General features: G+C 38.2%; 5 protein-coding genes across 7 annotated transcripts in view; 2 read left to right on the top strand and 3 right to left on the bottom strand.

The window, feature by feature from the left end:
- lrfn1 (leucine rich repeat and fibronectin type III domain containing 1) overlaps positions 1–2721 on the top strand; it is a 7620-nt gene extending 4899 nt beyond the window's left edge. Inside the window, exon 2 of the mRNA XM_014986763.2 lies at positions 774–2721. Coding sequence (XP_014842249.2) covers positions 774–1665 — 892 coding nt within the window. The 3' untranslated portion in view covers positions 1666–2721. The remainder of the gene's footprint in view (positions 1–773) is intronic.
- A 9830-nt stretch (positions 2722–12551) lies between these two features.
- On the bottom strand, positions 12552–24416 carry nkapd1 (NKAP domain containing 1). Of its 2 annotated transcripts, none has more exons than XM_014986830.2 (6): positions 24310–24416; positions 23965–24041; positions 20610–20698; positions 19849–19989; positions 19685–19738; positions 12552–13639 (listed from the first exon to the last, which is right to left on the bottom strand). In XM_014986830.2, the coding sequence occupies exons 2-6, from the start codon at positions 24031–24033 to the stop codon at positions 13207–13209; spliced, it is 786 nt and encodes a 261-aa protein (XP_014842316.2). In that variant the 5' UTR covers positions 24034–24041; positions 24310–24416; the 3' UTR covers positions 12552–13206. The 2 variants fall into 2 exon arrangements, with proteins under 2 accessions (XP_014842316.2, XP_014842308.2); XM_014986822.2 differs by having other exon boundaries at positions 23965–24081; positions 24310–24402.
- Positions 24417–30290: 5874 nt separating this feature from the next.
- Positions 30291–45079, top strand: dixdc1a (DIX domain containing 1a). 2 transcript variants are annotated; one of them, XM_088012057.1, is made up of 16 exons: positions 30291–31077; positions 31198–31374; positions 36127–36284; positions 36380–36528; positions 38772–38861; positions 39134–39187; positions 39292–39342; positions 40126–40230; positions 40347–40400; positions 40523–40612; positions 41462–41539; positions 42116–42277; positions 42387–42453; positions 42634–42742; positions 43199–43307; positions 44531–45079. In XM_088012057.1, the coding sequence occupies exons 2-16, from the start codon at positions 31352–31354 to the stop codon at positions 44612–44614; spliced, it is 1383 nt and encodes a 460-aa protein (XP_087868183.1). In that variant the 5' UTR covers positions 30291–31077; positions 31198–31351; the 3' UTR covers positions 44615–45079. The 2 variants fall into 2 exon arrangements, with proteins under 2 accessions (XP_087868183.1, XP_014842295.2); XM_014986809.2 differs by having other exon boundaries at positions 30292–31077; positions 40520–40612.
- Positions 45080–45967: 888 nt separating this feature from the next.
- On the bottom strand, positions 45968–49812 carry pih1d2 (PIH1 domain containing 2). Its single transcript, XM_014986860.2, has 5 exons — positions 49563–49812; positions 48006–48138; positions 47697–47936; positions 46280–46548; positions 45968–46102 (listed from the first exon to the last, which is right to left on the bottom strand). Exons 1-5 carry the CDS (start codon positions 49746–49748, stop codon positions 45968–45970), a joined length of 963 nt encoding a protein of 320 aa, XP_014842346.1. The 5' UTR covers positions 49749–49812.
- Positions 49813–50894: 1082 nt separating this feature from the next.
- On the bottom strand, positions 50895–59051 carry tmprss5 (transmembrane serine protease 5; the record flags this gene model as incomplete). Its single annotated transcript, XM_014986849.2, has 11 exons — positions 50895–51186; positions 51307–51449; positions 51573–51671; positions 53476–53660; positions 53764–53926; positions 54086–54129; positions 54225–54338; positions 55161–55296; positions 55673–55786; positions 58544–58624; positions 58904–59051. Coding segments are annotated over 11 exons (1443 nt in total), but the record flags the coding sequence as incomplete, so codon positions are not given.
- Between the last annotated feature and the right edge of the window lie 12305 nt (positions 59052–71356).

The following is a 71356-nucleotide window of genomic DNA, read 5'->3' as shown; positions in this document are numbered from 1 at the left end:
GTCACCAGATTTCAACATCTAACATAGCACTTCAGTCCAACCAAACCAGATGCCCGTGTTAACTCTGACGGTACTGTTAGTTTTGAACACCACAAATCTGATCTTAATGGAAGGGTGGAAAGAAAAAAAAGTCATAGTCAAAAGGAAGGGATTAGAAGCTTCCATCTACAAAAAACATTCTCTGGTCATGTGAGACAAAAAAATTAATATTTTGACTTTTGCACAAAACACCATGTGTGGCAGAGTACTAACTTCAGATAATCCTGGAAATACTGTTCTTGTGGTGAAGCATGATGTTGGCCGCATCGTGTGGTAGGTTGACTGGACATGGGATTATACGGGACATTATTTAATTTCTCTTTGGAATTAATCAAGTGTTTTTGAATTAAATTGAACATTGCATACATGGCAAATCTTGAAGAGATGTTGTTGGAGGCTGGGATGGAGGTTGATTAAAAAGGTGAAAGCAAAGTATATAATGGCTTTGAATGGCCCAATTCAAGTCCTGACCTAAATCTAACTCTTCTCTAGACTTGAAAATTGCTGCTCATTGGTATACTTCATCCAATCTGGCTTGGGTCAAATTATTTTGCCAAGACAGTAAGAAAGGTTCAGCAGGTAGAGGTTCACCCCAGAAGACTTGGAGGGGCTGAATATTAAATGAACTCTTTCGTGATTTCTATCACTCTATGCAAATCGAGTTTGTGTCGAGTTTCTGTTTTTATAAGGTCTTTATATCTTAACCACTGCATCGTTTCTCTCTTCCTCCGCAGAATGATCCCGTCTACCAGCAAAAACTTCCTCATCAACGACCTGGCTGCAGGACGGGAGTACGACCTCTGCGTGCTGGCCGTGTACGACGACGGCATCACGTCGCTGACGGCCACGCGCGTGGTCGGCTGCGTGCAGTTCCACACGTCCAACGAGGTCAGCCAGTGCCGCTTCATGCACAGCCAGTTCCTGGGAGGCACCATGATCATCATCATCGGCGGCATTATCGTCGCCTCCGTGCTGGTGTTCATCATCATCCTGATGATCCGCTACAAGGCCTATGGCAGCCCCGTGGACACAAAGGCCAAGGTCAGCTTCGCCATGCACTCGCAAACCAACGGCAGCCAGCAGCGGCTGCAGCACTCGGTGTCCAAGCAGCCGTCTGACGAGGGCGAAGTGCTGGCGCCCAAAGAGTGCATGGCTCTGGTGTTGAAGGTGGACAGCGAGAAGAAGGAGGAACTGGCAGCCGCGGTGGCAGTCCTCGAAGTGGAGCTGCCCCCAAATGCAGACAAAATGAAGAGAAGGAGCAGCCTGGATGCTCAGCGCTGCGGGCCGCCATCTGAGGACACGCAGACGGACAGCAGCCTGACCGGCTCCACCATGTCCCTCTGCCTGATAGGCTCCAATGCCGGCACTAAGGAGGCTCCCAGGCTTAAGGACAAGAAAAACGCCCTGGCCAGCGTGGGGTTACTCCCCAACGAGCTGGCACGAACTAGGCACAGATTCTCTTTCGATGGCGGGGATTACTCCATATTTCAGAGTCACAGTTACCCACGCAGAGCGAGGACGAGGTGGCACAGGTCCACCAACCAGCTCAACACAGAGTCATCGCCGCTCGCCAACAGGAGAGTTACATTCAGCAGCACTGAGTGGATGCTTGAGAGCACGGTTTGAGGAAAGCAGTGTAGCAAAAAATTTTAAATAAAAAAGAAACGTTTAAAAAAGGCACAAACGTAACGTAAAAACACAAAACGTCTACATGCCATACAGCACAACGATGATTAAAAACAAGCACATTTATGTACTCATGCTGACTTCCTGTGAGTTGCTGGAGGAGAACAGTATCCTGTCGTCCTGCTTCCCCCCCATCGTGCTCCCAGAGAGGTTTATTTGGGCCATGTCTCTTCTTCTTTGTTTTTTTGGGTTTTTTTTGCAGCGGTGCCTTATTCTTTTAAATGTATGAATGGAGGATGCTGCTCACTGTAGTCACAAACCTCCCACTCTTGACGGCGATGGGAAGTGTTGTTTTTGGCTTTTCGGTTTTCACCGTTTTCTGTGGCACACCGACGGGGAGGAGAGGGGTTTGGCATTTGGATGTGACTGTTTAATTGTTAAAAAAATAATAATAATAATCATTAAAAAAAAAAACTTCATTAAGCAGTAACTTGTAAAGTGAACAGCCAGGTACCCTGTTATGTCAATCATGTTTTTGTTTTTGTTTTTTGATGAAGAAAAAAAAAAACTTTTGCACAGAAGACACGAGATACAAGGACAAGTATCAACACCAGTCTATACAATATTAATAACAAAAAGAAGCAGAGTTTTCTTTTTTTTTTCCGAATGCTCATTTCTAATGTTAGTGGATAAAAAGGAGTTGATGTGAGAATCTGCCATGGACGGTCAGACTGTGCGATGTTGAATAGGTATTGTTCCAGACGTGACTGTATATTCATCGGTACTGTATCTGGCTGGTCTAGATAAAAGACGACAAACAAACAAACAAACAAAAAAAAGACATATATAAGTATATTAAAATATTGGTGTATGTGTACTAACTATGTAAAGTAAATAAGTCATACGTCACGTGACTTTTTACAGAGCATTTGGGTGTTGGCTGCAAGTTTTTACATTAAAAACCTGTCATCACACCTCTCAATATTTAGTATGTCCAAGTTTGAACCATTTATCCCCTCATGAAGGGTATTAAATTTTTTGTGTGGGTTAACTGTATCAGTAGTGCTTGTTTTTTTGTTTTTTTTTTTGTTTTGGTTTTTTTCTTTTTCTTTTTTTTTTTTTTTTTTTTTTGCTGCTGCTGTTGTGGTTGGATTATTTTATGTCTTGTGCTGCTCCAGTGTCCACTGTAGCGAGCGAGAGAGGGACACACGAATCGAAATGATAAATATTTGATTCCTCAGTGCTATTTTTGAGGTTTTAAGTGAAAGCGTCACAGCGCCAATAGAGTGGAGTGGGATGTGTGACTGCGAGGGACAAGCCAACTGGACGTGGTGCTGAATCCAAATGAAGCCAGCTGTTGTTACACAACGGCGTAGGAGCAAATGTTCACCACCAGGGGGAGACAAAGCTTTCTATTGTTTCTAATTAGGCGCTTTTCTTGAGAATTTATTAGTGTGAATCTGCATACTCCACCCAGGGCAGAAAGGTCTGGTTTATGGGAAAAGCTGTAGCTTTAGTTCTTATTTAGTTTTAGTTCTGAGCATTGAAAATTAGCAGGATTAACCAATCATGCTGTCAGCAGATGTGGGAACATAACAGTAAGTGATAATATCCTCTCTGCATTGACGTATAAGGTCCGGACTCAGGTGAATAAATCCAATATAGAAGCTTATATTTCAGTTTTGACCATAACTTTTTAAAGCTTTCAATACGTTAAATATTCTTAGTCATATGAGGGAGAGATAGAATTCTATCTGTGTGAAGCAGTCAGTTTTTCTGAAAAAAGCAGTCCGAACAACTGCTTCCCATTCAGGATCCGTAAAAGCGATCCGAAAATTGTTTGAAGCGTATGAGATTGCTATGTCTCATCTCCGATAGTACCGCGATTCATATCTGTAGCTCACTCACAATAATAGGAGCGATGAGAGAGAGAGATGGTGTGCGCTGAGTTCTGAAATTTTTCAGAAAGGTATGAAAATGAATGGTTGAGTGCCTGAGGCTACCCTGTCACGTGATTTCACCTTGACAGAAAACCGTCAGTCCTAGAGAAATTTCAAAAACATTTTACGGGAGCAGGCATTCGATGCGATGTTATGACCGACTTTCATACCAATAGAGCGATTTTTGTAGGCATGACGGCAATTTCAATATTATTTTGGGGGTCAAAACTATCGGTTAGTGTGTGTTACCCAGAAAGCAGTTAGGCACAATATCCCAGCACCGTGAGTGAAACAATGACTGGGGCAGCCTACTATATAAAGTACTCGGGGACTAATCCTATATTTATTTACACATTTGTAGAATACGGAACAAATAGCGTGCCGTAATACGGGACACTACATACGACAGCCACATACGAGACGGTTCCATATTTTACGGGACGGGTGGCAACACTACTTGCAAATCAAGGCGATCACTGTCCTCCCTATGCATTGCTATGGGCAGGCCCCAATAATAATAGGAATAATTGATGAACGGTAAAATTAGATTTTTTTTATTTTTTATTGTTTGAGTATTTTATTTGGCTGACCACTTTCTTTTTCTGATTAAGATTGAAATACGTGCATAAAATTATTCTTCATTTTATATGTAGACCTTCTATGCGAAAATAGGTGGGGGGGAGGGGAGTTCCCTTTGGTGAATGCAGCGTGCTGCTGTAATATCATTCAGCTGTATACAAGGGGAAAAAAGTCAATTTTAATTTAATTTTTTAAAATCTGGAAGCTTTAATGAAGATGACCACCAAGGAACGGTTCTTCTTCGACTGCATTTGTTGTATTTTACGATTATTTTCAGTCTTTTAGACGTGTAGAAGAAGAATGTTGGCTGTTGTGCCCATAGACATAATATAAGCGGCCAATGCGGGGCCTACTCTTATATTATGTCTATGGTTGTGCCTACGGGGCTCAGCACCGCCCTGTATCAGTGAGGAACGGTACTTTCTCCCACACCTGCGCATTTTCACTGCTCAAGAAATGACCGATTAGAAAGACTAAACATGTTGCTCGTATTCATTAAATACATCAGGCAGACGGTTGGAACGTCAACATATGTAGAACATGTGGAATTAAACAAATATATTGGCGATATGGAGAAAGATAGCAACGGGCAAGCGAAAACTTCCTTCCTGCTTCCTTCACTGTGTATGACACAGCGCCACCAGAGGTGAGGCGCAGCACTGCACTTATTCACTACGGTCTTCTCCCATACTTCAACAGCTATTTTGACCTTAGACATGTTGATATTATCAATAAAACAATTATAGAAAAGAGAAGTCAAGTGGGAAAATTAATTTTCTGTCATCATTGTTGGCATTTTACTCACCTGCCTCTGCAGAACCTGTGTCACTGCCTCTCTGTTACTCTTTGATATATAATTATAAAATCCCAATTAATGTGAACTACAGTAATGAATGCTATTTTAAGTACCATTCCGGGCAGAGGTTTAGGCACTCTCATTATAGGCATGAATCTCATCTTCATCTGCAGTTTATAGATTTTTTTTTCTCTCCACTGATCTTATTTCAGGTTGAACTGATCAGATGACAATGTTAAAGATTGTTAATAACTAGAACTGAGTTCACAATTTTAAATTAATTATGCATCGTCTGCAATAAAAACAGATTTGTACTCCCCAAATGATGTTTGGTTACCTTTTCTTTTGCTAATTGCATCCTGCTTCTTCTTAGTCAATACCTTTAAACCGGAAGCTTTTCAGGATTTGCATCACATCAAAGCTTCATTTTTAAATGACAAAAGCTAGCATCATGGCAGGAGTTTGTAAACTTTAGAAAGCCACTGTGCCTCCAAAATCGCTCAAGTCAACAACAACAACAAAAAAGACAAGTCAATGATTTGACATGATACACATTTAAATTGGGTTGGGAAAAGATAAACCAGACTAACTTTAAGCTTCTCCAAACTTCTGACTTCCAGTATACTTTGGTATACTGGAAAGAAATCATGGACTATGCCTGAAAGCCAAATAAGTGCCGAAATATCGCATATTTAGATGGACTCTACTAATTCAGTTTGGAAGAGAAGCTTTTCGTAGCTGTCAAGCATAAATACAGTGTTAGATGGCAACAAAAAGTTTGTGATTTCTCTGCTACTTGCTATGAGACAGTAAACCTTTGGTGCATAATCTGGACTCTTTGTGGATCAAATATGTGAATACATATCTCTCTTTTTTTCTTTTTTTAGAAATCATTTTGTTTCTGTAAGATCATTCCATGCTGAAATAACAATTGGATTGTGGATGTAAACCTCTGATTGAAACTTTGTGTATTTTTAGACACAAAGGATTATCTATTTTTCTCTCTGCTACATTTAGCTGTGTCTTACATCGTATTAGTTTGTCTAGAGTCAGGGATGCATGATGACAACAATGACAAATGATGGTAATTTTTTTTTGTTTGCAGCAGAAAACGGCCTCCATTCCTCTGACCCAAGCTGCACAGATTAAGATAAAAGCCAGGCTGCTCGGACAGTGAGATGTCGATGAGATTTCGCAGAAAGCTGGAGAGCATTTTGTACTCGATTTGGAGGGGGAGGGGGTTAACATCCACGGTGGTGGAGTAGATTCAGTGTAAGAACCAGGTCATCCTTCATCTTCCCTCATCACATGCGGCCGGTTTTCACCTTGCAGATTTTGCATTTCAAGCAGCCCTGAAATTTCCCTCCTGATTTACAGGAAGACTAAACCTTTAGAGTGAAAGTGCTTTAGCTGTCAAGTCCCCAGCGCAGTAACTTTGCAACTCCAGTCCATCTCGGCATTAGCTCACTGACAGCGAAGGCTTGGAAATTGTGCAGCAGACCGTCTCTCCCAGCTGGGGAAGTATTTCAGTCTGTTCCGATCTGTAACCATTATTCAACCCCGAATCTGCTTAGGTAAGAGGACGCAGAGATCTCACCCGTCCTGAAAAATTGGCTTGGACAGCCAAACTAGCAGACAGTAGGGTTAGAGCTAAGTGTTTCATCAGCAGTTCTGAGTGGCTGTAGGGGGGGAGGAGAAAAAAAAAGGTGCCTGGATTCAGTGAGAGGGCAATTATTATTTTTTCACTCAAGATCCAATTTTATGTCTAATGCATACTGATGTAGGTATGAAAAACCCAGTCTGGGGATGGTTTAGCACATGTTGAGTTCGAGTATTGTCTCTGTGCCAAGACTGTTAATCAGTAAACAAGCTGTGTTGAAACATGATCGTCTAAAGTTTTTAAAGTGGGAGCTATTATGTAACGTCAACTTTTTTTAAGCTTTATATCACGTTGTAATGTAATTCCCTTGTCAATGTTGCTTTGATTCTTTCATGCATCTTTGAGGAATCCTTGAATCTCCTGCAGCAGCCACTGGGCGGATGTCTAAATGTGTGTTCTCACGAAGCTCCGCCCATTTCCACAAAGCTCCTCCTTTGAGCTGCACTGTCCAGTCGAGCTTCCGTCTCTCATTACACCCCCGCCCCGCACCTTCCCCACTCAGCACCTCCAGACTAGTGGCAGCAGCAATTAGCAAACACCTGGTTGAACTGCGAGTCTGCTGAGCTCAACATGCAATCTGCTCCTCTCTCCAACGCTCTTAAGAATGGTTGTAAACGCCATAAGAAGCATTGTGATGACGTTTTGAATGCGGAGCGTCGAGAAGACCAGGAGATTCTTAAAGAGACAGAAGCCCAATTTCAAGGTGTCAAAATAGGAAGTTTTGTTTCTTTTAAGTAATGTTTGATATATACACCATTTTCAAAACAACTGAACATAACACAGTTACTTGACTGTGTTATAAAATAACAGAATGTGTCTGGGAAATACATAACATATTAATACCCCTTTAAAATCCAATGGGAAAATAAAATCAGCATCCTCTTTACAGTGACTTCTAAGTCAACCTAAAAAATCCTGACAATTCCTCAGTAAGTATTTCTTTAAAGCCTTGAAATAAAGTCATTTCTCTTACCCTACACACAAAGCCCACTTTTTGCCTGCAAAGTATAGCTACAGGTCAACTAACTGGAGGGCAGAGTTGCAACAGTTGCCCACTGGGGAATTTTAAATCTTGGACTTTAGTATTCCCAGAGGAATATCACAGTGAAACACTGACTGCACAACTGAGGAAACATTGTCTGCTACTTGGCATTTCATAAGGTGGAGCAAACACTTCACATAGGCAAACAGAGGTACTTGATGTCTCTTTTTTATTTAACTGAATCAACAAACTTAGTTGTCCGAAATGTTTTTTATAGTTATGGATATGCACATAGAGTACCTTATCAAAGTTGTTCACATTCTTCAGTCACTCAGCCAAAATATTAGTGTCACTTTGAGATCAGTGAATTATCATCAGTGTTAGTTAGACTCATAGCATGAGTAGAAGGAAATTAGCCAAAAAGTTTAGTTTTGATTACATTTCTCTGACATATTTACTGTTATTTTCGTGGTTTTTATCTCTGCAGTTGCTCCAGAGTCCTTCAGAGCCTCTCAGTCGCTTATTATTGATCACCATACCTGAAATGTTTTCATACTGAGATAAAATTACATAAAAATGGATTTTCTATTATTATTATTGTTGTCAAGATAAAGGCAGCTAAGTAAAACAAAATTATTGCTACACTTTGCAGAATTTAGCAATTAAAAAAACAAACTATCTTTTCCTTTCAGCTCATACTTTTGTGTTACAGTGTTGGATTAGCAAGTAAAGTCCCACCAACAATGTTGATGTTTGTGGCGGTAATGTGATAAAATCCAAAGGATTTTAGGAATACTGTTGCAAAAAGCGTCATCCTTAATACAGCCAATGGCTCCTGGAATCATGCATGTGAAAAACAATTTGTAATTTCTGTGAATGATCATATTTTTACTGGGAGCTGTAAAACACAATCAGCTGTGGGTTTTGGCTAAGCGTCTTTAAGCGGTTGCAGTGAAGGTTCTCTTGAAGAAACAGGCCTGTTTTCATGACTTTCATTTGCTTTTCTTTTTTCCTGTTTCAGGGATTCAGTCAGCTACAGACAAGCAAATCTCGCAGCTTTCCTCTGCTTGGAGGGAACGTTTAGCCTTTTGACACAGACTTAGCAAAGGGCTCCAGGCCTCTACAGTGAACACAATTTCAGACTGGTTTACAAAACACTTTCATTGGCATTAGATTATCTCAAAACAACCACATGCCATGGGGCTAGCTATTTGCTAACAGCTTGCACAGAGGATGATGTTAATAAGGTTAGAACAGTGGAGGAGGGAAAGAAAATCTATATTTTCAGGGTTGTTAATGGTGATACGAGATCTTTTTCTCAGTAATTACAAAGGCGGCAACACCTGACAGGATAGGGCAACCTGCTGCTCATCAGTTGAGCTACTTAGAGCTTTTTATAAATCATTAATGTATTTACTTTGATCATGAAACCAGATTATTCAATTCAGTTGAACCTATTTATTTATTTATTTATTTATTCATACTAAGCCTATAGCAAAATAGCTACAGCGATAGGTCAGGATAGCCTAAGCAGAGGTGAAATAAGAAAATATGGTTCGTATTGGATTTGAAGAACATGTCCCATTAAAAATAACACTGAGGTTCTTTACTTAATTACTGGAGGCCAATTAAATGTCATACTGATGAAGTGATTGACTTAGAAGCCTCTTTTCTCAAGGCTCTTGTCAAAAGATGACTACTTCGGTCTTGTCTTATTTTAAAAGCCGGAAATTTTAAGTCATTCAGGTTTTTATGTCTTCAGGACATGCCCATAATTTACCTAACCTCTATGGTAAACCGCAGGTAACCCTGGAGAATGAAGATTTCTCAGTTACCTGAACAAATTTAAATCTGTTGGACAGATAAGATTTAAAGCAGCCTGGTGCTGTTCCTCTGATCCCTACATGTTCAGATCTTTCTAAGAGAATGTTGTGATCGAGTTTGACAAAAAAAAAAAAAATGAATATCTAATAAAACAAGATCAGTCTGTTTTCTGAGGCCAAGATAATATCATTTGTAGTTTTCATCATTTCTTTTTTCAGTGCTATGATGAGCTTTGAAACCTGAGTGAAACCTTTCAGAAGGGTTGTTATTGGTTAGATGCTCACACACTTGATTGGCAACTATTTTTTTCAAGAATGTTATATCAGAAAGGAATAATAGCGATTTAGCTGCAACTTATCAAGTCTCACTTACGAACCTGTGGTACACATTTGTTTACCAAGGATGGATTATTCACATCTAAGCTGGAGATTACCATCTCCTTAGTTTGTTTGGCATTGGGTCTAACATCCAAGCGAATATTTCAGAAGAAGTGAATATTTTTGATAACTTGGAAAGTTTGACTGAATCATAACAGATCGAGCTCTACGGTTACATTCAATGCTGACTCATTTACTGAGAATGAATAATTACGTTTGGGAGGAGGCCAGTGATTCAACCAGTTTTATTTATAAAGAACTCCACCGAGTCATTACTGCCGAGAGCCGAGGGAAAGCTCAACTCAGCAGAACTGTGATTCTATGTAAGTTTGGCAACCGTCCTAAAAAAAGAAACCTAGGATTATTCTTATTCTCCTCCATCACTGATGAAAATAGGCTGTTGGTGAATTGTCCTTTTTTTAAAAATTTTTTTATAAAAATGGACTGTTTTTCCAGATTAAGTAGGACTCCATTTTCTCCCTAATTTCCCAGCACGGCTCTGAATCGAATCATAAATAATATGTTTTCCGTCTGAGGTGAGATTGTCAGTAGGTATTTGATCCTTCAGACCTTTTGTATAGGAAATTGCCCTGCATTTCACCCCCAACTTAACAATTGAAAAGAATCACAAGATGTTTTATCAGAATATGTCACAGCATAATGTCGAAAGGTTATTTCAAAGCGCTGGAAGCGAGAAGCACTCATTCAGTTATCAAATCATTTCCTGCTGTCAATACGTCTCTCTTGTTTGGCTCCAAACTGGATTGTTTTTTTTTTTTAAGAGATCAGCTGGAGGTAGTGCATTTCTTCACCTTTTTCATTTTAATATGCTTTAGTATCAGATTATAGCTTCAAATCTGCAGTAGAGCTTGCCTTTCTGCTCAAGATAAAGTTTTAATTTTTCCATATTTAGGTTGCTCAACATGTCTAAATACCAATTTATATGTCATCTCTCAGAGTCATCCAGCTCTGACATTTCTATTTTGTTACTGAAAGTTTTACAAATGTTATTAGCATTGACATTTGCCAAGTAAAATTATCTTCAATACATTACAAAAGGGTGGCATTTATTTTGTATTAGAGTAAGTGTTTTAATTATGAACCTACTTACAACAAGTGATTCACCTTTTGATGCATTGCACTATTTTTGAGAAGTACTAGTAATTCTTTTAACAGGATAGTGTCTGACATAAAAATCAACACATTCAAGCGTTAAATTCTTTCCCCTATTTTTGAAAAGGAGGCAGACTTTGTCACATGTGCACAGACACAGCTGGAACATCATGCATACCTATTTAAAATCAATAGCCATTTGCTGTCTTGGGCCACACACAATACACTGCAAAATATAAAAATGTAAAATTCAGAAGGGCACTTTTTTGTCCACAGGAAAAAAAACATTGGTTTTTGCTAACAAGCTGTTAACACATTAAGGCTTAAATGTATGCGATATGTAAAAAGAAAAAATGGAGGCAGTGCTTTGCTAATTGTCAACACGTCTAGATAACAAGGTCCAAGCGTGTCACATTTCACAGGTCAGGAAAAAAGTTTTAAGAAAAAAAAATAATAATTGGGAGGGCTATGAGGTCCGCTAAGCCAGCTTGACTTTGTGTGGGAAATGCTTGCATGTTTATCAGAATTGTTCTACCGCGGAAGCGAGGCTATCGCTCACCAATACAATATCTTTTAACCCTCCAGCATTGTGCGCATGCGCGAATTTTCCGGACGTAAACAACAATTACCAACACTTTTACTAAGACAAACTAAGCGGAAGTAGAAATGGAGGAAAGAGCAACAGTCAATGGAGAGACTCTTTGGAGAGAAGTTTTGTAGTAATACTGGTAAAAAGTACAACAACTTTGCTGTAAACTGGCGCAAAGACAGACAGACGAAGGGGCGAGCCGTTAGCTGGATGCTGGAGGATAGACTAGCTGCGCCTATCCTTAGCTGTTTAGATTTCGCTGCGTTTCCGACAAAGGCATGGATTGTCTCAACTTTGTTCCGGAAGTCATTAGGACCTCATATAAACCAGCCACCCTGGAGCGAGGAATGGTGGTGAGTTCCTAAAGGATCAGACCTGAAAGGAGCGTTTATTGGAAATATTGCCGACTTTTATGTTTTTAATTCTTTAGTGAGCCCACTAATTCAAAACTGTTCTTTTCATTCAGTTTATTTTTGCTAAGTCTAAAGGGCTCTGGTCGTGCGGGACTATTTTAGCGAAGTGTGTTTAGAGTCCTTTAAACATGCAACTGTAAAAAGTTAGTTTGTTTAAACTATCACCATGTCATGACATCACCATGTGACAAATAATCTGGAGTAGCGCTAACTAGAATCAACCAATCAGAGCCAGGGGGAGGATCTTAACCCATAAATCCCCTCTTTGTCTTTGTCTTTGTAACAGGCTCTGCTTGATAGCAGAGCCTGTTACAAATTCTAGGCCTAGTTAGCATGGCCAGTGATGAAAAAACCGGTTTTTCTATAATAGTAAGTTACTTATCCACCATTAGCACATTTAGCAGCAAGTACATAAGGTGACCGGCAGCGCTAAAAACTCTTCTCCCCGTTTTTGCTTGGGACTGATAAATTTCTTCAGAGGGCAATATTAGCTCAGAGGGGAATTGGAGGAAGTCAATCTTTTCACAAATTAAACATCTCATAAGATTATGATATGTTGACAGTTTGAACAATTAAGCAAAATTCATTCTTTATGAAAGTTATATACTGCAGCTTTAAGCACATTCCAAACGCATTTTAATTTTCTTTTAGGATTGCATACATGTTTTTAACTCTATTTACTTTATTCCCGTGTCTTCTAGAATTTTTAAAATTAAAACAGTCCATTATAAACTGATCTTTTTTTTCCACGCTTATATAAAAACAAATTTATTCAACACTGGAGTGAAAAATTGTCGAATATCACTAGGAATCATCTTTACAAATACTCCTGTTTTCTAGAAAAATTAAAAACAATTGCAAAATAACGGTTTATTTTAGCAACAAATGTATAAAATGTATAAACCTAAAAAGCTCTTGTAGAAAAACACAATTTGTCTCACTTGATTGAACTTGCATAATTTCACTCTATTAAATACACTTTTATAAAAAGTCACAATTTTAGGACCAAAATATAAGGCGACGCAGGAAACAGGTGATCATTGAGGCTGCGTCTTGTAGGATTCCTGATGCATTAGGCGGTGGAAACCGCTCCATTGTTTTTCATGCAGCCTGCTAAGTGAGCTCAGATATTTATCAGACTAAGGACCAACAGCACATGGTTGTTGGTGCACCGTAAAAACACAACACGGCCCTACGGTGGAGGCCTCCCTTGTGAATTCAAAACGGTGATCTTCTAGTCGTTAGCTCTACGTGTGTTTGCGTCTCAGTCATTCGCTATCATTGGAGCTCTCCTCGCCTGCTTCCTTCCAGTTTTTCCTCCTCTTCTTTTTCGAGTCCAATTCTGAATCAGAGTCCTTGAGGGAGTCGCGCTTTCGCTTTTTGCGACTGTTAGTCCGTCTCTCTTTTTTTCCTCCGCTGTTGCTTTCTTCCGAGCTGCTGTCCTCGTCTCTCCTTTGGGTTTTCACACTTTTCTTGTTTTTGTGTCGACCTTTGCCTCTCTTTTTTTTCCTTTGCTTGTCTTTCGTGTCACTTCTGTCGTCCGTACCGCTGTCGTCGCTCGAAGACTCGGCTTTCTTCTTCTTTTTCTTTTTCTTCCTTCGGGACGATTTTTTGGACCTCTTTGACAGACATGCTTCTGTGTCAGACTTGGATTTCTTCATTTTGTGGCGTCTGTTCTTCTTTATGGTTACACTTTTGTCACTGCAAAAAAATAAGTGAACAATGTTAAACTAGTCAAAACACAGCAACGTAAACACATTGTTTGCTTTCAGTAAATGTAATTTTTTAGTTAAAATAATCAATGTTTCCTATATTACAATAAAGCTCTGTGTTGAGTCAAACTAATTGCTTTGGAAAGTCCAATCAGTCCATCTCTACTTAAGACATTGTTTTTGATGGATTTGAGAACAAAGTATTCACACTAAATTGGCCCCACATATTGGTATAATGAAGTTATTTTTACAATGTGCTGATTGTTGTTTTGGTTTAGATGGTTAAATTTAAAGGGGCAGTATTATGCGAAATTGACTTTTTTAACTTTACATCATGTTTTTCCCTAATCAAAACATACCTGGAGTGTTGCTTTGATTCTTTTATCCATGTTTGAGAAATCCTCTCATCTCCCGTAACAAACATTCAACTGCATAAAACAGCTGGGTGGACCTAGCCCCGCCTTCAAGATGCAGCTTCAACTCTGAGCTGCAGTTTCCAACCTCCAGAGTTTCTCATATTTTTTATAACAGCTAAAGATAACATAGTTACTTATTTGTGCTATAAAGAGACAGAATGTGCTTGGAAAAATACATTACACTGTCGCTTTAATATAAAAGATAGAAATAAAATGCCCACTGTCATTTTTGGAGCTACTTTGATCTATGTCAGGTTATTAATTTAACTAAAACCTAACTGTTATGTTACAATTGGATTCGAAGCCTAATAATTTCCAAATTAACTTTGACTCTGATCACATGATATATTTAAATCAACGAGACCTCCATAAACAGTGACTCTTTAAATCAGATGATACATAAACAAATACAGCCATGGGACTCAAACTGCTAAACAGTATTTGTTTCAAAAACTCCCAATAGAAATGAGATTATATATAACATAATAGAAGAAAGGTTAGCAGTTAGCGCTAACCCTCTTATGGGCAAGATGGAAGGAAATAGAAGACAAGGTATCTGTTGGCATCCAGTATAACAAGAAATTTGTTGGATTTGGTCAGTAAAAAGATGAACATATCTTTAAGGACATGGTTAAAAATGCCAAACAAGTGTTTACATCCATCTATTCATCCATTTTCTTACACCCTTATCCCATTGGGGTCAGGATGGGTGCTGGTCCCCATCTCCAGCTATCAACGGTGTGGGGGTGGGGGGTAGACCCTGGACAGGTCGCCAGTTCATTGCAGGTAGTTTGCATTGAGAAATAAAATACAAAATTGTGCCGATATGATCTGGATTTAATCCCAATCTAACTGAAGGGCTGGGCCAACAGAGGATTTAAGATTATTTGCTTCTAGTATCTTTTTTCAGAAACTGAAAAAATGAATACAGTTAATAAAACCATATTCATTCAGATTCCTTCAGGTCTGTCCTCAAACAAATAATTTTACATCAGATGATTGAGGGGGATTTAAAATGACCCTCTAGAGTAAAAGGGTGATTCTCACGAACATGGTACAACTTACAACAAAAATAAAAATGCATTGTATGCACACAAAAACACACCTTCTTTATAAAATAGAATCTAATTTTATCTTTCAATGTAAAATTATAACCTCTATGCATATTTTTAAAGGTATTTTTAGACATTTTAGTCTGACTTTGAAGAAATAAATTCATTACCGTAACACAATTTTGATGAAGAAATATGAAACCACAAAAACATTTTTCCACTTTTTTTGGACACCATGGACTTCAGTGTCCACAAAGGAGAAGGTACCAACAAAGAATAGTCATTAATATAATAACAAAATTTATTATTTTAATGTAAACAATTATTTCATTACCGTAACATGAATACAATTTTAAAATCTATTTTTGTTCTAATTTTGTGTTAAATCATTAAATTGAAAAAACAACACAACCATAATATAAAAGAGTCTGACCATTTCATTGAGGAATTAAAAAGTTCATGTAATTCTTTTATCTAATCTAAATAAATTATCATAAAATGAGCATAGCGGTAATGAAAAAACGTATGTCGGTAATGAATAAGAATGTTTCGGTAATGAACACTTTATAATTACACTAACATTTAACTACACATAAATAATAAAATGGCATGTAACAAAACATACATCTGCAAATGTACCAACGGCTCTTTCCATGGCTCTACCAACGTTGAGCCATGGAAACAAACCCACAACTGACTTTTTTTCATCTCTGCTAATGTAAGGTTGGGCAATTGGACGAATTCATCAATCCTCAGGAATAGTAGGGCTGTAGTGATTCAATAATCTCACGACACAATACAATACACGATATTCTGCTCACGATACCATATATATTGCGATATTCAGCAAAGAATACAATTCAATACACTTTTGCAATTTTCTGAAAGATTTTAGAGGGACAGAGTGATTTTGGTGACATTTTGTGACTTAGAGTTGGATTGAATTAATTTAACTGAAAACTGATTAAAAGCACCAACTACACAACACCTGGCTCTAGTTGGACATGGACACAGACTTAAAGTCAACAGCTGGACAAAATGAATCAAAGAAGTGGTGAGAAGACATGTTTCTTTTAATTGAAACAGTACAAACTGTAGCTTACATGCATTTGTGAAGTAAATAAAGTGCACCAAGTACCTGCTCTGAATAGTTTGATACCTTTTTAACCTTGACACTTAACATCTGAAGGAATCACTCTAAGCCTGATGACCTAATCACTCTCCCGGCGAAGCAAGCAATGAGTGAACAAGACGACAGTTGGATGTTGCAATACTTGCATTACTATATCGATTTTTTCTAGGAAAGAAAATATTGATATATATCGCAAAAATCGATATTACACAGACCTGGATAATAGGCTATGTCCTTCACTGGGTGTTTTTTTTTTATTTTTATTCATTTATTTTTATGTAAGGGTGATTTATTTATTGAGGTGGCTCGGGCATCCTCACCAGATGCCCAAGCCACCTCAACTGGCTCCTCTCAATGTGGAGGAGCAGTGGCTCTACTCTGAGTCCCTCCCAGATGACCAAGCTCCTCACCTTGTCTCTACAGGAGAGCTCAGAGAAAAAACATTTTAGCCTCTTGTAGCTGTGATCTTGTTCTTTTGGTGATGACCCAAATCTCATGTCCATAAATGAGGGAAGGGTTGTAGATTGGCCAGTAAATTGAGAGCTTTGTCTTTTGACTCAGCTCTCTCTTCACCAGGGCAGACCAGTGCAACTGAGAAAATGTTGCATATTGCTGAACCATAATGGAAAGCCATTACTGCTTACAATGAAAAGCAGTATATGCTTCACTGTGGACGCTGCACCAATCCACCTGTCAATTTCTCACTCCATTTTCCCATCCATGACTACAGATATACTGGGAACTAAACCTGTAGATCATGACCTGATGAAGCCAACAGGACCACATCATCTGCAAAAAGCAGAGATGCGAAGGCCACCAAAACGGACCCTGTCCACATCTTGGCTGCGTTTAGAAATTCTGTCCATGAAAGTAATGAACAGAATCGATGACAAAGGGCAGCCTTGGCGGAGTCCAACTCTCACCGGAAACCAGCCCGACTTACTGTCAGCCCCTACAGGGCTCCCTGAAGGACACGGTCGAACACCTTTTCCAAGTTCACAATACGCATGTAGATTGATTGGGCGAACTTCCACGGACCCTCCAGGACCTGCTGAGGGTGTAGAGCTGGTCTAGTGTTTCACGACCAAGACAAAACCCACACTGCTCTTCCTGAAGCTTAGATTCGACTAATCCAGAACCACAGAATAGACATTACCAGGGAGGCCTAAGAACCCTCTGTAGTTGGAGCATACTCTGTAGGTGGACCACCCCCCCCGGGCTGCCAGTCCAGGAGAACTGCCCCCAGTATACATCTTCTTTCACTCATTCACCTTCCAAGTAAAATTTTGATAGTGGAATATCCTTAACTGAATCGAAAAACCATCAAATTGGATCATGAGCTGAAATGGGTCCCTCTGAATCTAAGCATTTTTGGAAATTTTAATTGATATCCAGCACTACTTCGTTTTGCCCTTCACATTAGGTAATTAATATTTGTTGCCATAAAATAGTATAACCATTTTTCATAAGTAGGAAGTAAATAAAAAACTGCTGTAATTGTGTAAAAAAAAACAATAAGAAGGAGCATTAAAGTTTAAATGCACTATGTATTTATCTATTTTTTCATTTCAAAAAGACACTGTTCATCACCGTAATCTTGTTTTTCATTACCGCAACAGGTCTAAAATTACGCGGTAATGAAAGTTGTGCATTACGGTAATGAGTGACAATCGCATGAGATAGCTTAAAATGGTAGCATGCCATGGTGAGTCAGCTAAAATTTTTTCACCTACAATACAAATTCCCTGATATCTTCTCTACAGAAAAATATCTAATCATTTACTTTTTAAGCACATGAGGTAATGCACATTACGGTAATGATCGCCTATGGTGTGCGAATAGGCGTATGCAAGGAGAAACATAACAATTATCATAATCAAAATATGTCAAACAATCTTATTTTTTAGCCATATTTTGTCTTCTCTTCTTTGTGGTACATTATGGGTCAAAATAACTCAATTTTAAAAAATTCTATAAATTTAACAGGACTTCGAACAAGGTGCTACGGTAATGAGTTTTGCACCTCTGGACACTCACTTTTATTAAAATATATTTTATTATTTAATAGGAAATCATTAGATATTACAATATTGAGCTAGTTTACATTATTTTACACAAGTTGGTAGTATTTTTTTATAAACCAGCTCGAATAATTACAATGATAAATTGAGGTGAAAGCATTTTTTTTTACTGTGGACGCATTACGGTAATGAATTTCTGACTCTAAAATTAGTTAAAAAACATTTAAAAAAATATTTTGGTAACTAACAATTAACTGTGCCAAATATTAGAAATGATGATTGTTCAAATAAAAGTGAATTATTTTTAATTTTCATGAGTATGACTTTAAAATCTTCTTAGACATTCAAATGACTGGGTTCGTGAGAATCACCCAAAAGTGCTTATAATGCAAAACGGGCTTAGAGTAATTTCCAAAATGTAGGTGAACCTCTTAGGAATTAAGACTAACTGTGAATATGAAGCAAAAATGGAAGAAGGAATCTAGAAGTCTAATTTCAGGGAAATGTTAGACAAAATACCTTAATTTTCAGTGAACAGCACATTATCATGGAGAACATTCAGTTTTTAAAATCACCTGTTCATTAGGCTCATTTTAAAGGCTTCCTGGCTCCTGGAGATACTGTGACTCCCAAGCAAATTATTTTCATTCTAGTTCTGACATTTTGGCATGCTATTCATACTGAATTGGTCATCTTATTAGAAATGAATGCACAATTTAATTGGGGGGAGAACTATGATTTGGACATTTTCAATTATTGCAGTTAGAAAAGCCATTACAGTAAAAAAGTAAGTTTAAAAAGGGGAAATTATGTATTTTCCAGGCATATAGTGCAATTCTATAGCACAATTAAGTAACTATGTGACCTTGAGTTGTCATAAAAACCCTATGTATATATATCAAACAAGGCTTAAAAGAAATTTTACTTTGTAATTTGCCTTGAAATTAGGTCTCTGTCTCTTTAAGAAACTCCTGCTCTTTCTGACACTCCGCCTTCAGGAAGTCATCACAAACATGCTTCTCATTATGCTGTTTACAAACATTTTTAACTGGAGCTCCAGGGTGGAGCTTTGTGAGAGCAAGTGTTTAGGCACCACCTGAATGGTTGCCATGGGAGATTGAAGAGTTACTCAAACATGCATGAATGAATCAAAGCAACACTCCAGATATGTTTGTGATGAGAGAATGACGTTATAATATAATGGAAAGGTCAAAGGTAAAAAATGTACATTATAACCATACTTTTATACAAAAAAGCAATCTGTCAAAGTCAGAATGGGAAAGCACTTAATAGAAAACTGGAAATTGATTTTTGCCCTGAAAACACTGATAGTTGCATGATTGCAATTCAAAACAGAATTACATAACCGACTTCTTTTTTTTTCTGTTGTTTTGGCTTTTGTTTTTTGCATACCTGTCAGTGTCAAACTCCTCAGGATAGAGCTCCTTGAAGCCACTGTGCCCCCACCTGTGAAGTGGAACACTGCGTTCAATTACAGCGCTTCTGGAGTGTCTCTGACAAAATAACAAAAGCAGAAAACTACAAATCAAAACGCCGAGAAACATCACGACGTCTACCTGTCTGGATCGCCTGCCTCAAATTCGTAGAGCCTGCGTGTCCAGTACCGAGCCTCTCTGTCGTCGTGCTCCGACGCTCGCTCTCTGCCGGCACTCATGTTTCTGGGATGGTCGGTCACTCGATCGCAGTGCATTCCTCCCCTGGAATGTGATCCATATTTATGAGTCAAAAAGGGCAACTGAAGTAAAATTGTCAAAGATTATTATATTTCTAAGTCAACATTCCATATTCAGGTATGAGTACTCTATCCTTTGGTAATAATCTATTATTATTTTAATGTAGGGAATAAAACGATTAATTGAGATCTTAGCTGTGGATTCATCCTTTTCTACAAATGATCAAATACACACTAAAGGAATTACATATTATTGCTTTTTAGGCAATAAGATCCTTATTTTCTGATTTAAAAAATTATTTCTTTGTATCTTTTAACATAATTCTAGAATTGTATAAAAAGGCTCAAGTGTTTAAATGAAAAATTGCAGAATGTGCCATTTTCTTATCCAATTGATTAATCATCAGAATAGTTGGTAACTAAAATAACTGTTAGTTGCAGTCCTGTTTCAATGTGAGTACAAGTCTCATCTTTATCAAGATTTAAACTGTGGGTCTTGAAAAATGAGAGAGGTATTCGTGCACAGAATAATACTTAAAATCAATTTCCACCTGGTGTAGGAGAAACGTATGACCCGAAAAACGTGGATCTGTGCGGCTTTTGCTCGGCTGGCTCAAATTAAACTGGGATGTTTTCTGCTCCCACCTCATAATGTCTGCGTTGGGCAAATGTTTGTGGTCGGATGCCTGGATCTCCCAGTCTCGCATCTTCCACATCTCCATCTCCTCTTGGATCTGTGGAGGGTCAACAACAATATGTACATGGAAAAACTGGACATTATATTACATTTAGGGCTGAAACGATTCCTCGAATGATTCGAGTACCTCGATTACTAAAATTCCTCGAGGAAAATTTACCTGCCTCGAAGCTTCGTTAATTTATGTTTTATTAGTTAGGAATGTTTTATTCCGGCCGGGACTTCATTTGCGTTGCGCGGAGCTCTCACTTCCGCCTCTGAGTTGTTGACAAAAGCTAAGTCTCAGCGGCATAAAGTCCAATCTTCAAGATTGGCCCGTGGGGATTTTATTGATTGATGATAATGCCCGACTTTTTATCGTTTTTGGGGAACCAATAAGCATCCTTAAAATGACTGGGGGAATGCCTGGAGTACGGCAGCATTTCTCCTCCGGGGCTGCTGGTTGAAAGCGAACGGCGGGAAGAGCGCTGAGGTGAGCGGATAGCCTGAACAGGGCGGGCGGCTGAGTAGCTGATGCTTACCGTGTAAATGTAGCTTTACCGACGAACCGCACAATAATTTCATATCCCGGTCTGAAGAAACGGGTGGCGGAGCGCATCGTACATGGCTGGTAGATGAGTTTCTGAGTGTGACCAGTGAAGGTGTCGTAAATATCCCGTATTGCTTCCCCCCTTGTTCGTCCCCCGGTCTAACGGTTCGTCAGTCCGCTGGTCTATTTCCTCCCCTCCACCCCATCTTACGTTCGTTCATTCGCCCTCTCCTCCCACTCCAGGCGGCATTTCCCGTATTTTCAAACCCAAAGCGTGACAGGTTAGGTGGCAAGGTGAGTTTAATTAATCTATTAAACTCACTGAAGATGAATATATAAACTAAAAGCTGGATTGTAGACATTTTTTATAAGCATATTTGTGAGCCTGCTTCTTTGTTATTAAATTCAATATAATTTCAGATTTTTCTATAACTTTTCTTCTGGTTAACTTAGAAAGTGAGCTATTATTGTTACAGGTTAGTTTTCTAAACTACAAAAAAGCAACTGTTAGGGATGCTCAAATATGGAAAATTGGACTGATATTGATATCCGATAGTAACACCGGTATTATGCCAGATTTACCAATATTTCATTTTATAATTTTTTTTATCCGATTACTCGATTAATCGTAAGAATAATCGATAGATTACTCGATTACTAAAATATTCGTTTACAACAGCCCTAATTACATTATTACATTTTTGCCTTATAATAAAAATAAATGTGTACTTTTCAATGCCCTGACCTTAATTCTATCAGATAATGTGCACAACCAATGTTTAAGCCCTGAGATAACATGAAACTCTATGAATTCTATTTTAAGGGATTCAAAAAATGTAAAAAAAAAAAAATAAAATCCCTATTGTGCAGCAGTGAGCTGCAATTTTACTCAGCTGAAGGAGGAGAGCGGTGCCAGGTGAAACCGGCTGGCACAGCTGCCGCACATTGTCTAAGCAGCTTCTCTTATCATATGCAGTTGCATGCTGGGAATTGAGAGCCTGTCAGACGCAGCCACACAGGAGCACCATCCGCCTGCCAGCCTGCACCAAATTATTCCTGAAAGTGTTTTCTTTTTATATCAACTGTTTAACAGTGCACTCCACTGTGTTGGGCAAACTCAAAAATGAAGTGGGTTTTGATGAGTCCCTGTCGGGAACTACTTAGCTTTAAAGGCACAGATTTTTTTTTTTTTCTGAAAACAGAAAAATAACTCCATCAGATGCTGAAATAATTTTTTTTACTACATAGCCTGCAGTTATTTGATATACTTTGGGATTATTAATCATGTAGAAGCTCTATCTTACCTTCAGCTCTCGGTGCCTTGCAAAAATTATTTCTACTTGAACTTTTTCACATTACAGTCACAAACTACCATGTATTTAAGGGCAGGTTTTCTGCAGGTTTCACCAATCAAAATTTAAGATCCGCATCATGACAGAAATGGCCAAAGGAAAAAACATCCAACAGTTTGTGTCGCATCAAAGGTTCTTAGATTAGCAGTAGTAGCAGTGTCGACTGCATTTTGGGGGAGCTAGAGGAACAAAACTGTGACATTTCTCGGGTTTTAACCCCGTAGTGCCAAGATGTTTTTTCACAGAATAGATGTTGCATAGTATGAGTTGGCAACGAAAGTGAACCAGTGGTAAAGATGAACATTGTCCTGCAAATTTGCACTTACCCACAGCTAGCTAGCTAGATAGCAAGGGCATTTTAGCAGTTTGTTACTGACAAAACTTAAGACCTATGATTAACATATTTAAGGCCAAATTATTATTATTTTTTAAGAATTTAAGGAATGTTAAGCCTTATTTTTTTAGATACATGAATTTAAGACTTTTTTTATGCATGAATTTTATTTGATAGACTAAAACAACGGTGTGAAAAAGAAAAATAATTATATTATTTTCCTCGTTAAGATTTTTTTTTAAAAATCTGAAACATGTTCCATGCATTTTTTTTAGCCCAACCCACGAATTCAATACCTAATGCTCCAGTTCATCTAAGAACTAAACTTTGAGTGGAGAGCATGCTTTGATCCATTCCATTGTAGTTCTTTCTGAATGTTTAGGGTCATTTTGGGGCTGAAGTCCCCCTCATTTCTTACTTTTTTCCTTTAAACAACCCCTCTCTTTTAACCATTCTTCCACAAAAGAGAGATGTGTGGAGTACATCACTAATAGCTGCTCCAGAGTTAGCATAAATAATTTTTGTACAGATGCGTCAAACTTTTTTTGTGCTGTAACAAAATCGATACCATCATGATTTAATTTATCAGCTACAGTTAAAAGTTGACATGCTGTCATGAATTCTATTAAAGTTTTACATCCATTTATAGAAGCTACTTTTAAATGTGCACTTCATTTAAAACACCCCTTGCTACCTCGATAATTACACGCTTATGTATAGGAAAGAGGGAGTTTAGAGCCTCCTACCAGCTTGACTGTACTTCAAACAACAATTAGGAATAAAAATAAAAAAAAACTTTTTTCAGCCTCCTGCTGTTTTAAAACGCACCAACCCCAATGTGTCAAGCCCTTGCTTTTCAGAGTGTTAGATCTCTTTTACTGTGATCTGTGCACTGACGCCGATTAACATACCGCTTATACTTTTTTTTCTTTGATGTTCGTATCATCTGATATTTTGACAAACATTAGGAGAAAGTAGAGTATAAACATATATTGTTGCCAGGGAAAATTACGTAAAGGAAGCACCAGTGAAAGTAGTTTTTATTAAGTTAGTCGCCTCCTAACACAAATACAGGACGCCACACGCACCTTGTTGTGGGCATCTGTGTGTCGGATTACATTCCTCAGCAACGTCTTCCCAAGCGGCTGCTTTGCCATGGCGACACCTGACGAGAGACCCACGTCCATCAAACACAAACGAAATAGCTATTCAGAAAATAAAGATCAAAAATAGGTATAAAAAACATTGCAGAAACAGACTTTCTCCATCAGCAACTATTCGAACAGTCACCTGTGTTAGCTGCTCTGCATTTAAGCTAACAATGCTGAATAAAAGAGTGCATGGTTTTTAAACAGCCTGCTATAAGTTAACAACGTTAATTCATTAAGTTACTAAAACTTCCCCAATGTACCATAAAATTGTACAAATTGTACCTGTCAGAAGCCAGCAGAATTCGAAAGGAAGAAAACACAGCCTAAAGTCTTCACTTCCGCAGTGTCACAGGACGTCGGGACAAACTGAATGCTGATTGGACCAACGGCCTGTCGACAGTAATGACGTTACACGGCTAAATCTTCCTCTATGGCAAGTCGCCTTTACATTTAATAGATGGGGAGCCTATCTTTGGGGAGCCTTCTGTTAAGTTGGCACCTGATAGTTGTGCAGATTCTTTGTGTATGTCATAAAATGCATATGTTATGTGCATATAAGTAAGGGGTATATGTTTTTTTTTGTTGGTTGTGTTTATACTTATATTTTATAATTTCATCAAAAGGTCTAAGAATCTTAAATTTATGACTTCCTGTCTCAAGTGAAAATATGGTCTGACATGGACTCTCATTTCTCTATCTGGACAATACAAGAGATTATGGCTTTCAAGTCAGACAGTTGTGTGTTGATATTCATAGATGTGACACCAACGACTGCCCTGCACTTGCTGATATCTGCTTTTAGAGCAATAATTAAAAACGTGAACTGTCAGAGACAGAAAAACATCAAAGTTTCTGGCAACCACACACAGTGAGGAAGATAGTAAGGGAGAAAAAAATATTTTGACATTTACTTGCTAAGTTTTCTAAGTGCTGCAGGACTTCAAATGTTGTACGGGCAAAAATGGCTAAAATTAGTGACAGGCAGATTGTACAAAGAGGAATGGTCCTTTCTTTGTATCTTTAAAAAGTGAATATCATCCTCACTCTTTGAAATATAAAGACGTTTTAAAAAAAGAAAAAGAAAGGAAACATGGAGGGCTCTGAAGAATGAATCTGAAAATGTACTGTCACTGGATATTTCAGTTTGTTAATGAATCCACACATTTGACCAGATAACCATATAAATTGTTTACCAATCAAAAATGACCTTCTCCCACAGCCATTTCAGTCTTTTGACCTAAATTTAATCAAAAACCTGTGGAGTGAGCTGAAGAGAAGAGGACAAAGGAAATTGCCCTGGACAGTAAACGATCTACAGAGATTGTGCAAAGAGGAATGGTCAGCAATTCTGCTATCTAGTTTCACAAACCTTGTGAAATATTATCGAAGAAAACTAAGTGTTGTCCTCTGGGGGGAAAAAGGTGGTTGTGCAAACTATTAACTGCAACAACATTGATTACTTTTTCTCTCTCCACTAAATTAACTCAAATTAAAGACATTAATTTTACTTTTTTCTATAGTGTGATCATTCTACTGCAATAAAAGCAGAGTTTATTGTGAGGCTTTTCCTACTACTACATTTCCTAGGTAAAATCTCTGTTGCTTGCACTTTATATTACAGGATCTCTGCAAAGCGGTTATTTAATCATAGGTGAGGATCTAAATACAGGCTAGTTCATGGCAAATAACAGAGAAGGACGTGTCCCAGTAATAAGAGAGAAATGTGAGGCAGAGAGGCTGCTGAGAAGTTAAATAAAGATCCATATGGGGACAAACAAGAAGGGCAGGAAATGGATTTTCTATTTTAGAAAACAACTAAAGGGGAAAAAAAGTGTAAATGATGCAGTATTATGAGAATTGTTTTTGCTTTTGAAACAAGAAATAAGAAGATAATAGTGCAACTCAGAATGCACAAAATGTTGGGAAAGGAAAGAAAAAGACATTGTTAATCGGGTTTTGGAAGTGAAAGTTACACATAAAGCTAAAATCTATGGTGACCCATTTATTACAATGTACTTTTTTTTTTGTCTTGCAATATAAACTTCTCATATTCCAGGTCATAAATGCCACAACTTCATAAAAAGATTCAGAAACTGGGAGTGAATGCTGCAGATCCTTACAAAAAAAACAAAAAAACATTGGTCTATCACATTTTCTTTAGGACAATGCGTCCTGCCACACAAACAAACAATGTCCAACTTTCTTCCTCATACTGAAAACATTTTAGCCCTGTTAACGTGAAAGACTTAAAGAGAAGTTAGATGATACTGCTGCTTACGTACAGCTATTATGTGAAGACCTCCAAAGTGTGTTAGAGAACATTATTAAAAGAAATCCTTAACAAGACCTGTTCGCAGTTTGCCACAAGCCAGCTACAGGCAGCATGAAGGAACATTCCACTGTCAAATTAGACTAAAACTTAACTTTCTGGCTTGCATTTGGGCCAGACAACCAACACACATCCAGACAGTCCCGCATCGTTCCGCAGGGATACTTCACTTCATCAGAGATGGAGAATATGGTCAGAGGTGAAAGGAAGATGGATGGAGTTAAAAACAGGGCAATGGAAACCTGTTCGAAGCTGCAAACCCCTTGAGATCCCGCTAAAACCCATTGGGCTTTATGAGAGCTTTGCTTGTCCATTCTTGACTGAAATCTGACCCAAATAAACCCAAGTTACCTCTAAAAGCAGGAACTCTTTGTGCAACCTACTTTTGCTAAATTGCGGCCCTCAGTGGGATTATAACACTACATGGAGCTCAGACGGGGTTCATCCAAAATGCTCCATGTCCTTTTCTAATGTAAAGTAATTAGGATAATTTGTTTGCAGACAACACACAAACAAGATGGATGACTTTGTGCAAACTAATTAGTCTGTGTTCAATTCAGGCTGTCCTGGCTGTGATTCAAGGCGTTTTAGAAGTCTCAAAATGATGGGCTTGACTATGACGTAACCTGCTTTAATATACTTTATTTCACGTTTGTTCTGTTTTTGAGTGAGATTGTGTTAGATCCTACGTCTCATCGTAAATTTAGTTGAGTATTGGGGATAAAAGCAAATATTATTTAACTAATTTTAGATCCAGTCATGGTTCACAGTTTGTCTTATAGTCTGAGCTGCTTATTCCCCATCTACTTTCTTCTTGTAGTCCTATTGCCATCTGCAATAATGCACCGCCCCTGGTCAAAAACAACCAATCGGAGCCAAGAGGAGGGTCTCAGTGTTGTCAATCAAACTCATGTACACATCGCAGCTGTTTTAATAGCAGAGAAACAACTCACTGTTAAAAGAATGCTGTTTATCTGCCGTAATCAGTGGCCATGCTAACTAGCTTGGCATCATTGTGATGAACTAGTTGTAGCTGCAGAAAGCAGTGGAGAGTGTGTGAGCATGATTGACAGGGGTAACACACTCCTCCTGGCTCTGATTGGTTATTTTTGAAGAGGGAAGTGCCAAGCTGATCAGACCTGACTGAATGACTTTGGTCATTTCCTCTGCTGGCATTGCCGTGTTACAGGCAGAATACAATTCATCATGGTTCCCAACTTCTCGTTCTGTTCACTGATTGGCCTGGTTGAAATCCTACTGGAGAAATTCACCTCAGCGGGAGAAATCCCAGACGGAGGGAGATGAGAATCAAGCGGAGAAAGGCAAAGGCCGGGTTAAAAAGTTATCTACTGCAGCTTTAAGCCACTTTAAAACTGAATACAGTGTCCATATTAACTTAGTTATCTGAGACATTTCAAATTTATTAGGAATTTAGCAGAAAAATTTGAGCTAGACGTGAGTGAATCAGGAATTTCTTGGACATTAAGAAATTAAATTATAATTAATTAATTATAATCAATAATAATAATTTAAATTAATTAAAACCAATCTATAAAAGCAGAGTAACAGAGAGCCTGTGAAACTTGGGTTTTTCTCTTTTACGCCTCCACTAAATATTCAATATTTCTTACCTCAGTAAAATTTGACAATAAATATAAATGGGATACCAAGGGACAAAACCTTATCAGAGGTGCTTCATGAATATTTGTTTCAAGGTCACTAAAATGAAAAAGCCTTGATAACTTATGTTTTGTAGCAGGCACAGTAATAATTTGCAATCAAAATTCCTTGTGAGTGTGCAAACAATCTGCTCTATTTTAGCGACTCATTTGATTTACAAATTGTCTGCCAGCTTGTTGTCCCTTCGGCAAACAGGCTTTCTTCTCCCCCTCCTGGCGGCCCCCCGAGTTCTGGAATGACTTTCCATCCACATTTTCGACACTGAAGTAAATGCTTATACATTCTCCATACATGAATCTTGAAAAATAAATATGGTGTCCCCCGCCCCCATCTAACCTCCCCGTTCCCACAGTAACATTATTGTCTGCCAAAATGTTATTGTCTTGCTCCTTGGGACCCGAGTTCGTCCTTGTGTTTTTAATATGTGAACAAAAACAATCAAAGTACCCCTGAAAGGAATGGAAATCAGTGTGTAAGGAAACAAAAACAACTTTATTGGGGCTGAAAGGCTTCAAGAGGAGATGCTGAATGTGTTGGACTGTTGCTTTTTCTGCACAAACTGCTTTTCTTTTCTTTTCTTCTTTTTTCTCATTAAAACGAAACAGCTACCCAAAATATTGCTGCTGTAATCGCAGCTAAATGTTTGAGCTATTGTCTTGTCTGAGAGGGGACTCAATACAAACACATGCGATTTTTTTTAAACTTTTACCTGTAAAAAAAAAAAAGAGGAAAAAAAGCTTTTGTAAACCGTACATTTTTTTTCTTAACTTCACAGTGGTGCTCTTCTTTACTCAAAATCTGACTAAAACACTCTGAAATTTGTGTTGACAAAGTGCAGAAAAAGTTAAATTTTTTAAAACTTTTACAGAAAAGCAAAGATATCATCAGATCTTGCTGCGAGTTAGACCCAGCATGATGCGTTATCATATAAAAACTATATTCCCAAAGTAATATTTGTACTTTTGTTGTCAAGTGACAGGCACACTCCTGCTTCTGCTGTTTTTCTGCCAATAAATCAGCTGCAGCATCAGTCTCTCTCTGCGTCACATACATATTCATGGGTCTGCAGCACAGTAGCTCACTGAAGCATGCGCCGATGATGCTTATACACAATTTAAGGCTGTCATTTGGCTCTGGACAGAGCTGCAAGCTGCCACATAAAGAGCTGCTTCACAGTTTAGTTGATGACACCAGCAACATTTTTAACAACTTAATGATAGTGTTCCCATGGCCCAAAAGCCTCTTATAGGGGCGATTACCATAAAAACCACACACATACAAGAAAGCCTTTCATTTCTGTGAGCTGTCACAGACATTTTAAATTAGACATTTTTTTTTTTTTATTCACAGGTTTGTCATTCAAGTTGGCGTTTGGAATCGGAGGCCCTTGCTTTTTAATGTAAGAGGAGCTGCAATTGTAGGTTGCGGTTTTCGGGAACCTACAATGTCGTATACGACATGGCCTGATGGCCTGAATTACAATTCATTTCTGCAGTTAGGCGTGTTAACTCATGATAGGGAACAAAAAGTATAAACAGTAAAATACAGCATACATGTATCAGCAATACTGTGTGTAAAATCACCACGAGTTTGTACTCTTCACCAGCTGGAAAAACAAGAACAAACTTATTTAAACAAAAATACATAAACTACAAAGCAACTCGTAGCATTCAGTGGAATAAATAAAAGTGCTAATGTAATGTGGAAGATTATAGCAAAATCAAGAGAGAAAAATGGATCCCATAAGCTGGGATGCAGAACCACAGCTTCCTTGTTTCCTTTGTGAGTTAGTCCCCTTATGAAAGGTTTCAATGATAGTCTCCAGGAGTCATATTACCAACTAGACATGGACTGATGGATTCACAATCCTGATAATATCGATACTAAGTTGGTTTCGATAGTGTGATAAGATTGACTTTAGTTTCAGATTCCCTCTTGAAATTTCATTTTAATGAAAACAAATTGCTATGATTTGATCTCAAGCTATTGTTTTTGCACAACTGACACTGAAATTTGTTTTGTTCCTTTTCTGTTTCTGTTTATCATGTAAATATGTTACTAAGGTATTTTGTAGACACATATATACTTTATCTAAATTTTGTCCTAGGTTTTAACTAAATAGTTGAATGGAAAAAAGCCTCAGTAACTCCTAGAGGTCAGACGTTTGATGATGTATCGCACTTGAATAATAAGTTGGTATCAGTATTGATGATACAGGTTCTGTTTACTTGGTATCAGATTGGTACCACAATATGCAGTACTGCACACTTCTCATACCAACATACATAAAATTGACATTTCAGATTAAAAATTCAAAAGGTAGGTTTTCATCTTAGCTAATCCATGAAAATGAACAAAATAACACTTGCTATACATGTACCTTTTTATGATAGCGATTTAATGTGGCATAGTAGGTATCTTTAACTGAACTGACAAAATTAATATAAAAGTTTTCAATTGCATTTTAATTTATCGAAATTCAGTCTCTAATAAAGCTTCTAAAATTATTTTTTTGGTTTTGGTGTGCCATCACAAAAAAAAAAAAAAACATCCCTGACATTTCCTTCCCTTATGCTAGTTTTGCAATGATATAAGGAACATAGAAAAATGAAAAAAAGAAGAAACCTCACTCCTCCTTCTAGAGATAGAGAGAGGGGGGAGGGTAAACACACCCAGACAGCCAGAGCAATGTCTGACATCTCTGCTCTCTGAAAGAAGGAAGAACTTATCACAAAGCCAGTGCGACGGAACAGAAAAGAAACAGAAGGAGGGAGGAGAGAAGGAAGGGGGGAAGGACGAGGGGGAGAAATGCAAAAAAGGTTCCGGCAGAAAAAGAAAACACAGGAGTGAAAGAGATGCACAGGGAACACAAAGACGCTGTGTTCGTGTTAGGGAGCTGGTGAGAGCGATGAGAAAACCAGCAGACTTCATTCGCTGGTGTTGCTGAGCTGCAGCTCTCTCTCTCTTTCTCTCTCTCTCTCTCTCTCTCTCTCTCTCTCTCTCTCTCTCTCTCTCCCGGTGCCAGCTTGGACCGAGCTTTGGTATGATTTAGGGGAAACGGGGTTTCGGGCTTTTTTCCCCTTCTTCTTCTTTGATTTGGATTTGGAGCGTTGTGCTGCAGGAGTGGATTTGACCGTGCTGTTATTTCTGATTGAACACAGTGTGCGACGTGGAGACTCCTGCGGCGGCTGCTCCCCTTCCCCATTCCCCGCAGCCTCCGGCTCTGTTTGGGCTATGGTCCTGACTGAGAACCGGGGCATCACCCAGATGCACAAGTCCGACTGTGTGGGAGGGTAAAAGGCAACAAACAACAGCATGGGAGCGAAGCAGATGAAATGGTAGGACGCGGCTATTTAAAAAAAAAAGAAACATTATTATTCCAACATTACACGCCAAGCAGCCTACAGGCAGCTATTTTTATCGACATTGCATGTATTCATCAGCGGCAGAAATACACAGAGCATTAGGCCTGCATTCAGAATCCTCTCCTGATTTACATGTGGATCGTATTTATGCTCATAATAATTTATTTCGTCGTAAATTGAAGACTTTATAACCCAAAGGAAGCCAGCGATTGCTGCATGTTTACATTGCAGTGGATGTGGGTGTGACCGTTGGTGTCTGGGATATGAGCCTCCAGTGCCTAGCAACCACTGATGTATGTAGCAGAACTATTCTGAGCCACGTTATAATTACCGTTGCAGTGCCTTGCAGAAGTTTTCACAGTGCTTGGAACTTTTTGGGAGAACAACAAATATCTGAATATTTTATTAGGATCCATATGACAGAAAAAAATAAAAATGGCACTGCTTAATTGTAAAGCGTAAAGCAGAAGGGAAGCACATGTTTTCACAAATCTTTAGAAATGAATTTGAACAACATGAGGTGCATTAGTATTTGTATTTGTTAGCCTTTTTGGGTAGGTCTCTGCAAACTTTTGCTCATTCATTTTTGCATAGTGGGTCAAGTTCTCCCTCTCTAGCTAGCGAAGGCACATAAACATCAATATTCGGAATTAGACAGATTCTCAATTAGTTTAAAGCATAGATTTAGTCTTAGTCTCAATCCCAGCTTCCCTTGCCCTGCTGCCACCATGTTTCACAGATAGGATTGTGTGTTCAGGATGATGTACAGTGTTAGTTTTCCAATGCAAATTACATTTTTGCAAACAGGTCAGCAAATAAAATTTTTGTCTAATCCGTCCAGAACATATTCTCCATCTACTGACAACAAGTGAGCAATACACACTTAAAGTCTTATCACAATATTTTGTGGTGCTGTTGTGATAATGATAAAAGTGATGATAAGAACCATTTACTTCTTTTTTTGGGTAGCTGTATAACTGCAGGGCTTTGAAATGTCATAGAACATCATTAAACTCGCATTATGTAAAAAATTGACCCAAAATGTAATAAAGTCATTGAATGCATTTTTGTCTTGAATGACATGCAGGTCAGTACCAAAGGTTCTGAAAAGGAAACTAACTGACCAAAAGTTTGACATTTATCAACCAAAGTTTCAATTAATTGGAATTTATCGTGAAATGGTAAATTAAATCATTAAGTAAAATAAAATCAGTAAGTAAATGATAAATAACACAATAACTATCCAAACCTACCACCGACTTGTTATTGTTAGCATCTTAAAAATACTTTCAAAGCGTGAGATAAATGCACTTTTAAGCTAAAAAAAAAACACAGAGTAATAGAGTAAGGTAACAAGACATTTTTCCTATACTACTACAAGGTGGAGAAGCTTTGTTGGCCACAATTAATTTTAATAGCTGAGCACCGCTGGTTAGAAACATTGAGGTCAGTTGTGAACTAGATGAAATGTTTTTCTTTTATAAGTAACAAAGTACCTTTAAACCACATATTAACTGTGATGAACAAATGTGCATTCTCAGTCATTTTCCTCCAGAGCTTATTAAATCCTGTTAATCTGATGCTACTAAAGCTCATCCTGTGCAAATCCCATGCAGCGCCTAATCTCCGGCTCAACCCATATGCTCCCGGTTTGCGTGGTATTTGTTCCGTTCGTAACACCAGAATGGCTTTTGGAGTAATGGCGTCTGTTCCAAAAGCGCCAACAGATGCAGAGACGGTATTTGCAGGAGCCAACAGCTCCTTGGTCTGCTCTGGAAAAAACAGTTGAGGATAATTACAGCAGCATCTGATAAGATGCTCACTTCCTGCTTTGACGTGGCCTCAAGAAACATCAGTGGGGATACTAAAATCTGATACTTTTATCCTTCTCAGGGAAGGCAGACATGTTTTAGGAGGTCATCATCTTCTATAAAACTGGATTAAAAGAGGACACATTTGAAATTGAGGCTCTTACATGTGCCCCTTCAGTTATTTCATCCTATATACACACATAAGGTGAAGTTTTTTTGTTTCTTTAAAAATAAAAAAAATAAAAAACACAATTTGTTCGACCAGGACCATCTCACATTCCATAAAGCATGTTCAGCTGATGGTGAACACTTCAGACAAAGGATGAACATAAGTTGTTTTTCTGAATCGTTTACATGCGTTCAGCTTAAATGTTATTCATGTTTTTTTTTGTTGCTTTTTTTATTATACCATTGAATTAGACTATCATACAACTTCAGGAATATTTTTAAAGATGCTGCCAGAACTTTAAATGTTTGGTTTTTAGTTTTTTATTTTATTTTCTCAAGTCAAACAGAATCAAAATTATACATAGACTAAAAAGCCAGTGCCCCGGTGCCCTGGAAAATGTTCATAGGGGTGGCCAGATCCCTAAGAAAAATTTTTTAAGGTAGCACACCAAAAGGAAAATAAATTATTAAAACCAAAAAACATATAACTACATAAGTGTAGATATAGGTCAGTCCATCCATCTTTATATCTGTAATCCACAAAAAACTTTTTCCTTCCCTTTGATTTCAGTTTCACAGTAAAAATGTTGACAAATCTATATTATAAATGTCAAAACCTTCACCTCGTTTGAAGAATTTTAGTTTTTAGGTCTTTATTTTCATCTTTATTATTAAACCGTTCTTTACCTTGTGGATTAAGAATGGTTTAACATATAACTAGGTTTTGTTTAAATATGTTTTGACTTGTTTTAAATAACATAACAGAAGCCTAAAACAGCAATTCAGTCACGTAGATAAAATAATAGTGAAAAGAAAACTCACTTCAGTTGAAACCAATAAACTCTGCGTTTTGTCTGCATGCTACTGTGCTAGCATCTGAAACGTGAGTGTTGGCTTCTCAGCAGCTTCCCTAGTTCAGTTTCACATGCTGCTGCTGGTTCCTTCAGGCATGATTCCAGTTTAGCTGAAGATATTGCAGGAATGTGCTCAGTTGGTTTTAAACTGGAGCAGCGTGAACTCCAAAGTGACACAAATGTTTGCTCTCTGTTGTGATGTTTGCTTGTGTTGAGTAATTCCTGCAGATAAGCATAAAGCCTGGTCATATGAAGTCGAAATCGTGCTGCTTATTTATGGGAAGAAACATATTTAACCGCGCAAATAGAATCCCTCGGGCCATTCTTTGGTTTCTCCGTACAGCTTTCTCCCACCGCTAAGCCGCTGTTTTTTTTGTTTTTGTTTTTTTTTTGTTCCTCACATTTTTTTCTTCCCAGCAGCAGGGTGTTGAGTTCAGATGGCTTTTTTTTTTGTATCTATGATTTTTTTCCACGCTGAGTGTTTCTAGATTTGTTTTAGTTGTCCCAAAAATTAGGTGGAAACTTTGAGGTGATTCAACTTTCACTGAAGTTTCCAAATTTTGGAGTTATTTGCCTTTAAATACTAGACAGGAATTCTCGCTGCCTTTTCTTAAGTATCTTTTGCCTGTAGCTTTTGGCATCGTCTTGTTTTTTGGCTGAATTTTTGTTAATGTTTTACTAACATATATTTTTTGGTTTTGTGTCTGTCATTTATCTTATTTTTGGACAGCCCCTGGGTGAACTTGTTTTAAATTTCTGTTGTACAACTTAATCTCTGACCTTTCTGATGTTTTTCTTGATCTTTATGTAGCTACACCAATATTTACTAAAATAAGAAGACTTGTGCTCATGCCTGTTTTCATAACAAACATCGCTGTATGATAAATTGTTCCAGTAATTATTATTGTTTTTGACATAATTTTCAAGTAATTTATTGATAATGTCACAGTAATGCAAGTTCACCCTTTCAAAAGCCAATGAAGTTTAATTTCGTAAAGCACATTTAACACTGGAACTGGAAGACATTTTACAAATTCGTAATAAAACACAACAATCAAAAACAAAAAATAAAAAGGAAATCAGACACTTGAACCAAAACCATAAATAGAATGGTTTCTGATGTCTCCTTAAGCAAAATTGCTTTTCAAAGAATATTAATCATCTGATTGGAAATCAGAAATGCACAATATATCAGCAACAATTTTCAATTATTGGCTGGTATCAGTCATTTTTAACATGTCAAAATAAAAAAAAAAATAAAAAAAAACTTGGTTGATGTTATATTTCCAACTTGTTGCTGTTTGTTTCTGGAATGGATTGGTCATTTAGTATTTGTTTGGTCATGTGAGCGTGACAGTCATGCAGCACAGGATTGTGGGTAGTTTAACTAAAGCAGAACAACATTGGTAAAGTCCAGTGGTGTGACCATTTTTTTCAGTGTTGAAATGAGAGTGAAACTTAAAGATATAATACATGCAATGTCTGTAAATATCGGTTCTTGGCCATAATGGCAATATTAATATCGAATATTGACATCGGCCCAAATATTCAAATCGGTGCATCTCCAACTACATGATGGTAATTGAATGAACTGAATTAAATTTTTTGGGGCGTTAAAGCAGAGGAAGTTTGTGCTTGTGATGTCAAAAAAAAAAAAAAGACGAAAAAATGAAACGCTGCAAGAAATACTTTTGCAAGACCGGATTTTATTTATCAAGATTATAAATGATCTGGGTTTAAATTGCTTTCTCAAGATGGGAGTAATTCAGATTTTCATCTGGCAGAAGTGAAATCACCAATCTCCATTTTTACGTTTGTAGGTTTGTTTACTGCTCTCAGCTTGCCTGTGTACAAATTTTCACCCCCCTGCCTGTTCTTACCATCTGTTTCAGCCTGAGCTCCGCCAGTCCTGCCCACTCCCCCAAAGAGGAATACGTTATCGCCCAGTCCGCTGAGGCCCCCGCAGGAGAAGCGGCCCCTCATCGGCCTGATAACCAGGGGGAAACTCTGGAAGACAAATCCGAGCCGACAGAGAGGAAATCTGTCCCGGGTCGGTCGGCAGCACACAAACTCTCGTAGAAGCCAAATATCATGTCATTTCAAAAACAAGCATCCGAGCTCATTCTCCCTGTCTCTTCCTCTCAGAGGATGTGCCGCTCTGTGGGTTGTGTCCCACACTCAGCCGTGATGGGCAGGAGGAGGAGGAGAAGTCCTGGGAGGAGCAGCTGGACGTCCACCAGGAGCAGTTGGAGAAGGAGATGCAGGAGGCCAGGAGGATGGTGTTCCGGCTACAGGTAACTCCGGGTGATAACGCACCGGAAAATGGGCCGGACTCGGTATGGAGGCAGAACAGCTGCAGACAAACGCAGCATGTGATGAGATTTCATCCAGGCCGAGCTAGACTTTTTCAGTGGGTTGAATCACACCAAGTAAACAGAGATAAGTTGAGAGAATTGGAGGATTGACCTTTTTTATTTATTTTTTTTGCATCAATCTTCTCAGATCTAAACTCAGAATTCTGAGTTCAGAGTGGGAATTATGACATGAAAGGTCAGAATTCTGAGATCAAAGGTCATAAGATAAGAGCCTCAATCCTTTTTTTTTTCTTCATTGTCCCTAATCCTTTCCTGCACTTAGATAATTAATCTAATTGGTTATTTAATTAACTGCTAAATTTGAACAAATTTGTATTTTTGGACTATCAGCATTCCACACTGTTCAGACACGATGTGATATAAAAAATGGACTACAAAAAAAAAAAGAAAATAATATGAATCATATCCTTTTTTTAACTTAACCAAACATCCACCTATCTTGTCTTTATTCATTTACCCATACTTTGCATACAGATATTAATATCTAAGGATGATTTAGAGACACTATTTAACCTGACATGCACATCTTTGGACTGCTAGAGGAAGAACTAAAGCATGCATGGGGGAGAACATGCAAACTCCGAGCAGGAAGAGTCTGTGCTGGGATTTGAACCCAGGACCTTTTAGCTGTAAGGAAACAGTGCCAACAAATGTGCCTCTGTGCAGCCTTAGCTAAACATAGTACAAGTACATTTACTCAGAACAGACACAAAAAACAAAAGCAGTGTTCTTCCTTTGTAGTTAAAAATAGAGACATCCATTTCTTCTGTTCAGCAGTGCAGCTGCAGAAATACATAATAAAACAACAACACTGTAAAAAACACTATAAATAAACATGTCTGAGGACTCAGAGGTGTGTTTTCTTCCACATACAGTAGTCAGTTTGATATCATTTTCTATTTAGCTCAGTTGTACTGCCTTGTTTCTCAGACTCCTTGCAAAGGTATTCATACCCCTTAAAAGTTTTTCACATATCAATTCTTCCAGACCACTGAACTTTTCTGGTTCTAGTCTGCTGTGCATCCTCAGAACAAGAACATATCACTATAGAAGAGTTTCATACCAGATGATACTGATAATTGATTCAGGTTTTTTTTTTTGTTTTGTTTTGAATATCTGAAATACTGCCAAACTTTGGCGTGACATTTCACCAGGGATGCACCGATCCACTTTTTTTCACTTCTGATACAGATACCAATATCTAAACTTTAGCATAAGGCAATACCAATCCGATACAGAAAAACATTGCTGAATTGACTTAGTCTTTCTTTTTTTAAACACAGGCATAAATGTACTGAATTATAAATTGATTTATACCAGTACAGCACACTAAAGTACTAAATAGCTTCACAAGCTTGGTGAAACATGCAAAAATAACAACTTTTATCTATTTAGTCATGGAATTAGGAATATAATATATGATAAAGAAACTAAAACTGAATAAAACAATAGGTTGGCCGTCTTGGTCAAATGTAAAAAATAAACTGCAACAATAATTCAGATGATTCAGAAAGCGAAATTAGAAATTTTAAGTATAATGTAAAATAAATAATAAACCTTGACACCACTCAGAGCACAAAGCATAGAATTAGACTGCATAGATTTGCTCTTATGTGTTGGGAAGATTGTCACCAATACCCGATCTAGAATTTTTTTCAATATCGGGGCCAATACAGATACTAACATCGGATCGGTGCATCTCTGGTTTTCTCTCTATGCCATTGTTTATTTCTAAGCAAGTTATGAGGCACGGTGGTGAAACCTTAAACCGCTGCTGCGCTGGTTACTCAGCAGGTTGGTTGCTTGGTAACCAAAAAGCAATGCCACTCACCTTGCTAGCTGACCGTGAGAGGTTGCGCAGCTAAAGCCTTTCCCTCTGCACATCCCCCAGAGCGCTTTACGGTTCTTGATCAGAGTTGTCCATCAATCCATTTTCTTTAACCCTTGTCCTTAGTGGGGTCAGGAGGGGTGCTGGTGCTTATTTCCAGAGAGACATTTTGGGCGACTGCGACCCTGGATAGGTTACCAGTCCATCGCAGCAGAGTTACCCTATATATTGAATATTCTGTCACATGTATATTGATTGATGTATTGTCCAGTCCTAAGACAACACCAACGCTGAATTTTGAGCTGCGTTCCTTCTCCCATGTTGTCCCCCTCAGGGTCTGCTGCTGCACGGCTCCCTCCCGGAAGAGGACCAGGACGAATCCGGGAGCTTCGGAGATGGCCGGACGACCGCGGAGCAGCAGCTGGTACGGTCCGGTTCCCTCTCTCCCTCTATTAACCTGAGAAGGCCTCGCTCGGTCGCAGATCTTTCGTGAAACGCCCGCGTCAGGCCTCTTCTCCCTGTGATGATATTTTTCAGCCGTCACTCCCTTCTGGGGTGTTGGTTGGAGAAGCCAGCGAGCCGATGAATTCTCTCTGATCTGCCGGCCCGCTGTCACGCGTTTCTGTTGCCTCTTCATGCGTTCTGACATTTTCTCCCCTTCTCTAATTATCCTGTTCATGCGCTCTTCCTTTGAAGGTTCTAATCCGCAGTCGTCTGGACCAAAGCATGGAAGAAGGCCTTGATCTGAAGGTACAGTGAGGAACTGTAATTGCAATTAATATAGATGAGCTTCCTTTTGTGTAATGAGGGTGTTCGCACGTGTGTGCGTGTGTGTGTGTGTGTGTGGCTCACAGAGGGAGCTCCTGAGGCACAAACAGGAGACGCGACACATTCAGGCCATCAAGGTAAAACCTCTTAACTTATCTTTGGGACTAAAGTGGAGTGAAGGACGTAAATCTTTTTTATTATTTTTAAATGGATGAGGCGATATGCACTTGAAGCTTTATCACAATGTTCTGTTGTGACCATAAAATCTATTGGTTGCATCTTTTTTTAGGTAACTGTGTGGCTGCGTATGTGTGTCACAGCAATTATAGCCCCACAAACACAAATATTGTTCCTGAAACGCATTCCCACTTGTAAGATGCTTCTCTAGGACACCAGAGATTAAATTAAATCATCATTTGAAAGCTACTTTTTGTGTTTACTCAGGTTATCTTTGTCTTATACTGCAATTTATTTGATGGTGTGAGACATTAAATTGTGACCAAAATGTAAAAACCTGAAGAACTCTAAAACTGAGAAATCCTTTGTCTTCACAGTCGCTGAAGAAATATATGACAGTTCCCACAACAGAAATAGTAGTTTTTAATGCAACAAAAATGAAAAAAAACAAACATATATATATATATATATAATATGATTCTTGCATACATATCAAAACATATGTTTATTAAACTTAAAACCAGTGAGTCGAAGTAAATGCTGTTTCTTGATCCATTTACAGACTTAAAATGGTGGAAATTTAGTTTGATTCAGTTGATTGTTGCGTCTCTGCACATATAAAGTTTAGGTTTGATTCCTTAACAAAAAGAAAAAAGAAGAAACTGGACGGCTGTTGATGAGATGGAAACAATTCACCCGCCTTTGCGCTCTGATCTCTCTGATCTTCCCATCTCTCTCATTAGGATGCGCTGCAGCAGCGCCTGTCAGTGCAGGAGGACGCCGTGCTGCAGCTAAAGCAGGAGCTACTGAGGTGCAACATGGCCAAAGATCAGTTGGAAGGAGAAAATGTGAGACAAGCGATGATTTCCTTTTTTGACCTGATAAAATATCTGGCTGGGATACAAGTGTACGTGGAAGAAATCTATCTAGAGCTTACCGTATTCCACACTCTGTCCGCCTGCAGGAGGAGCTCAAATGTAAGCTGAGTGAAAGGAACAAATTACTCACTGAATATGAGGTACAGCTTTTCATTATTTACACCGTAATGGATTTTCTTTTCGCATGCAGGTAATCACTTTTGTCGTTTGTATTTTTTATTTTTTTTTCTGACTGTCTGTTTTGTCAAAACCACATCAGCAGCAGCAGCTGGGGAAGAAGGACAGGCTGCTGCTGCAGCAACAGAAGCCCGATGAAAGTCAGCACAAAGCACACGAAGTCGGCCACGGACGGGTACGGAGGGCGCCGCGGTTGCAGCGTCGCCACAATCCAACATTTCAGCGTGAATAAACCTAACAATCATCAGAGAGCTTTCGCACATGACGGGGCGCGCATTTCTTCTTATCATAACAACAAATCATTTAGACAACGGAACCACTGATGCATTTAGACAGTGTCAAGCTTGAAAACAAAGCTGTGTTTTCTCATTCAGCTCAGCGTTGTAGGCTACAGAGACCAGTTCCCACTGCAGAATATACAGCGCATTAATCAGAGAAGGTTTTTTTTTTAGCCTTTTTTAATGAATTTCCTGAACTAGGGAGCTTTTCTTGAAGCAGAATTACTCAAAAATAAACACAAGTGCTCCAAGTTTTACTGTAACTTCAAACATAGCATGTAGAGAAACAAAGCGAGTCACTAATATGTTTATAATGAGTTTTTGACAACAATAAAGCTCTTAGTCTGGGGAATAAACTTTTATATAATTTTGTTTTAGGTGCATTCAGAGGTTTGGTATAATATTCCATTTTCATTTCAGTGATTTATTGACTTATTTGAATCGTTGACTTTGGAATAATAATGCTACATACAATTTAAGTGAAATTTAAAAAGAAGAACTTAGTGCAGTTTACATTGAATGTCTGGTCTTTGATACATAGTCAAATATGAATCTGAATTATACCAGATAATTAGAAAAACCCTGCGTCAAGATTCTACTTGTCGAGGAACATGATTGAGGTTGTAAAAATATATTAGAGACTACATAAATATTTTTAACATGTGAGTTAGTTAAGATAATAATAATTTTAAAAAAGCTCCAAATTAATTGTATTTTTCCCACTCTACCATGTCTCCATCTTACAGACATTTAGAGGTGAGAATGGTGGCTGTGACAACTTGGTGGTGTCCACTTCTCCTTCAACATTTCAGCACAATGCACAAGTACGTGTCAGTTTTTGGATTTTTACTACTTTTTAATTATAAAAAAAGAGAGAGATGTGCAGAATTCTAAATTCTACAGATTTCTGAATTTTTTTAGAGCTGTATAATGATTTTTATGTGATTCTGCTAACATGTTGCAAAATGTTATGCAGTGTGTGTAAAACTGGGACAAGAAAACGCTTTGGGGAGTCATTCAGAACACTTTATAAGGAAAATACTGGAAATACTAACAGTTTACAGGGACAGTAATATGTAAAGTTGACTTTTTTTAGCTTTACATCATAACATGTTTTAATGTTATGATGCTGTGGATATTTTATATCTGCTGTGGAGAGAGCAGTTCACTCTGCCATTATCTGCTGAGTTAGCAACATCAGAGCCAGTCATTAGAAAAGCTAACTAAGCTGATTGTTTAGAAGGCTGGGTTTGATCTGGCAATATTTCTTTACTGGTATTTTGATGATTTATTGATGGTGATGTTCTTTGTCCTGGAGGTTGAAAAGCCTCCTTGCCATCTCCATCATCTTTAGCTTCAACTCTGTGAAAGTGAACTGAACTGAGTCTGTTTTGCCACAGGGTGAGGAGCTGCAGCTCGTCAGGGAAGCGCTGCGCAGTTTGAGGGACAGTTTCTCGGGTCATGACCCCCAGCATCACACCCTGGACACTTTGGAGCAAGGCATAGCGAGCCTCATGGACCGACTCCACTCTTTGGACAACCAGCGGAGACAGAAGAAAGGAGTACGAGCAGCTACACACGCTGGCTCTGAAATGTTTTTTTTGTTTTGTTTTGTTTTTGTTTTCAGCAGGTGTTTACCAGGAGTAATTGTATAATATGTTTTTCTTCTAGGAGGAATTTAAATCGCCAGGACGCAGAGCCAACTCGACAGACCGTGACTCCTGGCCGCCGAGCTCCAGTAAGACGAGCAGAATCTTTGTGTTCTGTTCAGAGTTCGTCATCCCCAGCAACATTCTAACTTAAATCAAATGATCCCCTTTACTACACGTCCACATGTGTGAGGTGGATCATCAGAACCATTACAGAGTTAGATTTTTTTTTTTTTTTAGTTAAAGTTATTTGTGTCATTATTTTTCAGAAGTGGCGCACTCGCACAGCAGCCCGGGACTAGACGCTGTCGTCTCTACTAAAGTGCTCTACTTCACAGATCGCTCGCTCACTCCGTTTTTGATTAACATCCCGAAAAGGTACCAAAAAAAAAAAAGTTTGGAATAGTAATGATTTTTTTTTCTTTTTTTTTATGGAAGTGTATTAGGGCCATACTAAGAAAAAAATAACATAAAAAATAAAATTACAAAAATAAAGTCATAATATTCTGAGAATAAAGTTGTAATGTCACTTAATCCGTAAAGTTTGATGTCATTCTCATAATGACATCAAACTTTACTCTTGTAATTTTATTTTTTAAATTTTTTTAAAGTGACCCCAATGCTGTCATATATTCCTTTCCTGTAGGAAGATATATTTCTTATATCCAATTTCAAAAACAAATTGCTTCTGGAGAGTTGAAGCCTGATTGAGGCATGTCCAGAGCTTTAAACTGGGATCTTTGGCAGCTTGTGGTTTATCCTAGTAAAGCTTCATGTTTCTTGGCATGTATGGATGCATAGATCATGACTGATCATGACAATGTGTGTTTGCAGGCTGGGTGAAGTGACACTGCGAGACTTTAAGGCTGCTGTAGACAGACAGGGCAATTTCAGATACCACTTCAAGGCTCTTGACCCAGAGTTTGGCACAGTGAAAGAAGAGGTAGGTCACTCATTTTAACATCACTTTCAATATCAAAAATAATAATAAAAACTTACTCCACTTCTCTTCCAAAAATATCCATAAATTCTGTCACATGTTGTCAGGTTACAAAACAAAATTTAATGCAACTATTGGGATATTACATGCCCAGTAGCTTTCAAGAAAAGCTGTTTAAGGCTTTTATACATAAAAAAATCTAACCAGATAATTTTGGTCTAGTTTCTATTGCAAATATCTTTGAACACTTGAAATAAGACAAAATTAACTTACAAGCAAATTTTCAGCAAGATATAGGAGGAACCAGACATTTTTCACGTTATTACGTCTGGTAATGAAACTTAGCACTTTTTCATCAATATTAAGGAATTATTGACTTAAAAGAAGCACCTATATATTGCTGAAAAGGTACTTAGAAGCTAGTTTTGTTTTATTTTAATTATATAAATATATTTGGACTAGACTTTAGACCAAAAATACTTGGCAAAATTATGTGTTCTTGTAACGTCCAGGAAGAGGAAAACCTTAAACATACAATTGGAGTTACAATGTTGTTCTATCACCAGCCTAGCTAAAAACCAGTCCCTTGTAGGGACAAGGTGGTTCCATACAAGGGATCTGGATCCTCGGCTATTGACAAATTATTGCTTGCTGGATGTGTGGACTGTAAAATTTTTAAACGATTGGATCTGATTTTATCCAGTCGCTGATGTTTGCTATGACATGCGTAATGTGCTATCTCGATGGTATACAGGAAATATGTGGGTAGAAGGGGGCGATATTCAACATGTTACATTGTCTTGGCCTGATATCGCGGTGTGTGTGGTGTTCTCATGAGGATAAACAACAATGCCCGGAAACATGAAGGGGGAATTCAAAATATACAGAGACAAAACCACTGCCATGGCGGACCAGAAACAATATTTGCATTGTTTCTTTCCAGAAACCTTTGCCATAGCTTCTTCCTAGTCTACCATGTTTGTTTACTCTGAACTCACATTTGACCTTGAGAGGTTTTGAGAGATTTGACAGCTGGGAAATTTGGCTCAATGGGAGAAATCCCAGCCTGATTACTGGAGAGAGATGAGAATCAAGCGGAATTGCATAAGAATAGTACATAAAATTCCCCCAAAAACACATCAAAATTTGTGATTGTGAAAAGTCCAAGGGGTATGAATATTTTCAGTTTAAGATAACTGTAAATGCCGTTTTTGTTGGCTGTTCAGGTGTTTCAGGATGGAGCAGTGGTCCCCGGCTGGGAGGGGAAGATCGTGGCGTGGGTGGAGGAGGACCACGGCGAGCGGAGGTAGAGCCAGAGATCACCACTACAAACCTCAACCTACAGCATCAAGAATTTAACCCAAAACATTTGTTGTGCCACTAAAGGGGGAAAAAAGCTGTTAAACAATAACTGGGACCAAGGGAGATAACACTTTTCACACGCAGCAACGCTGGAAATGTTTCACACCAAGAAAATGACTCGACATTTGGGTACTGCTATATTTAATAGAATTGCATTTTACACATTGACACCAGCTTGAAAGTAAACATGTCCGACTACAGTGTTAACGGCCAGTAATGTGATACTTGAAGCTTTGAACGTTAAGAAGAAAAAAAAAATGTTGTATGAGTTTGTTTTCATGACGGTTGTAATCTGTTCACTGAGTGCAGACTTCAAAGATACAGTGTTGACATATTATACAAAGTTCCATATTGCCAAAAAATCTTGTTGCTCTGCATCAATTTTGACATTTTAATAAACTTAAATTATTGCATGGAACGTTTTCTTGACCATTTTCCCCCCTAAGTAGAAACACTTCCTGTCCTGTCAGAACTGCAAACCCCCAAAATCTTACCAGGTAATTCACTAGTCCAACTATCTTGATATAAGACAAAACTAATTTACAAGCAACTTTTCAGGACAAAACAGGAGTTTGATTTAAGTAAATAATTTCTTAATATTGATGAAAAAAAAACTAGTTATAAGTAAAATGATCTGCCAGTAGACCAGGACATTTTGGCTTCTAATAGTGGAAAAATGTCTTGTTCTACTGGTAGATTATTTCACTTATAACTAGTGTTTTTTCATCAATGTTAAGGAATTATTTACTTAAAAAAAGCTCCTATATCTTGCTGAAAAGTTACTTGTAAGTTAATTTTGTCTTATTTCAAGTGTAGTAAGACATCTGCACTAGAAACTAAACCGGACATATTAGATTTTGTGTTTTTGCCACAGGCTTATTGTTCAACGGAGATCACTAGTATCAAAAATCCTCTCACAAAATAAAACTAAAACATACATTCCTCATGTAGTTCTTCAGAACACAAATTGTTATTGATGTTAATAAATCTTTTGGTAGGCAGTGGATTTAAACTTGTTCCTGCACATCAGCCAACATAGCACACCGGGACAATCTAACACATTTCTCTGTAGAACATTCTGAAAATAGATCAATTTACAGCTCTGCCTCAAACTACAATCAAAACAGCTTGTTAGATTTTAGTTTGAAGCACGACATATGTTCCCACACAGTACGCGCTCTTAATTCTGACTGCATTGGATAGTGCGTTTCTTAAGGTGTGTTTTCTGTTGCTGTGAGAGTTCGGTCCTTACGTGCGTGACCCGGCGAACTCCTCTCCCTTTTCTCGCTGAAATTAATTGGTCACAAAACAGCTGCTGTCAGCGTGAGCCTCCGCTTTTTCTTGTTGAAGACGGCAGCGGCCGTGTCCTCGTTTACTGTTTTTGGAAACTCCAGAAGCAAATGGTAAACATCTTCCACTTCTAGAAGAACATCCTCCTGCAGAGTTATAAAATATATATATATATATATATATATATATATATTTTCAGGGAATTGTAAGACTCACAGGCCAATTATGCATTTTATATGACATCCAGCCATCCAGTGAAGCACAGCGGAATCAAAGCGGTTCATTATACGTGTTTGGGGCAGAGGGGGTGAGTAGCCGCTAACCTTGGACACTCTCAGCTGGCACTCTGACATGGAACGAACTTTCGGCAGCTCCACTGTCAGCTCCACGCTGCGAGGGACTCCCGCCGCATCGCTCTTCACCTCCACCACATACTCGGGCTCCTGAGGCCCCTGGAAAGTGCTGGAAATGACCTGGATCAAATTCGCCTTCGTCTGCTCCGCCGGCCTGCAAATGATTTGGGCCGCGCTGTCCTCCTCCGATCGCTGAGAAGAGGAGATCTGTCGCAGGAGGGCGGCTGGAGTCTGACTGGCTGTGAATGAGAGAAACTGGTGGGAGGATGCAGACGACACTCCCTTGCAGGAAGGGAGCCACGCGCCCTGAGTAAAGAGGTTTGCCGCAGCTTATCAGAGTAAGAGGAGTGAAATTTTGCTGTAGTATAAAGTAACTCACAACTTACTGTAGTAAACAATAATATTGTACTGGTTTGACACCATTTTGAAGTAGGGGTGCACTGATTGCAGTTCTCTGGCTGATTACCGATATTTAAAAATATGCTGATTCTGATTTTGGCTGATGCTATTTTTTTCGTTTTTGTCTGAAATGTCACTAAATATAGCAAGAAAGTCAGAGTTGGCAACAGTGGGGTCGCTATTGGTAACTGCAAACATGCAGACATGACCTAACCTGGTGGGCCGGTCTGACAATCAAACCTCTCACGGCAGAGCAAAAGAGGACAGTGTCTGATTTTTAGGCCTTTGTTGAGGCAGATAAGATCAGTGGATAAGTTCGGCTTCACATGTAAGTATCGGCCAATCACAGACCTCCCAAAATTAAGAAAATCAGGGCCTATTTTGAAGTAATGGCGTAATAATGCAAATAAGCCCTTTCACACACCAACAAACCTTAATTTTTAAAAGAAAACTTAGTACTGGAAGAGAAAGATATAAACATCCAAAATGAAATGATAACCAAAACCGAAAAATAAAATGGAGATGCAGAACACTCACAACTGAGACGACAAATAAAATACATTGATGTTTGTGTCACCAAAATTGCCTTTCACCAGAATGGAAAATTAGGGATGCACAATATACCCAAACTAACATTGATATCAGCCAATATTCATCACCTTTTAACATCTCAACATCAGCCCGATAAATAAAACCTGGCTGATATTAACACACGATATTTATTTCAATCTTGTTGCTGTTTGTTTACGGTCGGGTTGGTCATTTAGTATTTGTTTGGTGATGTGGCAGTGACAGTCATGCAGTGCAGGATTCTCAGATTGGAAAAATATTATTGGCCACAACAGAAGTATTAATATCGGATATAAATATCTGCCCAAATTTCTATATTGGTGCATCCCTAACGGAAATGAACAATCTCATTTGAATTACACATTAGTTGATTAATTGCTTATTTTTACAAGTTTGGGGAGGTTACTGGGTTACTTACTTGTTTCCAGTTGCTTGGAGATGATTGGCAGCTTCTGAAAGCCGAGCCGACACTGTAAGTCGTCCGGGTTACCTTTCGGACTGTGGCTGACGACGCTGTACTCCTGAGATAACGACATCCCGTGCTGTTGCTGGGCAAAGCTCAGGGCCAGCATATAGATATTATTAATATCTACTTTATCCTCTTTCCTCTTCTGTAGCACTGAAGGATTTAGCGCCACATCCAGCACAGCGAAACAGCCTGCAGGGGTTAAAACCTTTGAATGTCTTGCTCACATCGTGCAACACAGACGAAGGTCGTGCAGCTTACAGCCACCTTGGTCCTCGCCGTTGCATCTCTCTAGTTTTCCTCCGCACAAAGGAAGGGAGCTGCTCTGATCCTGAGGTGGAGGCACACGCTTCCAGCTGCAAATGTTAATGTAGAGCAAACCTGGCTTTGGCTCCTGGGAAGGACACAGATGAGCCTGAGACTTTTACATACATTTGGCATAAAAATCATACAAATGTACTGCTACTAAAGATGCATTTGATGCATTCAGTTCCCAGGGTGGAGTGATAATATATCAAATATTTTTCTGGGTTTAACAAAAAAAACAACAAAAAAACATGAAGCTGGTGCCAAACTTTGAATTTCCTGTGAATTTTGTCTAATGCACTTATGATCAAAATAACCCATAGGACTACAGGTTCCTATGGGTTATTTTAAATGTAATGGATAAACATTACATTTATCCAGTAATGTTTGGATAAATGGACATAAAATAAACCAAAATGAGCTTGATTATCTCCATTATAATGATTGATATTTTTTAAAGAGCAATCAGACAATCAGAACCCATTTTATTTATGGTATCAGTTGTGTGGTTTATATTTCTATTTTATTTACTGTTTTTTGGTTGTGTTTTATTTTGGATAATTAAAATGTCTTCTAGCTCCAGTGTTAAGTATTCATAACAAAATTAAAGTTTATTAGTCTTGGCAAGGGCAACTTGAATTATTATACAATTATCAACCTGAAAAAGGTTTCAAAAGAACAATTTTTTTCTGCAATAATCACTGGGACAAGTTATCGTCCATCAGAATGTGTTATTGTGACAGGCTTACGTGTAAGCACATATGAGAACCAGTAGAGTTTGTATGAATTGGTGTTCAAACCCAGCTTTTCAGTGGTTGTTTTTCACAAACTTTTAAAAACGTTAAAGTCTGACCCTTTCCACAACCTTAGTGTTAGCCTAATTTATCCATTCCAGAACTGTTTTGATGGGTTGTTGGTGTCCTGTTGAAATGTGTAATTGTTTACCACCCGAGTGTCAAACTCATTTTTATTTTGGGACATTCTCACTTGTCAACAATGACAAATTGTTGAAATATGAAGAAATGGCTGTCTTAACTAACAACTTTGCATCAATGTAATTTGGCAATGTAAAGATAAAAAAAACTGTTCTGATTTGATTTGTAAAATATTTATTACATAAAAATAGGGTGTTGGATTTAACCCTCGGGCCTTTAGTTTGATACATATTTCTGCTGTCTAGTTGCTTATTGAAGGCAAGATGAAGAATTTTGAGGTATTCTTCATTTTTTATTATTCCATCAACTTGAAATACACCATTCCAACTTTCCATCAGCAGGATGCTGCTGCCACCGACTGCTTCAAAGTTGATATCGTCTACTTGGTTAATAGCCTCATCATGACGTTTTCAAACGTACTTTTTTCTCCCATTTTGACCGAATATCCCAATGTTTTGTCTCCTCTGACTGTAAAACTTTATCCAGACGGCATTTGACGTCCCCATATCTGCAAGTGCAAGCTGTCCTAATCAATCAAGCGCACCTGCTGCTGCTGCCGACCGTCCAGGAAACTCACCAGTATCTGAGTTCGCACACACGAATGGAGCTCAGGCGGTGCGTTGAATTCAGCTCCTCTCTTCATTTGTTCCTCTATGAACTTGCGGTACGCTGCTGGGTCGCTTTGAGACAAGTCGTCCAGCATGACCCAAAAGTGGCTGACCTGCTGTAAAACATCTTCCCTTCCGCCGGTGCTGGACATCATACGAAGGTGAATGTCTTCCTTTAGCTTATAACTGCTAGCTAGTTGGTAGCTGGTGCTTTAAACTGCAACCTCCGGTTGTTTTTTTATTTGGTGTAGCTAAAGTATGTCGAATGTCTTATTAACTCCACAAGTAAAGCTAACTTTGTTAGTGTTGTTAGTTGCTATAGAAACTAGTTTTTAAAGTATCACACAGTCGCCACCTGGTGGTCAAGAGGTGTTTTTGCAGCGCAATAATCACAAGACATTGCTTTCAGAGGGGTACAATTTATACTCGGTACATAAAAGATATAACATGTATGTTTATATTTTCACTCTCGTTATGTGTAGGTCAGTTAACTGACATTTAAAGTATAAATAAAACACAGCCATAGTTCTCCACTATCCCAAATGACTCAGCAGTATCCTCCTCTTTTTTTGCATCTCTTGTTCTCAGTAATTCTGCAAAAAAGAGTGATCATCAGTCAGTGAAAACTACAATTATGTTTCATTGTAAGCAAGTCAAAATGAATGATAATGGTAGTGTATGATGATCATAATTAGGCGTCATGTTGTGAACATCAATTTTTACAGTGCCTTTCACAGTCATTCACACCCTGTAAATTTTTTCCACCCTTTTTTTTTTTGCAGATTAGTTACAAACTTCTCTGATAAATCAGTGAACATAAAGTAGGGCATAACTGCTAAGTGCAGGGAAAAAATGTGCACTGTACAAATAAAAATCTGAAAAGTGTGGTGTACTCCTGTGTGTAATTTAATCTCCATATACATAAAGGTTCAAGTAAGTGTAAAGTGGTGTAATTACAAATTTTGTGCCACAAGTTCTTCTACTAGGTTGTCTGCTTCTCCATTTTCTAGTTCTGCATCCCCAGAACCAGACAATGGAGAAGCAACATTCAGTTTTTGTACTCTTATAATCTGGAACAAATGTTCAGAAATCTGCAAAACAGCCAAAACGCTGAGTTCCTTTATATCAAAGTGAAAAGCCCACCTTTTCAGAGCTGCCTTTGATTCATAACAACTGGAACATTGATAGTTATATTTGATGTATATTTATTTAAATTTGATAATGGCATTTCAAAAAATTTGTTTCTTGTTTCACAATTGGCTATCATATTATGTTTTTATGGTGTAAAGCACTTTGAGCTCCCTTGTTGCTGAAATGTGCTGTATAATAAACTTGACTGGACTTCTGTCACATACAATAATTCCCAATGACGCCTTTTTAAGTTCCAAGTGGTATGAATAGTTTCGAAGCATTATAACTTCTGTTGATAAAAGTGTCTACCTCAATCATGTCGTAGATCCAGTCCAAGAATTCAGCCACTTTGCTGTAAACCCCGGGATGGTTCGGCTCAGCGCAGCCTGTCCCCCAACTTACGACTCCTGCAAGCCTCCACAAATTTTCATCCTGGCAAACAAGAGGGCCCCCGCTATCCCCCTGGTAAGGTACACAGAGAAAGCCTTCAGTACAACCGTACACAAATGAAACAGGGTGTACATCTTTATTAATGTTATAAAAAAAGACAACAAAAAGTACTTTCTAGTACATGCATCCAACCTGACACGCATCCACTTTTCCTTCCGTGTAGCCGGCACAGAGCATCCGTGGAGTGATCTCCCCGTTGTACATGCAGGAGCTGTTGCATTTCTTTGTGCTTATTATAGGAACTGGGGCTTCTTTCAGGGTGTCGGGCGAATGAACTGAGAGAGGAAACATGCATTCAGGGCTGGCCTGTCAGTACAAGTGTCACGCTCTGTCAACGTGCCTTTAAATTAGACTTGTTGCACGAGTGAAATGTAGGTCTGTGTGTAGCCGCAATTCACCGCCGTCGGGCTGTGTGTATCCCCATCCAGAGATCCAGCACTGCGTGCCACCTGGGAGATCATAGTCGTACGGCGGCAAGCAGATGGGTCTAATTGTGTCTATTTAAAAAAAAAAAAAGGGGGGGGGAGGAATTAAAAAAAAAACACTTAGCACTCTGATTAATGTTTGACAAATCTATATACACTGTTACAGATTTTAGCAGCCTTTGTAAATCCCTTTAGATACATTGTAAGTTTGTAAGTGCAGTAGCTTAATCTCACACTGGAAACATTTCCTCACTTTTGGACCTTGGAAGCCAGAAGGACCTCACTCAGTTTTCTCCTATGTTGCAAAGGTTGAGCGTACAAAAAGTGAGATCCTCTTAATCATCCAGAAATCTCAAGTCTCTCTTGTGTCATTTTCTCTTTTCAGCTCCACCTGTCGGCTTTTTATATGATTTACACGCGAGGACTGATATGACCATTGAAGAGGACTGATTGTGTGCCTTTTAAACCATTTTTGTTTTGATGTTGCCACATGTTTTGAATCATTATATTATGTGACCCATATCCAGTTTTCTGGTTGAATACAACATTTTTTTTTTATTTAAAACATCCTAGCATTTCAAACAGTTTGTTTGAAGAGCGTTATAGATGCTGCATGTAGCCATTCTTTCTTCACTCCAAACCCACTTGGAGTATTTAACGGAAGTGTCAATCTTTGTCTTATCTGTTAAAGTATGCTCTGCTGGTAAGAGTCCAGGGAATCTTCATGTGTTCACATTTATGGTAGGAGAACTGAAACAGCAAAGTTTACTTATTTATAGCTGCTATAAAGGCTTGGTCACCCTGAGGTGTCACTGTGTGCTCATGTTGTCTTTGAGCTTTGAATGTTTCTTTTTTTCCTCCCATCTCCTTTACAAACCTTTGAAGTGAGGGTATTTCCTTTACTATCTGATGTCTGATAAAAAAAAATGTTTAGCTTGAAAATAACCTTTTGAACCACAGTCAAAGGAGGTACAGAAAAATAGTACTTTGAAACAACTCTGACAGTACAGCAGTGCAGGATATGAAATAAAAAGGTTTATTCTGCCACTTTTAGACGTTGGACAAAAGTCAGACTTCATGAGGCATTTCAAAACTTGTTCAGATAATGTGGTCTTGTTAGTGGAAGGTTTTAAAATGATTTGTCTATTATTTTAAAAGGGGTGTGTAGACTTTCAAGTCATTGCACATTACTAATTGAACATGTTAATTAGTGACATTTATTAGTACTTTGAATTATTAATTGCATCTTTATCTGCTTGGTGTGTGGTGGCAAGATAAATCCAGTCCTACAGCCAGTGGCTAAAAGAAATAAGGCTTGGTGTTGCATCATTTTGATTCCCCAAGGAAACGATGTGACCATCAACTAAAGTTCCTAGAACCTGTGTCTGATTGTTGTATTTTCAGATCACAATTGTCCAGCGACTTACTCAGGCTTGGGCTGACAAAACAATTGAAAATCAGAAAAACGTATCCCTGAACCTTATGATTTGCATTTAAAAAATTAACAATTTTATTTGCTTCAATATAAACTTGCATGTTTTATTTTATTATTTAAGCAGATAAAATAAATGTCACATGAATTTTTGTGTTTAATAAGGGGGCGGGGGAAGGCCCACAAGTGCTTATGACTGATTTGACGTCAGATCAAAAAGTTCAGACTGTTTTAGAGATGCTAGTGATGCCAGAGAGTGTGCAACACATTTCTTAACATAGGGTTCAGTCCCCACTCAATACAAGAACCCAAATAAACGGATTATTATAATATTTAATGTTTAGCGTGAGGTTATGCTAGAGTCTAGCAGCTAGAGCATTAAACGTAGAATTAAGGCTTACGTTTCCACCGGTTTTTGTATGAAAACCTCGTCCTCAGACACACCTGAGAAATTGAGGGGTCTCCGCAGCTTCATCAGCGCTATGTCGCTGTCGTGGCTTCTGTGGTTGTAGTTCTTGTTGTAGATGATCTTCTCCACCACGTAGCCCGTGTGCTGAGCGATTTTTGCCGAACTACGAGTCACAATGCCCGCATAGACCACCCAGCTGGACACATGTGGTAGCCTGTAGCTGACATTTCAAATGGAAAACAGTCGCAGTATATGACTGACTGCTGCCCTTCAGAGGTGCTCCGACCTGTGACCCGTAGCGCTGTTAAGTTCAGCTGCCTTACTTGTGCACACAGTGGGCTGCTGTTACTATCCATTGACTGGTGATGATGGACCCTCCGCAGGTGTGACGATTGCTGTAGTAGAGGCTGACCTGCCAGGGCCACCTGCCCAGCAGGGCCTCAACGCCTCCTATTATCCTGGGCAGCTTCGCTCGGGTCCCACACTCTGCACAGAGGATCGTTTATCAGAGACCTGTTTGGTCAGAGAGCGCTCCAGCAGATCTAGTCACTGATTGTTCCAATATTGAGCTTTTCACAGGGGTTTTACAGAGGTTTTCATGTTGGGTGAAAATGCTGAATCAAAAGTTCAAGCTAATTTGCTTACCAAAACACTGCAAAGCAATAATCTTCCCTGTGATGCAGCTCTCTCTAAATGAAAATAAATGGAGTAACTAATGAGGCGTAATCAATATATTAGCAGTTAAATCTGTGTAAATATGATGGCCTGAGATTAATCACCTCACCTGAAGTACCACATGTTTTCTAAGCTGCTCTTCTGTTCTGAGGTAATTTGTATGAAACCATCCGTGTAGTTTGGCCCAACGTCTGTGAGATTCACTCCTTTATGCCTGGTCAGTCTGGTAAGAAAGCGAAAATACGAGTGGGAGACGCAAATGAACACGCTATGTTTATGTCTTGAACTCTTCCCTATTGAACTTCTTCATATGCTGTCATGCAAATCTAAATGCATTTACATTTTGTGTGATAGACCAACAAAATGTAGTGTGTGTCTGTGTGGAAAAGGACACAATTTATTTAAAATCTGTGCTATGGATGTGTGTCCAGCACTTCTGAATTAGTTGTTTTTTTAAAACTTCAAGAGACGTAAGCTTTTGTCTGTTATGCTTTGCAGAAAAGTTCAGACTGAACTGAATTGTATGGGCAATGTATGTGAAGATCAGTCTTCAAGATTTGGCCCAAATTCTGAACTGGATTTAGGTCTGGACTGTGACTATGCCATGGTGACACATGAATATGTTTTGAACTAAATCCTTCCAATCCTAGCCTGTGAGTTCACATGGTCGGCCATGTCAGTACTTCATCTCTGACATGTCTGCTGTGTTCCTTGGTCTGCATGATGCTGCTTGTTGTTCACTAATGTTCTCCAACAAACCGGTGAGGCAATGAATTTTATCAAGGGGTAACAGATCAAAAGGGGCTGGATACAAATGAACCCCATACAATTTTGTTTTTATTTATTTATTTTTTGTCTGTCTTCCCCATTATTTCCCACTACTTTGTGTTGGTTGGTTGCATAAAACGAATCAAACAATGCCGAATAAGAGGGGTGAATATTTGTAAGGAGTAAAGTTTAAAAAGCAGGTTTTAAAAAAAGGGGGAGTTGTCACTCTGATCTCAGTCTAAATGATGATGTTTGCGTGGTGTTTGTGCCGTCACACCTCAGATAGCCCAGCTGCCTGCAGACTAGTGTTCCCAATGATGAGTTCCACCTCTCGGAGCACACCGGCAGCCAGGTGTGCAGCCTCCCCAGCTGGATCTCCAGTAGGGAGTTCTCCGGGCTGATTCTGTAAAACACTGAACCTGATTGATTCAAAAATCCCTCCGGAGACAAACTCTCAGCCAGCAGTAATGAATAGGTGCACAGGGCGATAAATTTTGAAAATGCACAAGTACCTGTGTTAATATAGTTGGCACAAAGAGGTCATTAACCGTGATGTTTCTTTTACGTCAGTCAATGATATTCTCTCGCAAGCGAGGCAAAGGACAACAAGAAGCAGCTGTTGTGTACAGATTTAGCTGCCGCTGATGTAAAACTCACTGCAGAGGTGACCCTTGATGCCGTGTAATGAATCACTTGACAATAAACTGTGCAGCAACACACTCCTGCTCTGACTGTTAATTCATGAAGCCGAGGGAAACGGACACTTAAGAAACGAGAAGAGAAGCAGACCTTTCCGTGGGTGGGAGACGGAGACATCATCAGTCACGTTGCAGAAAGATGTCTCCTTCGTATCTCCAAGCCCGACCGAGGTTTGGGAAGAAGATGGCCTCAGCAGAAGTTTGACTGAACGCAGAGAGCAGTTTGAGTTTTAAAATCACCCCGGCAGATGAGCAGCTAAACCTTGTTTTTCTAAATGTTACCAGTCGTTCTGAATTAGTGCTTGGAGCAAATTAAAATCTGTGTAGTAATAAAATTGACAGAAATAAATGATGAATCTGGAAAGACTAACAAAGATCTAATTTAGCATGATTTACAATGCTATCTTTGGTGCAGCTGTAGGAAAAAAAATAGGGTAAGGACCAAAATACAGTCTGTTTTATTAGTATGAACCAGTTTTTTTTTTCCTACTTTTGGACCTGGACCTGAACTCAAGTAATCCTTATTTTTACACCCATATGTTACATTATCCGAGCGGCTTTTATTTACTGCCAAGCTCCCATTTTGCATCCTGTTAAAGGTTTTTAAATAAAAATGAGAATAATGAATCATTTGAAGACTTAAGCATAATTAGATTCTTTCTACTGGTGCCAGATGAATTAATTGGCCAGACAACAGTGTCAGCCCTCATTAGGTTCTTCCAGGGTTATCTGTGTTAAGATAAGTCTGCAAATAAGTAATAACAAAGTGCAGCACCCAGAATTGATCATGAATAAAACATGTGGTGTTAGTCGAGTTACTACATATTATTGGGCTTTTTGGAAATTAGCATTAGCTCTGAGATTGTATAAGCAGTGCTTTGCAAAAGTATTCATACCGGTATCTTCACATTTTGTTACACTACAGCCACAAGGGATGTAGTGTGATAGAGCACAGGGCCGGCCCAAGCCTTTTTGGAGACCTAAGCAGATTTTTATTTGCCCCCCCCCCCTCTCCCCCATACCAACATGTCTACACCAGATGCTTTATTATTCCTAAGCTGCTCTGTGTGTAACATACTGACTATCATTAGCGTCATTTGTAGTTAGCTTGCATCATAGCAGTGTCATTATGGCTGTTTCTATCCTTGTGGGAGTAACAAACAAACAAAAAAGATTTAGATTTTTAAATGCAGAGTAGTATTCGAGTGTGGCATATTATTTCAACTATTTAAAAGCAGATGAACACAAAATTTACAGTAAACAAGTTTGATATCTCATATTTCCTCAACAGCAGGAAGATAATCTATTTGTAACAACTGTAAAAATAATATAGAAATAGTTTTTCTGTGTTGAATAGCATTTAGTTTGTATAATTTACAATGTTATTTTATATATCGATATATTTTATCATGCTAGCTTGGTGCTCTTGAGGCCCCCCTGGTGGTGTGGGGGCCCTAAGCAACCGTTTAACTATTAAGCCCTGATGGAAAATAATTATGAAGCGAAAGGAAAAGCATGCATTGTTTTTAACTGTTGAAAAACTATGTCCTCTTATCAGAATTACTTTAATAAATTTTGATATTTCCAAAATACACATCTGATGAAGGTTCTAAGACAATGTGAGAAAATTATTTTTCTCTTATAGCCACATGTTGCTAAATATGAAATAAAATGCCTTCCAAAGTCACAGAATTGCTAAACAGAATCCAGCTGTGTGTGATTTTTCAGTGAACACGCAGCATCATAAAGACCAAGAAACACAGCAGGCAAGTTGGGGGGAAAGTTGTGAAGAGGTTTAAAGCAGGTTTGGGATGTAAGACGACGATCTGTAATCTGAAAGTGGAGTGTGGCACAACATGACTGAATTCACTGGCTTTGACAAGCTGGGTAAGGAGAGCATTTACTGAAGAACTAAAAAGAATTGAGAGCTCAACCACCCAGGAGACGAAATCTGTCAACAGTACAACTCTGAGTTTTGCACTCCAAAAAATGTTCTGTTTGGAACAATGGCAAGTAGAAAGCCATGAGGACAATATTAAACTTTTGACCTACATGCAAAAACACTATGTGTTGAGGAAAAATTAAGGCAAATTTCTGCAGAAAGGTTTTAATGTGGTCCAGCAGACTTCTGCAGACTGTTATTTGCAAACACCAATAAAGTGCCTCACACTGTGTCCGCTCTGGAGGGAAATGGCATATAGGTGGTTATGTCTACTATTCTCTGTCTACATTGGGAACATCTAAACTATACTTCCTACTTTGTATCAACCAATAGCATTTTTGGTAATGTTATTTGTCAGGTGAGAGCTTTTGTTTGTCTTACTCGATAAATATAGAATTGGCATGAAAAATAAAACTTCAGAACTCTTAACATATTGCACTCCAGACAGTCTTATAAATGGTACATTGACGATATATTTGCAATATTTTGTGCAGCCCTAGTTGGTGTATGAACAGAATGCATAAATTGCATCCAAATAAAAGTTCTTGTCATACATATGTTCTGTCTTAACATGCCTGTGGATCTTGGTGTTCATGCGGTGGAGCTCACCTATAGGAATTTTGAGAACTGGAGGTTTAAAACAACAACTTTTAAAATGTTGAAAGATGCTGTTTTTCCTTTCTGACTGAACTCTATTGTCAGCGCTCTTGGAGAAATACTCCCAAGAGTTGCAGCAAAAGATGACTCCACAAAATTTTAACTGAATATAATTTATTGCCACATCCCCCCCCCACCTCCCTTGGCATTAAATCCCAATAAAAATTCTGAAATCTGTGACTTTTTAATTTTATAAAACGTCAAAGTTTAAGGAAACTTGTCTGAATAGTTTTGTGAGGCACTGGATCCCCCTAGCAGTTTTAACGAGGCTTTTTATTTTTTTTTTTTGTAGCACATTTTATTTTTACTTTGTAGCTCCAGCTAAGCTCATTTAGTCATTATTTCTCAGACACATTGACTCACCTAGAAACCAGACACCTACAAGTAAGCCTCCCAGGAGTCCGACTGCGCACACCGCTGCCAGCAGCCTCACCAGCCTATGAGCTGCAGAAACAGTTAATAAAGGTATTTATGCCTTCAGAACCCTGATGTGAGCTGAAAGGTGCGATCAAATGTCAGCTGGTAAATCTGTGAACACACAGCACCAACACTAGAAGAAATTAAGCTCTTGTTTTTTTGTTTTTTTTTCTAGGAATATGATACCAAGGAATTGAAATACTAATATAAATGTTGTTGTTTTAATGAAGAAGTGATTTGTTAAGTAGTAGACTGTAGTCACTGGTGCAATCAGCTGCTGTTATAGGTCACCTGGTTGGTGCTTACCGTGAGTTGTAGAGCGAGTGCCCTTTAACCAGCCCTGCACCCCTTTGGTTGCCGCGACCCCTGCTGTTGTCTCCGAGTGAAAGGGATGACTGACGGCCACTGGATTTTCAATCACTGACAATGCGTCTCCATCAAGACTCTGCGGGAATTACAGTGGGGCATGTCAGGTTTCATTTGTAGCTTTTTTTTCCTTCTTCTTCTTCCGTATGACACAAATTTGGCAACCGCGCTGACCATCTGCTCCAGAGCAACAGTCAACCTGTCAGGTTCTGTCGAGTTTAATTAGGACCTCTGTAACGCTGAATATTATCTGCCATTAACCAGCCTCCGATGTATGCAGTCAGGGTGGTGAACATCTATGTGTGTGTCAACTCTCTCCCCCTGCTGATTGAGGCATAATGAGCTGGTGGAGGCTTTGGCTTGTCGGTTTTTGTTTCTTGGATGCACGTTGTGTTCAGTGCTGTATTTCTTCATCATTTTCAGACAGATTTTATGACTCCTGAGTGTCTGTGCACAGAGCTATCTTGCCAAGAAGCAGCTGTTTCTATAAGCAATTTATCGCAGTAATTATGGCCTGTTTCTCACTATATAGGACGTGCATAGTCAATATCTTACAATTACTGTGCACACTTCATCTGCATACATACAACAGTGCTTATTTGCATATTATAATTTCTTTAGAGGGCTTTTAATCATTCATTCGAATCGTTATTTTAGTTTTTTGAGTGAATACCCTCAAACTTTAAAAAGCAAACAGGATGCACAAATTGAAATTTATAGTAGATTATATCTAATCCTCATATAGTCAAAAAAGAATACAGGCTCAGATACATACAATCGAAACAATTAATTGAAAAAAATAGTGATGAATCAACTGTTGAAATTAATTTAGTAGCACTAACTGGAGTATGTAGATCAGTAAAATAATTACTGATCTGAACATATTCAGGGCAGTAATTAGGCCAAAACTGTTAAAAAACAACAACACCAAAAAAAAAAAAAAAAAAAAAAAAAAAACATTTTGCATTTAACTTTTAGCCAGAACTCCTCAAGTGGAATAGTTTAGCTTCACTTGGCTCAAAGGAATGCTATTTTATTCCATTTTAGGCAATAAAATGTTTATTTTCTTACTTCAATTATTTTTTTAAATATTTTATTTGCATATTTTACTTCTAGTATTCTATTTAAAAAGGCTCAATTTGTCAAATGAGAAATGTATGAAAATTTGTCTTTTTTTGTTATCCAAATGAGCAATAGAATAATCAATTATTCAAATAATTTTGTTGCAGTCATGCATACATGCATAGATAAATCCCCACTAATATTTGGGTAGCAAGTGTAAGAGAAACCATATGGTCTCAGTGAAACTACATGGTTCTTGTAGCTGATATGTTTTTGGTATAAATTTGGATATTTGACCATTATACTTGTCAGAATTGGCAGGATTCCCTTTAATTAGCTCTTTTAGTTTTATGTTCACTGCATTTTATTGCATTTGGCATCAAACTCATTTCAGAAGCTTAATATTATTCTGCTTGACCCAATCTAAAATCGAGCCCCATAGTTATTACCCAGTTTACGGATGTTCGTTTGAATTTAAAGTTGAGGACTTCAGATGTTCTCTATTATTCCTGTTGCTGGTTGTAGCGCATGTGAAACAGGCTTACAGCGTGACGCTGCCGCCATCGTTCCCTCCTACATCTTGTCATTGTCATGGGGGCAAAAAGCTCAGTCTGTTAACCATAACACTTTTTTTTCTGACTTTGTCTTGCTGTTGACTTGTTTGTTTTTTTGAGCATTCCTCCTCCTTGCTCAGCAGTGACTCAGTCCATGGTAATGTGAACTTTGCTTCACTGTGAAGAGTGACTCTGGTGTTATATCAGTTTTCAGTTCATAGAAAATTTGAGCCCAAGTTGTTGGTTTATCCTTGAACATCCGTAGGTTATCTCTAAAAGTTGACTGCTCAGGTCAGATGGTTGGTGCAAAATATACTCCGTTTTATGATCAGATGAGCATCGAGCCATTTTGCTGCAGTGACAAAAAGGCTGTTTGAAGGAGTCAAAGTAAGGCTTTAAAACATATAAACCCTGAAGCTGTTCAGCATGGTGTTGGATCATGGGGTGGGACTTTTTCTTGCCTTTTGCACTAAGCAGAGCTAAAGATAATAGAAGACCACATCTAAATACTCTAAATTAAATCAAGTTTGTAGGTTCAACCTCAAATTAATAAACCTGGATGGAGGCCTTTTCACTATAACAAATTTTGCTGGATGATAAACTGTTCCAGACGTTATTGCAATAAACAATAATGTTGTTTTGAGATAATTTTTAAGTGATATAATTGTAACGTCAAAATAATAATGCAAGAACACATTCTCAGAGATCAATAAACTTTAAATTTTAATCAACATTTAACACTGGGACTGGGAGACAAGTAAAATGAATTTAGAAGTCTTTGTAAATAAACATTTTCTTCAAAAAAGGGGCCTAGTTGAGACAAAAGCACCAAACTGAAGACTTTTGTCTTCCAGCTTTTGGTAGAAAGAGAGAAACGATAAATCATGCCAATGGAAATGAATGAGTTTGTTTTAATTTATCATCCAATTAACTGATTTGATTATTGTGACAGGCATACAAATGTAAATAGTAGTTCCAGGTGGACAATGATCCCAAACACAAAAACTGGTTTTGTAATAATGATGTCAGCTCATTCTCATAAAACTTTAGGAGCCCAAAGTCTGTGAGCTTCATGCCCAGTTTTCCACTGGGACTATAATTCTTGAGTAGGTTAAGATGCAGTTTTCTCCAGCAGAATGATCATAAGTCAAGTACATTAACCATAAGGCAGAAAACAAATCTACGTTATAAATGGAAGATGCATATAAAGGATGAAAAATCTGTAAACTAAAAGAGCAAATGTAAAGATATCACAGGAGTGTTGACTTTAGTAATACTGTTACAGATGGAGCTACAGTGTCCTCAACAAGTAGCATGTTTATTTTTTCTCCTACCATGTTTTCCTGGTGTGCAGTCCTGGTGGAAAAGCCGCAGCGCTGCTCCTGTTCATCGGTACGCCTGTGGCTGGGGAGGAATGGAGGTCCGGCCCTGTTGATTTGCCATTTAACAGAATGCAACTCTGGATTTTCCCCCTCACAAAGAGACAATGAGGTCAGCAGCGGTGAGGAGAATGAGGCTGTTGTTTGTCTGTGGGGTCATGGGGCCAGCAGAAGCTAGCTAAACCAGGTATTTGGTTTTTTCTAATGGAGGTGGAAGTGGGAGGGGGGAACATCTCCAAAGATGCCTCTGAGCTCATTATTGATGGCACTCCTGGTGGTTGCCGGGAAACACTTTTTACCTGAGCCAAGAGATAGTCTTTTCCTCACCTGAGACGTGCTGTGACCTGACAGTTTTCGCTTTCTGAGAAAAGGTCGTTATTGTGAATTGTTGAAAAGTCTCGCATCACGTCAAACTCCACGAGATGAAACCCAAAGCCATCGTCGCTCAGCACTCATCGGGAAAATGAAGTCCGCTCAGTCTGCCACTGACAGATAGCCTCTCTCTTTAATGGTGCTTTTTCACTTGTTGTTTTCCCGATTTCTAAATAAGCCCTTTGTCTTAATTAGCTCATAATGTGTGACCAGAGTGGCTGCAAAGATCCATTACCTCCAAGAAAAGAAGGAAATAATTAGCATGTTGAATAAGAGGGATGGGTGCTATTTGAGTACGGTCAAAAAAAAAAAGTGTTGAGCTTCATCAGAAAGAAGATCAAAGCCTGTCATTACTTCATTTTCTTGAACACGAATTGAATTTCTTCTCAGAAGACAGCTAATTAGATCCTTTCAGCAAAAGAGAACATTTGGTTTAAAAAAAAAAAAAAAAACTGTACTTATGTCTCATTTATGGTGCAGGATTAACGTCCAGGTGAGCGGATAAACTGGAAGGAAGAAAATTCCTCCTCGTCACACTGACAGAGCTGACAGAGAGACAGCCCAGATCTGTTTGACTCATCTAGCAGCTGCCTGAAAGTTTTTCAAATAAAACACAGAATAAGAAGAAATGTGGAAGGATTAATATTCCATTTGATGGAGTTACAGCTGCGTTGATGGTATTAATACGGTGCAGAAGCATGTGAGCTGTAGTTGGGTAATTTTCACAACCATTTCATGTCTCCCTCTTCTGGTGACTTTTTATTCTACATTGAGGATTATTTACACTGCTACATTTATTTAATTCATCTACTTATAGATACCTTACGATTTTAGGAAATCTGTTCAAGGATATGTCTGAATTCAGTTTAAAAACCTTCAATAATGAGATATTACAAACAAAGAGTTTCAGATTAGGCTTGTGCAGCACTGAACTAGCGATCTGTAAAAAAAAAAAAAAAACAGATTGACGTCTAAATATCTAGTCATTTATGCTCCTCTGTGGTGTCTGCAAACAGGCTACATATCAAAATATGATGTAAAGCCATGTTAAAACTGAATTTAATTCTTAGAAAATCTAATTAAACCTTTCTTTTTAAATCAAAAAGAAAACTAAATCTTAAAGGGAGATTGTAATTTTGTAAACATTGTGAAATACTGGATAAAAGATGAACATTTCAGGTTATTTAATTTAGTATCCAAAGAAATACCAAGAGGATCAATCTTGCGTTGTTTCAGAGTTTAATGATATGAATTGTATCATAATCACGTCTGTTTTCTGTGATTATAAATATCCAGAACCTTCCACAGACTTTAACACATGTACTGAGGTGTTGTTGCTGTTTTTTTTATTTTATTTTTATTTTTATGATTATTATCATTTTCCTTAAAAAAGATTGTTTTAGAAAATTTGACCTGGAACTGATGGATTCTATGATTGTAACTTTTACTATGAATGCAACATCCAGATTGTACTATGAGATTTAGATGATCTCTATTTTCTTTGTTCTTTTAGCATCAGGTAGCATGCAGTGCAGCGTACATAGGCTCTCACAGGCTGAAATCTTGTATTGGATGAGAAAACCTTTGTCTTTTGAACGTTGGAAGTGCAGCAGGTGGTCTGCTCGCTACCACAAAGCCTTAGTGCTGTGAATTTGGGAGGTGATGTAACTCGGTGGTAAACAAGCCTTTTATCTCCTGTTCTCGTTTATTTTCAAAGTCACCCTTTATGTTTTCTTCACTGTTTTCACTTAAATTTGAAGTATTTCCAATCTGTCTTTGCTTTCAGGGGCTCTGTACTTTGCTGCTGAAGATGTTTTATAGCTTCCTTGTATTGACCAGTAGTTTCCTTTATCATATAGAGAGACATCCAGAAAATATGTGGTGCACTTTAAGCTGCTATACAGAGTTAGTCAGTGTGGGGATTAGATTTTCGCTGCTGCTTAATTGCAGTATTAAAAAAGTAAAACATGAATAATTGGAAATTTTTCTTAATTTCATATCAAACAATTCAAGTATTTGCTGCATATCAAATAAGCTCTTGAATAAGCCTTGCTGTGGTGGCGCAGGGGTTAAGCACAACCCACATATGGAGGCCTTAGTCCTCAACACAGCTGTCACAGGTTCAATTCCCAGCCTTGGCAACCTTTGCTGCATGTCTTCCCCCTTCTCTCATTTCCCACCTTCCTGTCAATTAACTACCAATTAAAGGCCACTAGAGCCAAAAAAAATCTTTAAAAAGAAAAAAGCCTTTATGTACTGCTGATTGGACAAACCAACTGAATACTTAGAGATTTTCCAACACTGTCAACCTTTACTGGAAGCAAATGCAGTCATTTTCTTTTTAATTTCTTAATTCACTGTAAGAAACAGTGTAAAATCTGTTTTGTCCTGGCTAGACTTTGGCTTTATCAGAAGTTTAAAATAAAATGTCTCTAGTGCAGCACAGTCGCAGCAACCCCTTTGTGAACCTCCCAGGTTTCTTGGTGGTTCCCGGTCTGAAGCTGCTCTGTGAAGACGCTGGCTGCTGGCCAGTTTGGATCTTCATCTGTCAGTCTGTGCTCTCCCAGCTCCGTGTGCTCAGATTTAATCAGCTCCACTCTTATCTCAGTCATTAGTGTGTCTGCTTCTGTCCAGTGTCCAAACCTTAAACATCAGATGTGGTCTCTCAGTCGCCACATGGAAATCCATCATGAGGCTCAAACAGAGCCTGTTTTTTTGGTTTTTGTTTGTTTTTGTTTTTTTTTGTTTTTAATGTGTGTTTTTGACCGTCTTAGTCAACACATTCAAAATTCATGCCCTCATTTGCGGGCTTTTATATGTTTCGATGTTTTTGGCTTTGACTTCTCAGAGGAGATGGACGCCAAAGGTCAGAGAGAAAGGACAGTCGAGGCAGCAAAACACACAAACATAATTTTTTTTCTCTCTCTTTTACATATTTCATGACATTTAAGAAACTTCAATACTAGACAACCAAAAACATGTTAAAAGAATGAAACTTGTATAAACTATGGGTTTTCCTTTACATTGTTTTTCAAAAATGATGCGTAATTCCTAAATGCGCTTTGACATAAACTCCTGTGGAGCGATGTCCCTCTGAAATATCATATATGGAAGATGACCTGTTGTACGGAACCAGAAAGTGCAAATAGAAATACCTTTGGTCTTTTCAACATAAATATAATCACTTATCAAGTGAAAACACAGATTTTTCTCAGAATTTTCCTTACACAAATTGTTGAGATTTAAGGGCAGACTACACTAAATCCACCCAAAAACATTCATCACTTTTTGTTTTGGGATTATCAAATAGTTCTGGACTCCCACAGGAAATAACAGTTCATGCCACATTTTGCAGATCTGTAATTGCAGCAGGGCTTCAGTAGCCAGACCAACACAGTGACCAGTAGTTGTTTGTAAGCATAAAGTTTCTTCACTATGAAAACGCATTTCTCCTCCTGCCTCTGAAATAGTATTTCTTATGACTTCTTCCTTCTTGTATGCTTATGTCAGCCATATAACATAGATTGAAGCTTGAGGCTTTATTCCAAGTCTCTTTTTGTTTAGCCGTAATTTTATGGATTTCTGTTCAGCATATAATGTTTTCTCTCTGCCTCAACTTTTGACTACATTATTTCCTTCTATCTACGTATCTAATTTCTCAGTTCTGAACATCAGAAGGAATATAAATATAAGTTTGTACAGAACTGGAAATGAACAGTTGTGAAAAATTACATGACTTCTGGGTTAAAAGAAAAACAAAGATCCCGTTTTTAATTTCCCTCTAGTAATAACTTATGCAGCTTTAACATGATTAATCGGCAGCTTATTTTTCTTAAAGCTTTATCAGGCCGTTTGTCTATGAATGGTTGATCTTGTAAACATCCACCAGAAGGTTTTGGTGTTTCTCTTGTGATTTGAGTTTTCCTGCTCTCCCCTGACCTCAACATGACCTTCACCGTCTGCATTTGCTGCCATTTCCTAATGAAATTGCAAACAGTTATCTGAATCTATGTGCTTGGTAAAGCTTTCTTTAATTTGTAGACATTAATTATTTTAATTTTCAGCATGCTAGGTGGCTGTTTAGAGGAGGCGCAGCTGCTGATTATCAAAGGTACAAGTAGTCAATTTTCTAAATTTGCATCTTGTGACCTTTTCTAACAATCACTGTGAATAAGTCGCAGCCTTAACAAGGTAATTCATTCCTCTGACTTGAATGCAGCCATGAGAACTCAAATGAATGGGTTTTGCACCTTTCATCATTTTCATTTTGACTTTTCTTCACTCTTTTGAATTAATGTTGAATCTTTCCTTTTATTTGCAGATCAGTTTAGTCTCATCTCCACTATGGTCACTGATGAAGCTTTGGTCCAAATCTATAAACGCCTTTGTGCATCTTTACATGATATTGCTATGTGAAATGATAAAAATTGGTTTTAAATTAAATATTTAAATACTTTAATACCTAGCCGTCTGGGCATTGTTATAATGCTATGCTTTTTCAAACCTATTGCAAAAGAAAACATGTTTTGTGTTCTTCCAGTGTTGCTCTGTATAGAAATGTGGAAGCATTGTTTACCATATGAAAATGTCTCATGATCTCATTCTTTCATATTTACCAAAATCATCATTCTCTTCTTGGTCTCAGTTGAGGACACTATTAACTAAAACCAAAACATTGCTGTCCTTGTTGTGAAAACCTCCTATGCCTTATTATCATTGTGTTTTAGTGAAGAGTGGTTGGACAGTCGAGCACATTTATTCTGAGTCTCATAAGTAGAATCTATTTTTAGGAATCCTTCAGACTGATGTGGAAATAATTCTTGACTGGAGGGTCAGTCATTCAGCAGGCAGGTCGATAAAAATCCCATTGTTTTAGTCAGCTCACACCAAATATAGCTTTCAGTAAACGGGACCATAAACATCAAACAATGAATATTTTCTTATGAGAAATCCACATAATCTGTGTGAAGTCGGGCCCTGCTTACAGTATGAAGCTTGAGCCTTCAGACTGTAATGAAGATTTGAAGATTGTTTACTTTTTATTCAAATTCTGTCTTAATGCATTTGGTGATTATTAGGTGTGGGCATTTATCAGTTATTGTGAAAAATTTCTTCTAAGAATTTTTGATTTAGTGTTGTCTTGATAAGTCAGAGTTATTTTTTTTTAAAACCCAAAACTAACAGTATTATTGGAAATATTCATTTTTACAATTTTGTCCACAGTTTGTTCCATGAGAGCATCAATAAATAAATTCTAAAATATGAGTAAATGTTTGCAGTCTTGTGATATAAATCATAGTTTTAAGTTAGCTCATTCACAGCCATACAGTTATCAAAAAAAGTAATGGCCTGTTTATTACTTCTCTCAGTATCATAATTATACCACAAAATATCATGATAAATGTCAAAGTGCATATCGCCCACCCCTAGTGACAACTGATGTCATTATTATTGGATTTATTTTTCTTTTATGAATTTATCTAATTTGACATTTTAAAAAACTAAAAATTCTAGAAGATAAAAGTCAAAAATCTAAATAATGATGCAGCTTTATCATGTGTTTGGAAAACTTCTTTAATTAGGAAGAGCTGTCTTGCTTATCTTCCAGGTTATTATGATATTTGGTATCGTCTCTCCTGTATTGGTTTTGTCTGGCCCAAAGCTTAGCATAAAAAATGCAGCTATAAAGAAAACACATGTAATGAAAGACATATAAATCAATACAATACATAAAACAAAGTAATTAAAAATGCCTAATCCACAAAATGCAGCGCAAACACCATAGGTAAAGAATAACTATTCCTGGTTAAAGTATATTATCAGTGATATTATTATTGGACAAAGCCGTTGTGTCTGCAGGACATCCTGCAGCATCGTGCTGCGCTGTGGGGTGAAAAGTCTTAAGGCTGCATATCAGGTTCAGAAGTGGCTGAACTGACCTTTACAGGATGACATGGCGGAGCTATGTGAGTCGTTAGCATCACACACTAACACTGCATCATGTGCTGAATGTGAGGCGTCCATGTAACACACACAAACTCAGGAGCAGCCATCTACTGTAACATGCTGCCCTCTTGTGGTGGATATGAAGGACTGTGTTCATGTTTAAACGTATAATCTTGTCAAAAAACAGTTGATGTGAACGTCAACATTTTCTGCATTTCCATGTGTAGAATCAGTAATAGTAGTTGTTGGAGGATAGTTTGTTGTTAAAAATGCTGGAGTGTGTTTTGTAGAGCAGATTGCAGCTCTGGTGGTTAAACTCTGATGACTACTCTCATTTAGATGCTTTGTTGTGCAACATACATTAATCACAGGGCAGTGGCTTGTGACAGGTCTCAGCAGGAGAGGGCCTCTAAATGGCGTGCGGCTGCGTCCGCGTCGGCGCTGGCAGGATGAATAAACGGCTGTCATGTACGTGTTTGTATCTTGTCTTGTAGCGGCTAATGATAGTGAGTGTGGGTAAGAGCAGCGGTGCTCTTAGCAGATGGTGAGTAATGTGGTTTGCTTTAGCTGCCCACCACGCTGGCTCTAATTAAACAGAGGAGATTACATTAGAAGTGGCTCCCACGCAGACTCCGAGTGGCTCCGGCCCGAGAGCGGGGCCCGTGCCTGAGCTGGAAGTGATTCTTATCGCACGGTCAAAATCGCACGACTCCTTTCTGCTCGGATCTTAGATGATGAGATCTGGGGAAGGTTAGATACGCTCAGGTCAACAAGGCTGTTTGAGTTTTGAGTCCTGCAACTAAACTGGGTAAGGTAGATTAATCAAATTCTTAAAAGCTTGGATAAAATGAATGCTAGCCATCAAACGAAGAATTATTAAACCTCATGTTAATACATTTCCTCTACATACTTCATTTTTACAGAAAAAAAATGTAAATTTATTAATAAATTACCTGGGTCCTAGAATTAATTTTGAAGGCCACTTAATTATTGAATGATATTCCCCTTGCGACAGTAATTGACTTTGTCTCTTTAAGAGCTTCAGGCAGATCTGGAACAATCTGGACAGATGGAGGTAGTTGCAGCCCGGCCTGCGGAGCCGAAAAGGACAGCAGAACCAAAGCTGAGCCGGTTCAGATATGCTGCAGTTTCACTGCATTTTAATGGAAATTGTTATTCCAGTTTAAAAACCGTAAGAATACAGTATTAAGACTAGGCTTAAAACGTTTTGATAAGTTCTGTTGTGGAAACTATATGAATACTCTGAAGAAGAGCTGTGAATTATTACGCTTATAATAGAAGTTTTTAAATGGTAAATGGGCTGAACTTATATGGCGCTTTATCCAATCATTTTGACCACTCAAAGCACTTTACACTAGAGTCACATTCACCTATTCACACTCACAAACGTTCACACATTTATACACCGATATGCAGATTGGTAGGCAATTTGGGGTTAAGTGCTTTGCCCAGGGGCACATCAACATGAGGCAGGAGGAAGCTGGAATCAAACCTACAACCATCCGATCCCTTTTAAATCTCTCATCATTTTTTGCTGACCAGTTGTAGATAAATGTATATGATTGTTTTCCTTTACAGATGTTGCAAAGAGTTGTCAGTCCTTCAGCAAATATTCATTTTAATGCCTGTTTGGGGAGAAAAAAAATCATTTACTCTGATGCTATATTTTAAACAAAAATAAACTTAAATTCACTTTTATTGTTTTTGCCTGATAAGTATAGATTAGAGGTAGATAATAGAACATTTAAAACATTTAATCATTTGGATTCTGCAGAACATTGTGGCATTGATATAAATCTATGACTGCAGTTCTGTTGCCATATGTACCCAATCTGTCAGTCATGTTTGTTTTATTAACATTTTTATGATAATGTCACAGTGTCCAAAGCTTGATGCTAAGGGAATTTATTTGTTTCAACATAAATCAAATATTTTAAAATAAAAACAAGAGTGGTGTGGGAGTGTGGAGAGCTTAGCTAGCAATGAGCAGTCCACTGACTTCAATAAAATGCTTCTAATCAAAACTGAATTAATGACAATAAAATATGGGAACAAACATGCAGCTAGAAGCTAAAATGTGGTGTCAGAATAATTGAGGAAACCTGAGGATGGCATAACAGAAGCATGTTGTGCTGGTAGACTGAGCAGAGCGCTGCAAATCATTCAGAGGAGCAACAATCCTAAACATACAATTGAAGAGCTTTTAAGGGTGAAGTGCTTCAGCTCCGTCCAGCTCAGTGGTGATTCATTTGCAGGGAAATAGGGATAAAAGTCTGAGGACGGCTACATTTGCTTCAGGTGGTGTACAATCTTCAAAATGTCCGCTTGTGGTGGAACATCCGGACCTGATCCAAGGACGCCGCCCGTCTAAGATATCAAAGAAACGAGCCTTTCAGACGCTCCAGGAACTTTCTTTTGTATTTTCTGCTCCCTGCATGTATAACTAGTTGGAGTTTAGCTTGTATTTAGCAAATGCTTTGACTAATACAAATCTGTATTTGTTCAGATTGTTTACTGGGCGTGTTGACATTGACTTTGTTGAGATGATTCAACTGAATTGAGTGACTTAAACTGGATTTTAGTGAAATGAAAATGTGAAAGGAAGAACAACATGATACGAGAGCAAAACAGTGACAATGAATTAAATATTAAAGCCACTATAACATTGCATCTCTTTGAGAGGCAGTTTTAGTGGAGACACTAAAAAAAGAAGGGGAATGACTATTAAAAAAAAAACAAAGCTGCCAATGTCAGCATTACCCTGTATTCATTTAGCTTTTCTCATCTTAAATTGACCTTTTGTTTAAATCAACATGCAATTTTAAATATATTTTTAATACACCAAACTCCTGTGTTTAGTTCTGTTTTTGTAAATAGTTCTCTTTCTGTTCTTTCACTCTGGGTCTGCACAAAAGTTCAACTAATCGAGTGGAGGGGGAAAAAAAGAGTAATTGTTTCAACTCAGAAAGACTTTCAGAAATGATTATGTTTAGCTCCAAGGCCCAAAATTTCATCAATCCATAACTTAATCAAAATCCATAATTAAAATAGCCTTTGGC

Source organism: Poecilia mexicana, unplaced genomic scaffold, assembly GCF_051168715.1.
Source record: "Poecilia mexicana isolate PSO_F unplaced genomic scaffold, ASM5116871v1 scaffold_13, whole genome shotgun sequence".
Taxonomy (NCBI): domain Eukaryota; kingdom Metazoa; phylum Chordata; class Actinopteri; order Cyprinodontiformes; family Poeciliidae; genus Poecilia; species Poecilia mexicana.
The sequence above is the reverse complement of the archived record's forward strand: the minus strand, read 5'-3'. Positions and strand labels throughout refer to the sequence as shown.

Bases quoted from the DNA above. Each gene is read 5' to 3' on its own strand.
- nkapd1 (XM_014986822.2), bottom strand. From the start codon at position 24,063: ATGGACGTGGGTCTCTCGTCAGGTGTCGCCATGGCAAAGCAGCCGCTT. The intron at 20,699-23,964 runs GTGCGTGTGGCG...GACCCTCCACAG, and splicing joins ACACAGATGCCCACAACAAG to ATCCAAGAGGAGATGGAGAT. The intron at 19,739-19,848 runs GTAGACGTCGTG...TCCACTTCACAG, and splicing joins GAGGCAGGCGATCCAGACAG to GTGGGGGCACAGTGGCTTCA.
- dixdc1a (XM_014986809.2), top strand. From the start codon at position 31,352: ATGGGAGCGAAGCAGATGAAATG. The intron at 36,529-38,771 runs GTAACTCCGGGT...TGTCCCCCTCAG, and splicing joins GGATGGTGTTCCGGCTACAG to GGTCTGCTGCTGCACGGCTC. The intron at 43,308-44,530 runs GTAGGTCACTCA...TTGGCTGTTCAG, and splicing joins TTGGCACAGTGAAAGAAGAG to GTGTTTCAGGATGGAGCAGT.
- pih1d2 (XM_014986860.2), bottom strand. From the start codon at position 49,748: ATGATGTCCAGCACCGGCGGAAGGGAAGATGTTTTACAGCAGGTCAGC. The intron at 47,937-48,005 runs GTAAGCTGCACG...TAACCCCTGCAG, and splicing joins CGGCGAGGACCAAGGTGGCT to GCTGTTTCGCTGTGCTGGAT. The intron at 46,549-47,696 runs GTAAGTAACCCA...TCTCATTCACAG, and splicing joins CTCCAAGCAACTGGAAACAA to CCAGTCAGACTCCAGCCGCC.